This window comes from Varanus komodoensis, unplaced genomic scaffold (assembly GCF_004798865.1).
Source record: "Varanus komodoensis strain SLA01 unplaced genomic scaffold, ASM479886v1 scaffold202, whole genome shotgun sequence".
NCBI lineage: Eukaryota > Metazoa > Chordata > Lepidosauria > Squamata > Varanidae > Varanus > Varanus komodoensis.
This window is the reverse complement of record NW_025335572.1, coordinates 171840-243097: the sequence shown is the minus strand read 5'-3', so window position 1 is coordinate 243097 and position 71258 is coordinate 171840. Positions and strand designations below refer to the sequence as shown.

The window sequence follows — 71258 nt, the reverse complement described above, 5'->3', positions numbered from 1 at the left end:
CAAAGGAGCCCTTCCTTTTTCAGTCCCTTATGAGCTTCAGGATTTTTCCTGAGCTCTAACACAAGCCACCAGACACACAGAAACACAGAAAAAGACCAAATGAGAAAGGGCCTCCCGGGACATCTAGTCTGTTCCCCAGTTCCAGCTGGCTCCACTCATGACATGCCCACCATGTGCATGTATCCTTGAACACCCTCACCAATGGGACCTCAACCACCTCCTGTGGAAGCCCATTCCATACCTCCAGGGTCCTAACTGTCAGGAAGTACTTTCTGGCATCCACTTTGAATCTTATTCCCTGAGCTTTGCTCTGTTGGAGCGCATCCTCCCTTCCTCTGCAGGGGAGAAAGGGTCTCTACCCACCTTTGTGTGACACCCCCTCACATATCTGTATGTCGCCAACAGATCCCTTCGGAATCTCCTCTTTTCCAGGCTAAAAAGACCCATTCCCCCAGTTTTGCATCATACGCTTACCCTAACCCTAACCCTAACTCTGCAATCCGGCCACCAACATTGTGGCCCTACTCTGCACTCACTCTAACCTGGCTATATCCTTTCTGTAATGTGGGGGCCAAAACTGAACACTGTTCTCCACTTGCTGGACCACCAGAGTCATATACAGTGGTAGTGGCACCTCTCACAATCTGGAAGCCACATTTCTGGCTATGCAACCAAAGGTGGCATTTGCCCTCTTGACCACTGCATCACACTGCTGACTCATGTTTAGCCTGCAGTCAACCAGCACCCCGAGGTCCCTTTCACAAGTGCTGCTCTTCAACCACTTGTCCCCTAATCTATCCAGCCTCAGTCTCCTATGATGGCTGTCCCAACTTCTGTGGCTACCTGTATTGGAAATAACAATTCCCGGTAATGACATATGAAATTTTCCAAAATGCTTTTGTGCAAAATATCCTGTCCCAACTATCCTGTTATCATCAGAGCATGCATAAAGGACCACACTACACAGGAGAGTATACATGGGTTTTTTGTTTAAGTAGTAGTGATATTGCAGGGTGCAACATTACCTGCAGGGGTGAAAAAAGTAATGCAGATTATTATTATTTTTTTATTGAGGTGCAAAATGATGAACAAAGTTTCACCAAATCAGGAATACTTTAGACTACATTTTTCGTATGAGATTGTCTCTCCTGTTGAGACTGGGCCTCAAGAGAATGATGTAGCATTTGGGGAGAAAGATGCATCCCAGGAGACCAGCCCCAGAGGCCAAGATGGAGAAGACCTCCACAGCCACTGCATACTTCCCCTTGGTGCTCAGGTAGGTGGGCACAAAGGAGACCCACACACTGCAGAAGAGCAGCATGCTGAAGGTGATGAACTTGGCTTCATTGAAGCTGTCGGGCAGTTTCCTGGCCGGGAAAGCCACGGTGAAGCTGAGAAGAGCCAGGAAGCCCAAGTAAGCCAGGACTGTGTAGAACATGCTGACAGAGCCTTCATTACATTCCATGATAATCTCTCCATGAAGGGAATGGTAGTCCAGATTTGGGAAAGGGGATGACATCAGCAACCAGACAGCGCAAATCGCTGCTTGGATGAGGGGACAGACAAGAACAATGGAGCTTGTCAAGGGTCTCCCCATGAGCCGACTTGCCAAGTTTCCTGGCCTGGAGGCCATGAAGACCACGACAACCATGACGGTTTTTGCCAACACACATGAAACAGCAAGAGAGAAAGTGATGCCAAAAGCAGCTTGACGAAGAAGACAGGTGACCTTTGTGGGTCGACCGATGAAGAGGAAGGAACAGAGGAAGCAGAGCAGGAGAGAGATTAGGAGGGTGTAGCTGAGGTCTCGGTTGTTGGCTTTTACAATGGGTGTGTTGTGATATTTAATGAAAGTTGTCAGCCCAGTGGATGTGCTGAGAAAGAGGATAAGAACAAGAAAATCTAAAAGGATACCAAGTGTCTCTTCATGGGCAAGGAAGTGGATTGTCTTGGGGATGCACCGGTCATGGTTTTTGGTTGGGTGCTGATCTTGTGGGCACGGAGCACAGTGAGCTGCATCTGAAATGAGCAATAGCTGTGGAACCATCTCAACCAAAACACTCAAACTCTTTCTCTGTGGGCAAGATGTACCCTCAAAGGAAGATGTGGAACTCTGCACCATTAATCTTTACCTTCAATTAACCTTTAGGAAATAGGCTATAAGTATAAAAGAAAATGAAAATGTCCCCTCCTCAAACACTTTTATATGGTTTATGTTCAGTCTTTTATCAGGAGGACCAGTCTTTATCTGGAAATGCAAACCTGGAAGTCGTAACATTTGTCCTTTGCCCTTACCTTCACTTGTGTACTAGCTAAAGGAAGTATATTAAAGACAATTTCCATAAAAACATAGAAACAGAGCGAGTCAGAAGGGGCCTTCTGGGCCTTCTAGTCTGACCCCGGCTCCAGCCGGCTGTGCCCATAGAGACATAGAGACAGGGCGAGGCAGAAGGGGCCTCCCGGGCCATCTAGTCTGACCCCCAGCTCCAGCTGACTCCACTCACAACATGCCCACCATGAGCATGTCTAGCGTCTCCTTGAACAACCTCACCGATGGGGCCTCAACCACCTCCCGTGGAAGCCCATTGCATACCCTCGGGGTCCTGACTGTCAGGAAGTACTTCCTGGCATCTAAATGGAACCTGGGTTCCCTGAACTTCACTCTGTTGCTGCAATTCCTGCTATGCTCTGCAAAGGGAAACAGGTCTCTACCTTTCTCCATGTGACACACACTCACATACTTGTATGTCACCAACAGATCTCCTCTGAGTCTCCTCTTCTCCAGGCTGAGGAGACCCAGTTCCCTCAGTCGTGCCTCAAACAACTTTCCATGCAATCTGGCCACCATCCTTGTGGCCCTACACTGCACTAACTCTAGCCTGGCTATATCCTTCCTGTAACAACAGTCCCAGAACTGAGCACAATACTCCAGTTGCATGAGCACCAGTGTCATATAGAGTGATAGTAATACCTCTCTTGATCTAGAAGCCATGCTTCTGGATATGCAACCAAGGGTGACGTTCGCCCTGTTGACCACCACATCACACTGCTGACTCATGTTTAGTCTGCAGTCATCCAGCACCACAAGATAGCTTTCACAAGTGCTGCTCTCCAGTCACTTGTCCCCTAACCTGTACTTATGACATGCATTCCTATGTCCCAAGTGCAAGATCTTGCACTTATCCACATTGAACTCCATCTAGTTGTCTCCTGCCCACTTCCATAGTCTTTCTAGATCCTTTTCGAACTGGAGTACCTGCTCCTCAGTTGTGGTCACTGCCCTGGTTTTAGTATCATCTGTGAATTTGATCAGCAAATTCCATGTTGCGCACTGATTTGTGAGATCTATGTGTGCTGAGGCTGGAGACCCAACAGCTGCCCCAGTCAGTGTTTTGTACAAAAAACTTTATTTCATGGCAATCCAGCCAGTGTGAAACAGGAGCTTCAGAAGCATACAGAAATGGAAAAGCATCTGCATATGAAAACATTTGGAAGCAACTGGAAATTTTTTACAGAAACTTATCTTTTGGAAATATTGAGCACCTTATTAACGTGAAAAGCAGAGAGGTCTGCAATATATAGAGATGATGTAACCTCCAAAACTATAAAACCTCCAGCATTTTTGAACCCCAGAAAACCTTATGTCATTATGTTCTGCATTTTTGAATGACTCTTAAAGTTTGAGGTACCTGTAGAGGAGGAAAACATCCCAGCTGCACAGTGTTCACACATGTAGCAGCAAACTGGCTTCCCCTCTGGGACTCTTCGCCAGTGTCCTGGAGAGCACCTCTCCACACACCTTGCATGGGGCTGTGTCTAAACTGAAAGAAACACTTCTTGGGAAAGAGAAATGAACTGAAGTGTTGCTGCACATAAATTCCAAACAGAGGAGTTTTGCATTGCCAGGCAGATGGGGTCAATAATCTAAGCGTAAAAAAAATAATAATTCTGGATGCTGCTAGCTTTCTCAGCAAAGCTGGGACAGGAGTTCCTATTAAATCCCTTCTGAGACTGAACCATCATCTTTGGAGCCTGCCTTTTTCTTGGGTCTAACCCTAGGCCCATCTTTCCCAATCCTTGCCTTTCACTGGTATACTTGTCCAGGAGTACAGGCATGGGGCATCTTTTGGCCCTCCCTGGACTGTTCAGGGACAGAACATGTGTTCTGGTGAGCAAAGTTTCTCTTATACAAGTTGACAATGACAACCAGCTTTCCCACAGTTAATGAAACTTTGGTCTCCCAAGGAAGCAAAGCCTCTTTTCTAAAAGAGTGGAATTGTGCCATGCCTCTGCCTCCATGACCTATACAATTCACTCTAGCCCCACCTTCATGGACCACATGATTCCTTCAGAGCAGATGGAGAAGTCTTGGCCTGGGGGAGCACCATGATCAATCCATCCAATCTTCATAGGGCACAAGGTTTGATTTGGAGACCACCTCCAGTTCCAGATCTCGTATCTTCTCTCTGTATCACTGAAAAAGATTTCCTCCCCAGCACTGTTGTTAAACCGAACATTCCCCAGAGGTACCAGGATCTGAAAATGCAGAAATATTCAGTGCAGGGTGACATTTAGTTGAAGTTATTTTCCATTCTTCTCTTGATCCCAGCCAGTTCAGAGACCTACCCCCCCTTCCCATTATTCTAATGTGAAGTTTGCTCATTAAATGCAGCTCCTTTTGTTCACATCTGCACAGGTTAGCTTGCCAACTGGTTTGGGCATCTTTGGTGTCAACTTCCTACCAAGGCGCTCAGCGCATGGGAAGGGAGCTGGAAAATATGTTCTTGGAGCAGCCAGCAGTCCAGCAAGTTGGTTCTCACCCTGCTTCCCAGATGGATAATTCTGAGTGGGGCAGGCCCACAGCCCATTCTGCATAAGTATATTAAACCAGAATGACCTATGTGAGGCTGGACCTTGAATATTTCTTTCTTTCCTAATATGAACAATCTTAAAAGCATCCGCATTCTGGAAGCATCCATGAATCCCTGCTAAACATTCCTTGCCTTAGCATGTCCATTCAGAGCAATGCATCTGGATACTTCAATTTACTCAGAATGAGCTGCTAGGATATTAACAGGGCCTGGTATTAACAGTCCCTGAATATTAACAGGGACTGATAGAGGACATATTACTCCAGTCCTCTATCATTTACACTGCCTGCCAATTGAAGTCCAGGCCCAATTACAGTTGCTCATAATGAGCTATAAAACCCTAAATAGCTTGGGACCAGGATGCCTGAAGGAGGGCCTTCTTCTCTAGGTGCACTCCCTCCCTTTGAGATCTGATGATCCTTCTTCGGGAGCCCTCCTTGAAGGATCTTAGGAGGATGGCTACCCAGAGGAAGCCCTTCTCTGCGGTAGCACCCTGAATGTGGAACATTCTCCCCAGAGGGTTTTTCTTGATGCCAATGACATTTTTCCTTGCATTGCCAGGTGAAAACTTTTTTTAATTTCCCCACTATTGTAATTGTTCATTGTCTTAATTTGTGGTTTTTATATTTATTATTGGATTTTGTGCTACTTTTATTTCATTATCTTATTTTATTGTTTTTTTTTTTGTAAACCGCCCAGAGATGTCAGTGATGGGATGGCATGTAAACGTTTTAAATAAATAAATAAATAAATAAATAAATAAATAAATAAATTCCATTTGGAATGTTTTCCCCTAAATTTGTCTTCACAGACTATCTATTCCTTCCTGGATCATTGACTGAGCAACCACCAGGGCTCCTGACATAGCTTCATGGCTTTTGAATGCAGACAATACCAGCCATGGCTCAATATTTAGAAGTTGTGTTGTCTCCCCCTTTGGTGAATCTTTCAGTCCAAATGAGGAGAGGGCATGCAGTGCATGTGCCACAGAATAGACAGCATTGTGGATGTGGCAGCTGTGATGGGACATCCCCAATTCGAACATGAACTGATCTGGATCCTTCTGAATCTCCTTCACTGTGCACTTTGTGCATGATGGTGGAAGGGCTTTTCCTGATTTCAGAAACTGACACTGAAATACCTGTTCCTACCACTCATGAATAAAGACATCCAACATCTCCTTGAGGTTGGAATGGATCTAAAGTCAGGAAAAAAAGGGCTTGAATCCTGGAAAATCCCTTGTATGGGCTTCCAAGTGCAATGCTCCATGAAGGGCCAGTTCACCCCTTCTGAAATCAGTGGATGCACTCGCTTCACCTTCCAAATGGGAGGTAAGGATCCAAACCTTCCAAAATGGGATCTTTGTTCTTTTTCCATGAATATGTAACTTCAAAGCTAATTGTTCCACTGCAATGTTGACACCAAAGAAAACAATGACTTCTGCTTCTAACCATACATGAGTAAGGTACCCAGTTCCAATTGCAACATTTGCTAACATTTGCTTCCAGGATACATTGACTGAGAAACCACCATGGATTCTTGGTTCAGCTCATTAATTCAGACATTACCTGCCATGGCTGAATGTTCAGAAGTCTCTTGCCTTCCCCCACCTGTGAATACATCAGTCCAGAAGAGGACAGGGTATGTAGTGCATGTGCCAAAGAATAGACAGCATTGTAGATGCGGTAGCTGTGACTGGACAAACCCAATTCAAACTGGAATTTGCTTGGATCCTGCTGCATCTCTCTCCCTGTACACTTTCTCTTTGATGGTGGAAGAGGTTTTTCTGATCTCGAAAACTTACACTGGAATGTCACTTCCCACCACGGATGAAGAAAGACATCTCCTTGAGGGTGGAATGGATCTAAAGTGAGGAAAAAAGCCTTGAATGCTGGAACATCCCTTGTGTGGGCTCTGAAGTGTAAAGCTCCATGAAGGGTCTTCAGATACATTCTCATATGAGAGTTTGTGCTTACTTCAAGTTCCGAATGGGAGGTCAGGATCCAAACCTTCCGAAATGGGACCTTTGCATTTTTTTCATGGAAATGTAACCGAACTATTAATCCTAGTATTTCAGTGTTGTCACCAAAGAAAACTATGACTTCTGCATCAAACCACACATGTGGAATGTATCCAGTTCTCATTTGATGTTCTTGTGCAGCATCAAGTGCTGAGAACCTTTCAGTGAAGGCCACACAGAGGTCCTTCTGTTGCAGCAGGGGGGTCATTGCCTGGAGGAAATGCTCGCCATGGACATTGCTCTGAACAAGCAGCCCAATCCAGTTCCAGTGGAAATGCTGCAGCAGCCAGACTAGTCCTTCATACCGAGGGATTTCTTGGGTGTTAATCTGGAAGAAAAAGAGAAGCACATTTCTTTTGACCTGAAGATAATGGATCAATCTGCTTAAGAAGCAAAGAAATTCCTGATAGTCCTTCAGAACAGTCTTTGGTTGCATTTAGAAAACAAGGTTGCTTCTTTAAGATACTAAAGATGAAACTCAAATACTTTGGCTACGTAATGAGAAGGAACAACTCACTGGAGAAGACCCTAATGCTGGGAGCAATTGACGGCAAAAGTAGATGGGGATTGCAGAGGTTGAGGAGGCTGGATGGAGTCACTGAAGCAGTTGGTGTGAGCTTAAGTGGACTCTGGGGGATAGTGGAGGACAGTAGAATATGGAAGAAGTTTGTCAATGGGGTCGTGATGGGCTGGACACAACTTTATTTATTTGTTTCTTTGTTTAAAACTTTTGTAGACTGTTCCATTACCAATGTCTCGGGACATTTTAACAGTACAAAATGCAAGGAAAAAAAAAACACAATATTCCAAAATTTAACTAATAATAAAATCAGAATTAGAAAAGTCAGGTCTTAAAACATTGGGAAAATAGAAAGACTTTGTGACTAACAACAACAATTCTTCCTTTGTGGACTAGGTCTAGGCCTCCATCCTCTAATAGCCATGAGTTGAAATGCATCAGAAGCAGAAAAGGCATCCCTCTTTCAGCTTGAACATGAAAGTATACACAGAAGTTCTCATTTATCTGCTTCTTCAAATTTATTTATTTATTTATTTACTTACTTACTTATTAAATTTGTATGCCATCCAATTACTAACGTCTTTGGATGGCTAACAGCATAAATAAATTGACAACCCACTCTGGCTGCAAGTTAATAAAATGCAATATTAAAATTCAATATTAAAACATATTAAAATATTGATTAAATTATAAGGTCTTAACCTGGTGCCGAAAAACATATAATGACGGCACCAGGCGTACTTTTCTGGGGAGCAAATTCCATAGTCATTCATTCTTGTATTACTTTTTTTCCTTCGAAGGAACTAATGGCAACTTATACAATTCTTCTGGTCCATGAAATCTTAACCTCCAAACAACAACCCTTTGAGTGTAGGTTTGGCTGAGAGTGCATGACTAGCCCAAAGTTACCCAGGAAACACAAGGCCTAAGATGATGATAGAACCAAGACTTGCGGAATCCCATTCCCACAGTCTTTACAACTACACCACCCTGGCTTGCTTGAGGATATTTAAGCATTCATGGCTCAGTACATCCCACTGTGAACTCCTGCGTGGATTTTTGGCAATGCTTCCTGCGGGGCAGGTCATTCACTCATGCCAGGAAGAACTATGAGCATTTTGTAGCACCCAATTTGTTTTGCCTATAAAGTATCACAGGACTACCTTATATATCTCTCAATCGGTCATCTCAGTAAGGGAGTACTATTGCTAGCTGGAATTTGTCCACTAAGCTTCTCCCAAGATTCATTCCTGGCTTCCTCTAAGGTGGACAAAATTCAGTCTCGCTAGGTGGGAAGACCCCCTGCCCTGTCATCCAAAATCAAAGAAAAACACCCACTGCATGGAAGAATCTCTTTCAGAAATGGCCCATCTTTCTGCAAATTGGGCTAAACTATTTCCAGAAACATGCTTTTACCTCTGGAATCTTGAAGACTCCCATTATGACTGAAATCTCGGATGAAGATCTGGAGTCAAGATCCTGTATGATGGAGATTAGTTGATTCTGCTTGTCACATTTATAGTTGGGGATCCTTCTGTCCCGTTTAGACAGCAAGAAGAGGTTGTTCTGATGCATTGTTATGACCAGGTCCCTGTGCTGATAGATGCGAAAGCCGAGAGTAATGTTGGGAAGGAGAAATGGATCCTTGTTGAGCTCAGTGATGGCAAACACCAAAGCCAGGATGTGCTGGTAATTCTTGGTTATTGATCTGTCATGGTTGGAGCAATAGCAGGACATGGGTGAGGAGAAACACAGAACTAGTGGCATTATTTTCTTCACATATAATCTCCCAAGATCCTTTCCCCCAGAGTGACTTACCAAAGATATCTCTGGTGGAACACTCTTTACTGAACATGCCTCCTTCAATAATTTGTCAAAGGAAAACTGAGGAGAAAGAAAACTGCAGAAGAACGTTTTTCTATTGTGGACAGCAATGGGCATCATCCTTGGTCAGAGAAAGAGATTTTGGGTAATCCCACAAGGAAGAGATGAGCACAAGCGCCTCCCTTCCTCCCACTCCCTTGTACCTATAGAACCATCTAGAATGGAACCTCTCCTTAGACATTGGGCTGGAATCTTGCACCCCCACAGTCTTTCCTGCAGGAAGTCCCCAGAGCCTTTCCCAAGCAAATTGAAATCCAGCAATCATCAGGACAACTTCCAACTCTCTGTGCCACAGAGTCAGCTTTTGCTGAATGATCCAGACCTCATGAAGGGAATTACCATTGGGCAAGTTGGGGTCCCTGCTTCCCATGCATGGCATGTCAGGATCAATCATGGCATCTCCAGGGAAGGCTTTGGAAGACCTTGCCTCAAATCCCCGGAATGTGGCTCGATCTCTGTTTAGGCATGGTGAATTTCAGTGCCCCAAAGCAATGAGAGGATGGAAATCAGCTTCAAACCAAGCCTGCCTGGGCCAGAACTTTTTATTTTTAAGTGTATGATTAAACAAACTCCTTCGAACGCAGATTGTCCTAGGCTCTGCCTTTGGAATGTATTGGAAATCTTGGGTTGGTGAAAGGGAGAGATCCCACCACAACCCCTGAGATGCTCTGTTAGACACTGACTTTGAGTGGATTCCCTACTTAACCCAGCATGAGGGATTCCCTGGTGATACTTTTTCCAGAAGCCCTTGCTGCAGATCAATGAGGATTAGCACCAGACATTTGTCTTTTGCCAAGCCAGCAAGGCTGAATGAGCTTCACACCCTCTAGCATCCAGGGAGGGTAACGCCCAGCCACTCCCAGCAGGAGAGGTTGATATAGGTGGAAAGAGGCTTTGGAAATGTGCAATGCATACAGCTGTGGGGATCTCCAGATTTGCTGAGAGCCTGACTGGAAATGTTTGGTGTTGTGTGTCAAATGACCTCTTGGGGTTCAAGGATTGGAAGGAGCAGATCTCCTGCTCATCTGCTTTGATTGGGTCAGCTGCTTGAGGCCTTCCGTCTGCAGTCTGTACATTACCTGAAAGTCACAGCAACTAATCCAATGACGTCTCAGCTAGGAAGACTGTCCTGAGCAAGAAGTCAAACTGGGCCCAGAGGTCTTCAGCTGAGAACCTCAGTCCAGCTCTTGAGGTGGATACTTCAGGGTGGGAGTGAGTGGATTTTGATGCTATTTTGACAGAGCTGCTTGTCAGAAATCCTTGCTGGGTTACTGCTGGTGCTCAAGCGCTCTGCCAGTGGATTTAGCAGATCTTAGGGGTGAGGATCTCAGATCAGAACCCCACTTTTCCATCCCTTCTTGGATGCTTGGGGCACTGATGGCAGGAGAGCCTTGCATCTTAGAGGGATTGTCAACATGAGAACAAACTGCTGGTTCCCTCTCCTGCTGATTGCCCAGCTGCCCTCAGGATGAGGAGCATGAATAAACCACAATTGTGGATCTCCCTTTTGGTTGAGGGCCCTCCTGCCAAGTCTCTAAGACTCTCATATTCAACATTTCCCTTGAGCAGCATCCCTGACACCCCTCCCTGGAATGAGCCCCCTGTTTTCAAGCAAGCATGTAAACTTGCATCCCAGATCCCTTTGAGGGAAACTTACATTCCAATAGCACGTCGCCTCATATGTGGCATGGTATTAAACTCCTCTTGATCAGTATACAAATATCTGCCAAGTAGTAAATTCCCACCAATGACCAGGTCTCCTGGTCTGTAATAGTCTGTTGGCTGCATAACCTGCCTGAACAAAGGACACACGTCTCTCAGCATTCTTTGGGTCGCCTGAGGCAGTAGCCAAACCAGCAGCAAGACCAGGACAATCATCCCTGGAACAAGGAGGCCGTCCCTCCTAAATGTGCTAGAAGCAAGGGAAGAGATGTTTCTGCAGCCTCACGAGAAGTACTGAATCTCTGGGAGAGATGTACTGGCAGCCAGACATCAAACGCAGCTGCAGCCCTACACCAATGAGTTCAGGGCATATTCATATTCAGCATGCTCTCTCAGGGGTTTCTTTGTTATTGACTAGCTAGATGGAAACCCATGTGAGATTCCTCGAGAACCTTCCGTAATTTCAGGAGAGAGAAATAAGCAGAGCCCAAGAGGCCTGAATGCAGAATCAGAGGTTTGCATCACGCTGACCTTCTTTGTGGACCTTTGGGAATTGATTGTTCCTTTCTGCTCCTAGATCTGTGGAAATCAAAGCCCCATCAGCCAGGAATGTGAGCAGGCTTGGGCCAAAGTTGTGTGCAACATTGTTCACTTGGAAAGGGAGGGGCAATTCCAGGTTCTAGCAGCACAGGGACACTGCTGGATGGAATGGCTGCTAAGCCTTAAAGCCACTCAACCTGCAGGACTCATTAGGATGTCCACCTGAAAGATCTCTGTCACTGAGCGACCATCAGGATCATTTGTCAGGCTCTTCAGTGACGTGGTCCAAGTCTGGACCATTGCCTTTGTAGATACATTCCCCCACAATCATTTTGCAAAGTGGTCAGTTTGAGGCAGCCCAGTCCTTGTTGGCTCTCCAGGAATGCCCACGTCTTGATGCTCTTCTCACTTCCTTCTCCATAAATGCAAACAGAGGAAGGAGCCTCCAGAAACATCGCTTGTGGTTTCACTTGTTTCTGCATGCCAACATACCCAGATGGGGGTCCATGTTTGAAATGATGCAGGGAAATATTCCCATGGCAGACCTGGGTGTGCACTGATCAATTAGAGGGAGGTGATGAGGAGTTTGCATTGTTTTCCTCTTGTTGAGCTCAGGACTGCTCACCTGGACAGACCAAATGCCAGTATGTTCAAGCCAAATACTTGCTACAACTGCCTTTAGCAGTTTTAGGGACTCCTGTTTAGCCTGGTCCAGCTGAGCTGCATTCTCTCTATACTGTTAATGTTTTCATGTGCCCCTGAGAGGCTTTGGATCCTGTGAGGTTCTGAGGCAGCATCAGGGCTGCCTCTTCTGGCCAGAGGCCAGAACAGCAGCCCTCTGGGTTGCAGGATCAGGTCCACAGGCAACCGCAGCTACCTGGGATGTTACCAGCCCTGATGGAAGAACTACATAAGAACTACTCTGCCCTCCAGAAGTGGCCTCAGCTATCTGGGTGTTTGATGTTGGAGCTCTCTGTCCTTCCTAGAATCTGTTTCTGAAAACTCTGCTTGCCTCTGCTTCTGGACCCTGCCTGGCTTCCCCATCCTCACCTGCTCCACTTTCAGCTCCAATCCCAAGTACCCACTTCTCCTTGGTTCATCTCCCTGGCTTTCAATTCCTTACCGGCTTTGGATCTTCTTTGCTATTTGAACTGGCTTATGCTGTACTTCTGTTACTGGCCTCAACCTCTGGACTGCTTGTCTGTGATTTGGAATAGGCCCTGGCAGTGTACTTGATGTCCAGTCCTGGTGCCCTGATCTAATACACAGCTGTCAACGCCCCAGACTGTGACAGGTCTCTGAGACTGCCTTGCACCCTGATCCAGGTCATCATGAGCACTGATATTAGCAATGTGCTTCAAGCCCTGTGGGCCCAGGTACTGCTGCCTCAGCGATGGTCTCCTGGTCTGTCATTCTCTGGCCCCTTTGTCCCTGTGCCCTGCTCCAGTCAGTGCGGCCTTACTCAGTGCTGTTCATCACCCCAGCCTTGCTCCAGTCAGAAAGGGTCTCCCAGGCCATCTAGTCTGACCCCCCGGCTCCAGTCTTGCTCCAGTCCTGTTCCAGCTCCTCCAGCCTTGCTCAGCGCTGCTCCAGTCACAGAAACATAGAAACAGAGTGAGTAAGAAGGGGTCTCCCTGGCCATCTAGTCTGACCCCCAGCTCCAGCCAGCTCCAGTCCTTTTCCAGCTCCTCCAGCATTGTTCCAGCATTTCTCTAGTCTTCTTCCAGTCCAATCCTCAGCTTCTTACCTTTCCAAATAAAAATATTTAGTTGGCCAATATTTAAATTGCTCTCATCTAAAGAGAGAGTTCAGTTTATGTAGCACATTCATTTTTATAACTGAAATTCTTCCCAAACAAGATACTTTTAATTTATTCCACTTTTGTAAATCTTTTTGGATCTTCATCAAAGTTATTTGATAATTGTCTTGAAATAGTGTATCATTATGTCCTGTGATGCAGATCCCCAAGTATTTGACTCAGTTAGAAGTCATTTCACATGCTGTTTTTTTAATATTCTACTTTTTCTGCTTTGTTACAAATTTTAATATAATTATTGTTTTTTCTTATTGATCTTATATCCTGAATAAAGTCATTTTTAAAAAACTTGCTCCATTATATACTGTATAGATAAGGGAACATCCTAGGTATGTTGCCTTCTCCATTTGAAAACTATCAGGTAATACACCATTAATTCAAATCTTAGCCAGTGGTCTAGTTCAAATTGCCTGAATCCAATTCAGAAAGCTTGACCCACAGTCTAAGTATCTGAGTGTTTTCATTAAAAAAGACCAAGCTAAGTAGTCATAGGTTTTCTCCACATCTAAAAGTACAAATGAAGTTTTCTTACTCTTCTTCTTGACCTATGCAATTTCATCAATCCCAAAGCGTATCTTATCTTTCATATTCCATTTAGGGACAAATCCAATTTGATCTGTACAAATCTATATTTCTATACAGTTTCTTTATCTCTCTGCCATTATGATAGTAAAGAATTCATAACCAACATTTAATAATGAGATATGTCAGTAAGAGTTTGGTAACATGGGATTATTGCCTTCTTTACATTGCAATGTTATATGCACTTCCTGCCATGTTGGTGGTGAAACAGAAGTAAATCCATCAGGGCCATTTTCTTTTCAATTTTCTAATACCTTGCAATAGCCCTTGAATAATGTTAGTAATCATTCAATATTTTCCTTTGATCTGGGGAGAATTTCTCAAGACACATTTCTTCTTAAAGAAGAAAGAAGCTATCTTTTGCTTATCGTCTTGTAAGAAAAAATTGTCATAAAGTCTCCATCTTCTTCCTCCAACCAGTTCTTTCCACCATATCATCACCAATAAATTATAAGTATCTTGGGTTGGATATTTCCAGCCTCTAGATTCATAATTAAATTGTTTAGTATCTAGCACATATCAATCCTTGAATATGTCTGATGTGCGTCAGGAAAAAAAAGTGTAAACTCCAGGTGAAAGAGGATGAAGTGGGGTGAGTGAGAGAATGGCAAGCCCTCAACCCAAGCTCCAGCAGAGTCCTCAGCCCTGCATTGATCTTTCTTGGCCACTATTTTCAAAAACACTATTTCTGCCTCGGAGCAGCCTGCCCAGACACAGGGAGGGAGGGAGGGAGGGAGGAAATGGATGCCATCTTTTGTTGCCTCCCCCAGGAACATATCCAGATGGAACTTGTGGATATTTGGGGGCTTTTAAAAATGTGTCACTGTTACTCCATCATGGAAGATGGTTTTCCTGGCTGTACAAAAGGAAAAGTTGTAGCATTTTTTTTCTCTAAGCATTTGATTGCTCTTTTAATTTTTTGTGCAAGCCATCTGTTGCTCAGCTACCAATGCTTTCATTGCAACATCATTCTTATACACTGGCCTCTAGAAATTGGAAAATGAAATATGGAGCAACACGCATTGCCTTTATTCTCAGTTTAGTTACATGGTCAGTTTACCTTTTTGGATGCAAGCTTTACTCTCTGCCCAGAGTCCGGATGACCTCCTTCTCTTTCTCATTTGGATTCTAGGCCTGGTTAAAAACCCATTTTCTGAATCCTGATTCTCCCAACATGTCACTGCAATTCCATAACCAAATGATTAGCTAGGAAAGGATAAAACTCTAGGAAGAGGTGTCTAGTGGGGAGGGGCGATTCCTTACCCTAGTCACTCTTTCTGAAGCTACTATTTTACCTTTTGTTGACACAAGTCAGTTCCCCTTTAAACGTATAGTGTTGGGAAAATTTGGATAAATCCTGTCTGAAAAGCATTACTTTTGTGTGCTTCTCATTGTGGGATCAAATCCTGTACTCCTTCTCAAAACCAAGCTAAGTCACTGTTTCAAATGGCATCCCTCCCCTGCTTCTTTCTTTCACCTTTAGCTGTAATCATTGTTGGAATTCAAGGTAGTATCTTCCTAGCCCAGAGGGCTTCATGTGCCCTGGTCACTCAGATTGTCTAGAGTCTAGATAAGGGTCTTGAGCTTATTGTGGATATTTTCTCAGGAGCTTGAATTTACATGTCTAAGCAAACCTGGAGATGGGTTCAAGTTACTCAACTAAAATGTCAATACATTGCAATTAGAAATATTGTAATATCATTGTTACTGTATGATTGACTGGCATTTCTTTATCTGTTCTGTATGTGATGACCTCAGAATCTTATTGTAATCTCTGCATTCTGTCATCAATTGCCCTGTACCTGTGTACCTATAAATGCCCTGTAATGGTATTGAAGCTTGGCAGCAGAGTTTACCTCTGCCTGCCCAGTAATGCATGCATTATCATGAGAGTGTACCACGGGGAACCTGGGTAATACAATAAAGCCTCAGATGGCCTGGACACTTGATCTTTCCCACAAACCCGAGTTTTATTTCCTTTTCTCAAATTGAGATTCCGGGATTCTGACAATTGCCAAATACTGCTGGTGCAACCTATTCAGGTCCCAAATTCAGAAAGAGTCCTGGAAAGTCAGGGTATGTTTTGCACCAGCATCAAACATTGGCAGAGTTAAGACAGCCTGCTTTCGCTTTCTCTAAATCCAGTGGTATCTTGGCTTATGAACTTAATCCATTCCAGGACACTGGTTGTGACCCAAATTGGTTGGGAGCCAAGTTAAATTTCCCCATAAGGTTCAATGTGAATACGGTTAATCCATTCTGTAACTTTTATTTTTAAATCAGAAAAATGTGAAGCAAAGTGATAAAGAACAACAAAGATCGTGGCCTCCCCCCCCCCACAGCCTGAGCATGAGCATGGCCATCTCCTCCTACCATGCTCTTGGGGGGGGGGGAGATGGGTGTGAACATGGGTGCACTGGGGGGGAGAGACAGCACGAACACGGGTGCAGTGAGTGGGGAGAGATGGGCACAAATGCAGGCACATTTGGGGAGGGGGGGTGGGGAGACAGCCAAGATTGCAGTTGTGCTCATTCAGGAAATATGGACACAATCAGGGCATGCTCCTGCAGGAAAGACAGGTGGGATCATGCTGCGGGGTGGGGAGATGGCTGCAATTGCTGCAATTCATGTCCCAAGTCAAATTTTTAATGAAATTTTAGTTCACGATCTGATTTGGATGTAAACTGAGGCCTTTGTCAGCCGAGGTACCACTGTGACTAGTTGATGTTTTTCATGGCATAGGGCAGGTAGAAAGTTGCAAAGCTTGATTGATAGATCAAAGATTCACTTATAGTTGCATAAAGCTTGCTGTGGCATGCACCCACTTTGTCAGGCCACAGATGATGGGAGACAGAAAAGAAAAACAGGCAAAACACCTTCTTCTATTATTTTTTGTGAATATAAGCATTAATTTCATCAAAATGTCAAAAGATTGGCTGCTTTGTTAAAATGTGTGTTAACAAAAATTTGCCTGTTGTGAAACTGAGATGGGGCATTTTTGTACCTATGTTCACGAGCCCAAACCATCTTTGCAGACAAGAAATTCTTGGGAAACTTGACTTGCACAGTGTTTAAACTCCATCAGAGAGTGCATTTTTTCTTTAGACATGAAAAGTAGAACATGTATAGAGCACTCAAGTTCAGCAAAGATAGTGTTGTTATTTTGTGTGCACTTCTTTTGGTTGGACGGGTACAACAAAGATATTTTGAGATGGTGGAAAAGAGACTTTGACTGTGAGACAGGTAGAATGGTAGACAGGTAGAATGGTTCCCTCTTCTTTCCAAACTTTCCACAATTTCATCCCCAAATAATGTGAGTTTTCAGAATATCCTGATAGCAGGAGGGATATCCCACCGCTCCACCAGAGAATCCCTGCTAGATATTGACCTTGAGATAATTGCCTACCTAACCCAGCATGCATGATCCCCTGAACCAGCTCTAGATACGGGGAGGAGGGGGCAACCCAATGCTACCTGTAGAGAAGTATACAGAAAATTGTCATGGGGCTGAAGCAACTCCGTGGTAATGAGCAACTATGGCAAATGGGACTGTTGAATTTAGAAAAAAAGGCAAGTAAAGGAAGACCTGCAGTGGAGAAAGTGGAGAGGGAGGCCTTTTCTCCCTCTCCACAGCACTCAAGCCGAGGAGCATCCCACAAAGCTGAATGGTGGGAGGGTTGGGACCGATAGAAGAAACTGCTTCTTCACACATTGTAAAGTTAGAGTATGACTTTGGTGGCTATCAATCTGGATGCTTTCTAGAGGGACTGGAAGGATGCATGTGTGAGGAAGCCATCAGTGGCTGCCAACCCTGCTGGCCTTTTGCAACCTCCTTTAGCACATGGCCTCCCCGCCTACACACACCAGTTGCTGAGTAGCTTGGACATGCAGAGATCTTGCACCCATCCAGTCTGCCAGGGTGTGTACTGGGTGCTGGACATGATGGATCCCTCAAGGCTAATTACAGAGGACACCCATGAGAAGAATCCCTTGATCCCAGTTCTTATGAAGAAGAAAGTTCAGTGACGTCTCAAAAAACATGTTTTTCTCCAGGTGCTTGCTTGCAAATCATTCAGAAATTTGCAGAAATGTTCAGCCTTTGCAACCTTCTAATTATGGAAATCATAATGAATTCTTAGCACTCTTGCTAAACCACATAGGATATCCTGCCCAGAAATAGCACTGCTATGCCCACTGATGTAAGGATGAGGTTGCAGAGCTGTGTGTCTGTCTTGCATCCAGGCTCCAAAAAGGAGGCAAGTAAATGCTTCCTCTTCTACTCAGAGAATAGGAGAAGCTTTCAGAAAGAGAGGAGGTCCCTATGCCAGTGAGGACTCCTCATCCCACTCAGGTGAACCAATGGCTCCCAGCTCATCTCTGTCTGGACAGGCAGAAAAACAAGCTCTTCCTAGGGGTACTGCGTTCCTCTTCCTAAGTAGTCCTATACTTATTTGAAATTGGCAAGAACAGCTGGAATGAGACTTCTCTTCCTCTTGCTGCTACTCTCTGCAGAGGTGTCCAGTGGGAACGGGATGAACTGCAGCCACAAAATTATCACAGCCCCAGAGACTATGTCTTCAGTGCTACCATTTCTGCAACAGAGGTCCATTTTAAATCACACTCTTTCAATAAACCTGCCTCACATGGACAGCCTCGGTAAGTCTTGGGCCTGGTTGAGCATTTTCTTCCAGTTGGTTTCTCTGTCATGAACATGCCAGCCACAAAACTCCTGGCCAACAATGCTCAGGGACTAAGTCCAAGAGAATTGTGGGGTACCAGCTTGGAGAAGGTGTTCCACCTTTCCAGTATCTGTACTATCCTGTTATTAATTTCTCCTTAGCCACAAACTGGTTGCATGTGCTGAAGTCCAGCTCTGGAATGCACACCTGTGCTCCATGTGTTACATAATGCAGAATGGATATTCATTTGGAAGGAAAACATGCCTATCCACCCACAAAACTCCAAATCAACAGTTCTGTAGGAATTTGCACTTGGACTTCTAGCTTCAGGAAGGGATCGGTGTGAGTGTGTGGCAAGACTGAGAAACATAAAGCAGAGACAGATACAACCTTCAAAAGACAACAGATGGAGCAGCCATGAAAGTTTGAATTTCAAAGAGAATGGGATGGCAGGGTGACACATCCATTTTCTTTCTTTCAGGTTTGCAGCCACATATTGCAGGAAGATCCTCTCCTTCCTCTTTGCCATCCAGGAGGTCAACCAGAATCCCAGGCTCTTGCCCAACATCACCCTGGGCTACAACATTTATGACACCTATCACGATGCTAGACTGACATCCGATGCTGCCGTAGACCTGCTCTCGACCTCTCAGGTCCATGTTCCCAACTACAAGTGTGGCAGAGAAAATCAGCTACTGGCTGTTCTTGAAGCGTCAGACTCTGACAACTCCATGCAGCTTTCCAACATGCTGGGCATCTACAAAATCCCACAGGTGTGAGGTTTGGAGAAAGCAATTCCAGGTGCCATGCAGGGAAAGCAAAAAAGTTCTCCAAAGTATTTGCATGCATGGTATCATTCCCAGGACAATAGAAAATTTTCATTAACCCTGGGATGGGATTGACCACTTTGTTACTGTTCAGACCATCCTCTCTGTGTGGAGTGACCAACTCTGCACTTCAGGGTCAATTATATCATGAGCACTAAGGGAGAGATTCCTTCTCTTTCCCATGCACATAATTCAGGAAAGAAAAGGCACAATGAGGGGGTACAAGTTAACTCTGTTAGGCCATAACTATCTGCAGGGAAAGTGGGATGAAACATCGGGAATTTTGTTCCAGGATAGAAACTCAGAGGATGCTCAACAGTTCAGGGTGCTCATTACATCCATTGTTGTTCAGTTATGATGCTTAAGCAGTATTTTCCCCTCAGAAAGTATTTATGAATGGTTTTGCATGCAAATAATTAAATGTTAAGAGGTTTAAGCTCATGTGATGCAGACCAGTGATTTAGTGCTAAAATGAATGATCAATCAGTCTCTTCCCTTCTTTCCCAGGTAACGTATGCATTCACTTCTCATGCTCTAAGTGACAAAACTCAGTTCCCTTTTTCATACCATATGCTTCCTCAAGAAGGCATCCAGTACCCAGGGATTGTCAAACTGCTGCTGCATTTCAGGTGGATGATGGTTGGTCTGATTTCTTTGGACACCGAGAATGGAGACAAGTTCATGAGAACCTTGAAACCAGAGCTCCTCAGGAATGGCATTTGTGTGATTTTTTCACACAGCTTCCCAGAATTGCAATCAAATATTCTTAGCATCAACAATAAGGCAGTGATGAAGTTGGTAGAAACCAATGTCTTTGTTTATTTTGTGGAGATTCATGCCTTCTTCTACAGAATACAGGTTGTAGAAACAGCAACTGCAAGTTTGATTAAACCATTCACAGGGAAAGTCTGCATCACCACAACTCTGCAGGACTTTTCCTTTGAACTGAGTTATGCTCCAGTGGATTTTGAGAATATCTACATGTATTTCTCCTTTGTTCTACAAACAACTGAAAGGACAATCCTTGATAGTTTTATGCCTTTTTATCAGGCTATGAAGCAATTCGTGAGTACAACATTCAAGTGTGCATATTCAAAGGGTACGCAAACAGTGAAAGGGTGGAGAAGATGCAGAGAGAATGAGAAACTGGGGTCCCTGCCCCAATTGAAAGTGGAGAGAGCCCTGTCTCTGGACAGCTTCTTCACTTACAGCACCATCCAGGCTGTGGCTCACACCATGGATGCAGCCTTTTCCTCCAGATTCAAGAAGACACAGGACATGCAAAGGTTTCAGCCAAGGCAGGTATTCCTTTCTTCTTCTCATAGATTCCTGCTGATCATAAATGTTCAATTCTGAATTTATTGCCCTGAAATAATCTGAGAAATTTAGACATCTCTGGGGAAGCTCCCTCGGCTGTCCCCGTTTTTCATCCATCCTCTTGGATTCCCAGCATGTAGTCTGCTGGTCATGGCCCCTGCAGTTGTTTCTAGCTGAGGTTCCTCTATCACTATCATAGATTCAGTTTAGGCTGCATAATAGCACAATCCCAGCACTTCTTGGGGGTTTGCAACTGAATCATGGCTTGTTGTTGAAACATGGGTTATCATTTTCCCTCAGTTCAGTGGGGAGCGAACAAACCATGTGAGCAAGCTAAACTTCACAGCATCAAATCACTGTTTTCCTTCATGGGTGGTTTGTGGTGAACCCAATACATTAGGAGAAATTGACATTGCACATTTAGACAGTAAAAGCCCTGCAGGTTCTCTCTGCCTGAACATGCACAGTGTGAGGTCCCCAGGATCACCCCATTTCATTCTAAAAAGCCACAAGTCTAATTTTGAAAACAGGCGCATCCAACCATACCACTCCTATGCTTGCATGGATCAAAATAAGTCCCACAGCTCCCCAGAAGGAGCTACATAGGCATTGCATCCACTCCTCCCAGCATCCCCTGGACAGAAGTGCTAGACAGGGCATGCTGGGAATTGGAGCTTTTCTTTCTGTCCAAACATGAGTTCTACCCAGTGCAAACGGTTCTGACTAAACTACTTATCATTACTAAAGAAAGAATCAGAAAGCACATAGAAGGACAAGCCCTGCCAAACAGGAAAATCGGCATGGCTTCCATAAGCAGATCGCTTGTCTCACTAATATATTGGAGTTCTTTGGTAGCATCAGTAAGAATGTAGAGCAAGGCAATTCAGGAGACATTGCTTACCTGGACTTCCACAATGGTTTTGACAAAGTCCTCACCAAAGGCTGCTGAGCAAACTAAGCAGTCATGGAATAAAGAGGATTGGGTGGCGGGGGGTCCTCTTAAGGATGACCAACTGGTGAAAGAAAAGAAAACAGAGGGTGGGAATATATGACATTGATTTCACAGTGAGCAGTGAAGAGGCCAAGTTTCTGATGACGTTGAACTGTTTAAATAGGTTAAAAGGAATTGTGAGGAGCCCAAAGGAACCTCTGCAAGCTGGGAGGATGGATCTTAAAATGGCAAATGCAGTTCAATATAAGTGAGTTTGGAGTGATGCATGTTGGGACAAAAGATCCCTACTTCAAGGATTGGCTGAAGGTGTATGAGCAAAGAAGGGCCCTTGGGGTAGTGGAGGACAGCTGGATGAAAGTGTTTGCCCAGTGGCAGCTGCAGCGAAGGAGGCAGATTCCATGCTCAGCAGACCCAGGAGCAGGACTGCTGAGGTCTCACTGCCCTTACACAAATTCTTACCTAAAAGAGGACATAACTGATGTGGAAAGAGGACAAAGAAAAGGAACATACATGATCAGGGGGCTGGAGCAGCTCCCCTGTGAGAAGTTGCTGCTTCACTGTATGCGCAACAGGCTGATAGGTTACACAGGTGTCCCCAGGAAGAGATCTTGGACAGGGGCCCACAATTTACTGCACACTTTTGGTGTGAAAATCTCTCCCTACTCAAAGTAGACCTTTGCTGGTCCTCTTCACGCCATCCCCAATCTGATGGCCAAACTGTACACCCAAACGATATGATATAGCAGAACCTCTGTTGATTTGTGAAGTATCAGCAGGACAATTTGACTACTTCTCCCCCTCATGCTGATTTTGCCTACAATGCCTCCCATAACTCTTCCATGTGCCAGACTCCCCTCTTTGCCAAATTGGGCAAATACCCTCACTCTTTCCCCTCCTCCCTGCCTCCTTCCATCCTCTCTGTCAGCAGAAAAGGGCTTTTTACAGGAGCTGCACTCTGCACATGTTCTCCTCTGGGAGAAGAGGGACCATGGAAAAGACATGCACAGGGCAGTCACTGATGTTCCCCACCAGGCAGGGGAACCTTTGTGGGTGATGGGCTGGGTGTGGCTTCCAACATGTTTCTCCCCTTCCCTGCTCCTTCCAGGAAGCTGACTGGCCCTTTTCCAGTTGTGGTTCAGATCAACCCTCTGGCTGTCCAGTTGGCCCTGCCCCCTCCATGAAGGTGCACCCCATTTCCCATCACTCTCTCCTCTCCCTGGTGGCCCCTTCACACCCTCTGCACTCTCAAGAGCCCCCTGTTCCTCTTGTCCTGGTTTAGGGGAAGAATTAGAGGTGGAGCATATTTTGGACTCCAGCTACACAGGGCTCAGAGGCAGTACTTGATTCAGTGGAATGGCTCCCTGCTGAGGACTGCAGTTGGGGGCCCATCAAGGATTTGCATGCCCCTGCTCTCCTGCAGTGATTCCACTCCTGCTTTCCACACAAGCCTGGAGGGAAAAGGCCCTTGGGCTGTTGGGGTTGTCATGGAGTGGGGAGTGATGTTATGCACACATACTCAGATGAGTTTCCCAGGTGTGCATGAGAGATGGGAGGCTTGGGGGAAGGGCAGCTTAGACTCAAAAGAGGGGGAGTGGATAGCTGGGCAAGCAGTGGCGCTGGGGTCTCAGTGGAGTTGTTGAGACTAGTGAAGCCCCAGTTGCCCAAACTCTCCCAGTGAGCCAGCCTGAGCCAGCTCTGGGTCAAGGCACTTCCAGGGCAACTACTGAGCCCTTTTCCAATCCTGATGGTGGGAAAGAAGCCAGTGGAGAAAAGGCTGGGGATGGGTTCCCAGGAGGAGAATTTGACATCCCTGGAGACATGGACACAAGGTCCTGTTGACGCACTCACTGGTTGTAAACGGGTGTCACACAGTAGAGGGTCCTCACCTGTTCTCCTACACAGAGAAGGAAAGGATGTGGGTCAATAAGAGAAAGCTCAAGGACATGGCTTTTAGGTTGGATGTCATGCAGTACTTTCTGATGGTTGTGAACACTGGGATATTTATTATTTATTTATTATTTATTTAAAACATTTCTGTGCCGCCCCATCGCAACAAAGCCTCGAGGCAGCTCACAAAATGGCATGGGCTTCCAAGTGATGAGGGCCCCATCAGTGAGTGTGTTCGAGGAAAGATTGGCGGGGGGGGTGAAATCATGTTGGGTATAACATGCGCGAAAGCAGCAGGGGTCATGAGTTAGATTAGGTGGCCCGAGAGTCCCTTCTGACTAGCTACATGATTCTGTTTCTTTCCTATATCTTGACCAGCAAAGTTTTGGAAAAGTGTCCCAGCATGTCCTGATCAGTAAACCAATAAGGAGAGGTAACTTCAGGGATCGGACCTGGGCTCAGTGCTCTTCTACATTTTGATTCATGTCTCAGACCAGAAGGCACAGAGAATGCTAATAAAATTCAGATGACTCAACCTTGCCCAGGATAGCACAGTTAGAGTGAAAGAAACAATATGAATTCTAACAGAGAGAAATATCAATTTATGCATCTATGGAAAACAAAAAAAAAAAAATGCATAGTTACCAGATGGAAGGTCCTTGGCTTAGAACTGCTGAAAGTGAGAAAGGTCTGGAAATGAACTGAAAAGAATTACTGTTGCTTCAGATGCCTTGCTTTGTCTTTGCACTTATTTGCTCCTTCGTATTCAGATCCAGGCGCAGTAAGATAATGTAGCACTTTGGCAGAAAGATGCAGCCAAGCAGCCCAGCACTGCAGGCCAAGATGGAGAAGACCTGCACGGCCACCATGTACTAGCCCCTGGTGCTCAGGTAGGCGGGCACAAAGGACACCCAGACACTGCAGAAGACCAGCATGCTGAAGGTGATCAGCTTGGCCTCATTGAAGGATCCTGGCAGTTTCCTGGCCAGAAAGGCCACCAGGAAGCAGATGGCAGCCAGGAAGCCCATGTAAGCGAGGGCAGCATAGAACATGACCACAGAGCCTTCGTTGCACTGCAGGATGATCTGTCCAGGCTGGGAGTGCATGTCGGAGTCAGAGAAGGGAGGAGAGGTGCCCAGCCAGATGGGGTAGAGGAGAACCTGGACACTGGAACAGGAGAAGACAATGGAAGTGGCTAAGCTCTTCCCCAGCCATCCTCTGACCCCGTTGCCTGGTTTGGTGGCCAGGAAGGCTAGCACCATGGTGATCGTTTTGGCCAAGAGAGACGAGAAGATGATGCTGATGACCGTTTGTTGGAAAAGGCAAGTGGCTTCCCTTGGTTGACCAATGAAGTGGAAGGAGGACAAGAAGGAGAGCAGGAGGGAGATGAAGATGTAGGAGAAGTCCTGGTTGTTGGTCTTGATGATTGGAGTTTTGAGAAATTTAATGAAGATCCCTAGCACAAATCCTGTGGTGAGGGACAAGAACAGGGCAAAGCAAGCCAGGGTGATCCCCATAGGTTCTTTGTAGCTGAGGAAGGTGATGTCCTTGGGGATGCATCCACCTTGGTCCTTGTTTGGGTGCTGATCTTCTGGGCACCTGCTGCACTGCTCAGCATCTGCAAGGAACGGATGTGACACTTCCCTGCCAGATCCACAAGTGACGCTGAGTGTTCTCTGTTTGAGTGGCAGCAACCAGGTTTTGCCCATGGACATCTGGTGGTGTGGAAAGAGCAGCTGCCTGGTCCCTGATTAACCCGGCCACCTGGGTTGCTGTCTCTTAACTCCCCTTAACACCCAGTGTGACCCCTCCCTCACCATTGAAGGCAATAGAGCAATTCTTTCCACAGTTGCTGCTGGAGGAGGAAGGAGGGAGCCAAAGTGGTCAGTTCTTCTGGGCCGTCAGACAAAGTCCTGGGACTGCAGAACCTAGTATTACAGGTCAGATGGGATGCTGTTTGTGCTGCCACTGCTGAGAGAGCTTTCGTTGCTGGTCAGGATGGAGGTGGATTGAGTGAATGTTCCTCTCATGCAGGACCTGTGAGAAGATGCACTGGGGCTACAATCTCCACTACCTAAATGTGTAGCTCAAAGGGTACCCCCTGCTCTCCCTTTTACATAGATGTCTGTTGCTGTGAACCATTCCAAGATTCCTGGGTACAGGGCATCCAGAACATGCACCGAATTCAGCCAAACCTTGCAGCTTAGAAGGATCTACCCCTGCACATCTTTCAGCAGGATGAGTTCTCCAATTCCTGGAGGGGCAGAGCAGGGTGTGGTCAGTGCTGCTCTTACCACTTCAGTGTGGGATTCTGGAAGGGATTCCAGTGTTCACTGGAGATTAACTTGAGAGGATGGTGGTGCTGTTCCCCCTCACCAGGGGCTGCCTCCTCATCTTCCCAGGCAGAGAAGGTCCCTTCTGCGCAGGGGTCACAGGAATAGCAGCATGGGGGCTCTCCTTCCCTAACCACCTGGGCAGACCCCGGGCGACAGCTCACCATGCACCTGGAGTGAGGCAGGGGCTGAGGAGGATGCCGAGAGCCTTCATTACGATTTCTTGCAGCTTATGCAGCTACGGCAATTAGAAAGCTGGCAAGGAGCCCTAGGACTTCCAGCCACAGCTTTGGCTAGCATTTTCCTCAGAGCTGACCCTCCCGAGGTCTGAGACCAGGTCCACAAGTAGAGAGGGCTGGTGGGATGGGGGTCCCTTTTGTGTGCTTCTGCCAAAGCGATTCTTGGTCCTTACAGGGCATGAGTACCTTCCCAAGGACTTCCAGTGCTGCATCCTGAAGGTGGAACCATTGCAGCCAGTTTTCTGAGGACACTCCATCCCTCCCTCTCCTTAAACACCTCTCTTTGGCCCCCACAGGAATGGAGGTTGCAGGGTACCCACCCTTGCTCTGGGAGAGCTCAGGCTGGCCTGATGCTGGGGAAATGCTCAGCACTATGAGAAGACACATGTGGTTCTCCCACCTTGTTGATCCACTTGGGCCACTCAGCAGCATTCTTGCCGATGCTGACTGTGAGGTGTCCTGATCCCTGTGTTTCCAAATTCCCAATTTTCTTCCTGAACACAGACATATTGGAAAACACCACCCAGTGCATAATGTCCAAGTCAGCGACCAGCTCCCCGTTCTTGTCCCAGTGTGCCCCATCAATGAGGGAAGCATTATAAACCTGGGGGTCCTTCAGGAAAGGGTGAAGCTAGAAGGGCAGAAGAAACACCTCCCATTAGTACACAGGAAACCATGTCCAGCTCTTGACTCACAATTGACTCTGCCTATGTCCCGGCTGTGTCAGACTCATGCGGTTCCTGGGTCTTCTCCATTTTCACAGGTCCATCAGTAGATCACCAACCTGGAAGGCACTCCCAGCACACTAAGTGGGTCTGCTCTGGCTGACCCAGTGTTCACAGACCTCCTAATATGAATGGAGCCACATCGTGTGAGCTGGACGTGCTCAAAGGCAGGCCCTGCTGCTGCACACTCTCTCACTGGCAAGGGGAGAGGGTGACAGAAGTTCAAAGGGAGGGACACTCCCTGCTCTATGGACTCCAACAGACCAAGCAGGGACCAGGAGAAGGTGGCTAAGCAGGGAGCAGTGATCAGAGAGACTAGAGGGCAGCCTCCAGGGGGAGGCCAAAGAGTGTGAAAATTTAAGAGATCCAGTGTGGTGTAGTGGTTAAGAGCATGGGACTGGGACTCAGAGGATCTGGGTTCTAGTCCCTGCTCAGCCATGGAGCCAACTGGGTGACTTTGGGCCAGTCACAGACTCTCAGCCCAACCTACCTCACAGGGTTGTTGTTGTGGGGATAAGATGGAGGAGATGTTTGCTGTTTTGAGCCCTTTGTAGGAAAAAGGCAGAATATAAATCGCAATATAAATAAAAATAAAAAGTCCCTCTGGATCCTGCCAAAGGCCAGGCTTGCCCAGCAGTTGATGCATTCAGGGGTGGGCAGCCATCCACAGGGCCTTCAACCAGGCCTGGCACATGAATTCCCCCACCCATGTCACAGTGACTGTGGGGCAGGCATGCCACATCTGGGTCACTGAGAATGTGGGGCTGTGCTAGCAAGGTGTTGGGTGCCAGGGGGCTGAGCCCACAGTTCCAGCACAAGGTGAAGAAGGGGAACAGCACAGGGAGCTTTGTCACAGGGGAGGAATGAGCTTGAAGCCAGAGCAGCGGCGATTGCTGCAGAAGGTCACATAGGTGACCCCTGGCATCCCAGTCAGGAGGAGAAGGGGGTGCCCATTCAGCATTGACAGGTCTACATTTTCTTAATTACACATCTGTTCTTCTTTTGCAAATTAATTACTGCTGATGCACACATTTGCACGAGTGCACAAGTGTACACCAGCACTCATGAAAATAAGGGCAAATATACCTCAGTGATAAAGCACTCGGCAAGTTCACTGGCAACTCAGATAAAGTGGGACTACAGGAGAATTTGCAGGGAAAAAATGGAGAAATCCACATTCATGTGACTTAGAGAAGCAGAGAATGGGAGAGCAGGAAGGTCAAGGGCCACAGGATCTACTCCCTGCTCAGGTCATTGCACTTCTCACAGAGGATGTCCACCTGCCTCTTGAACACCTACAGAATGGGAGAGCCCACAGCCACCCAAGGCCACTGGCTCCATTGTTGAACTGCTCCAACAGTTCTGTAAGAGCAGTTTAAAAAGGTCTCTTTAGTTCTTAAAACTGTCCTGAGATTGCTGCAAAGAACAGCATATAAATGTTTTAATAAAAATAAAAAATTTAAATTAAACAGGCAGGAATGTTTTTCAGCTGGGCAGCCAGAATCATGCATCCGGCGCTTTGAGCCTGTGATTCTGTGTCCTACACTCTGGGATGCCTGAGCAGAGATGCTGCCCTGTTCTGTGTGACGACCTTGGAAATCTGCTGCAGGGTCTCTGCCTTCCCTTTCACCCAGCAGAATGAGGAAGAGCCCCTGCCTGAAACCCAGATAACTGCTGCAAGCCCGTGCTCCCACTACTTTTTAAAGTGGCAGATGCTCTCTCCTTCGAAGGCAGTTTCCAACCTTGCCAAAAGGAACAGTTCCCCACCTTTCTCAGAGTCCCTGTCCAGGGCAGAACAAATGAGTGCTGGGTTCAGTATGGAGATCTGCGACACAAAGGGAATACCTGCCGTGGATGCAACCCTGTATGTCTAGCCTGAAACTATACAGGGTTGGAGAGACAGCTTCCCTCTCCCCTGAAGGCAGCTTCCAACTGCAGGACATGTCTTGCAGGGCAGAAGAACAGAGTACCAGGTTCAGCAATGAAACCTGCATCAAAAAGGGAATACCTGCCAGGACTGCAGCCTCCACGTGCCCAGCCTGTCTCCACCTTCCAACCTCCTCCTCCTGGATCTGGATGAAGCAGCAGCATCCAGGGCTTGGGCCAGGGCCAGGACGCTATTGTAAATGGTTCAGCTGTCCAGAGACAGGATCCTCTCCATCTCCTCTTTTGAAAGGGCCTCCCAATTCTCCTCCCTGCATCTTATCCGGCCTTTCACAGACAAGCCCTGCATTGAAGAAGAGCACTGAAATGCTTTTGCTACAGACTGCTTTATAAATGAGGAAAAGTGCCAAAGAAATGATCACTTGGTTTCATTTCACTTTTTTGGATAAGGAAGGAAAATATCCCATGGATGTTCTCAGAAGGTGCATAAATGAACAGTTCCAAAGAGAAGTCCCACACAGCAGTGGTGATCCACACTTTCCCTGTCTTGGGTTGTCTAAGGGAATCAATATGATCTTGTATCTGATAGATGCCCTCTATGAAGGAACTCGTCTCCACACAATAAACAAAAATGTTGGCTTCTTCTGGTGTGCGAAACAAGGCATGATGGAGCACCTCATTTATGGTTCTCAGGCCTGAGATGTTATGTGTGAAAACTACACAAATTCCACTCCTGGTGAACTCGGCAGTCAAGGCCCTCATGCACCTCCCTCCACAGTCAGTGTCCGCAGCAGCCAGGCCCACCAGCGTCCACCGGAAATGGAGGAGCAGCCTGGCGATCCCCTGGTACTGGGTCAGCTCCTTTGGGACCATCGGGTAGAAAAAGGGGAACTGGGTTTTATGACTCAGGGAGTGAGAAGCGAATGCATGGCTGACCTGGAGGGGCAAGAAGAAAGAAGAGCTCTGTTTTGCCTCCAATCAAAGCTGAAATCTTCCTTATCCCCGTTGTAAGGCCATCTAAATTAGGGGCCATTTTTGAACCTTGTGGTTTGAGTTCCACAGCTTAAACATGAGCTGTCTGCTGAAGTCCTTTCCTACAGCAGTGCCAGGTGAGGGCTTCACAGAGAGACAAAGGCATTTTCAGCCTCTCCCACATGGCTGCAGCCCCCTCACACTCGTGTCTCAGCATGGAGGATCCTGGCCACTTCAGCTCCCTGAGAAACCACAAAAGGGCCTGGGACTCAGCCCGCAAATTGGCGTTGCTCTCCGTCCTCACCTGCGGGGTTTTGTAGATCACCATCATGCCTGCAATCTGCATGGAGATGTCAGAATCGGCTCCTTCAAGAACAGCCAGGGGGAGATTCTGCCTTCCACAGCTGTAGTTGGGCACATTCACCTTCCCCGGAGAAAGCAGATCCAGCAGGGCATCCGAAGTCAACCTTGCATCAAAAAAATTGTTTTGGACTAAGTAGCCCTGGGAGAGGTTGGAGAGAAGTCTGGGGTTCTGGTTGATCTCTCGAACAGCAAACAGGTAGGAGAAGACATTCCAATAGTTCACTGACATGTCCCTACAGGAATATATCATGGAATGGTGTATTTCCATGAGAGACTCTACAGCTTAGAATACAGGGGAGGAAGGGAATTGTCGTAGAACTATAATTGAAAGGGGTTTGTAAGGAACCCCATTCATAGGGGATTCAGTAGAGGGGGTACCCGGTGCACACACAGAACCCACAAGCAGGACTCACATGGCACTGCACCTCCTGCTTCACTTCCGGGCAACTGACAGACACAGGCACACTGCCGTTGGTACTGAAGGCTCATCCAGAGGAAGGAACAAGTCCAGCAAGAGGCTTCCTTCATGTTCTCAGGAATTACAAGGAAAGCAGCAATGGATTGTCTTGTTTTACACAACTCTACTTCTCAAAGGGACTCCCGGCAGCTGCTGCACATGATGCCGAAACATTGGGAAATATTTGTTGCAGGATCGGCACCAGACGTCCACCAAGATCCCTTGGTGTTTAGGGAGCAGTGGGCAGTTCTGGGTAAATGAAATTGGGAGAAAGTAAAGAAAAGGTCAGTTCTGTCACCAATTGATAGCTTACCAGGACCAAATTATAATGGGGGGAGCTTGGTTGAAAAATTCCTTTTCCCAAAAGTTCAGACTTCCTGCAGAGATGACCCCACCAATAAGTGGGTCTCCTGGCCTGTGAGAGCTGGATGGATCTTCTGCAACCCTGGCCCAGGTCAGGGAGCATGTGGCTGCCAGCCTCCCACAGGTTTCCTGGGGCAGCAGCAGGAGCAGCGACTGCTGGGCCATTCTAGCTCCCTGGCTCAGCGCCCATCCTCCCATGTGCAAGGCAGAAGACACTGTGGAAGGGGCCATGCCCCCTGCAAGGCAGTGGCTCCCGCCCTGCGCCAGTGAAGGAGCCTAGCCAGGCTGAGCTTCTTTCTTGGAGACAATGGGGGAAAGAAGCATAATGGCACGTCAGCTGAGCACCAAGCTGCACCAGGGCTTTTACACTGTTGCACTTCAGGCTCTTGTGCAAGGCAACAACTCTCCCTGCTGCTCCAGAATGCCTTGTTTGTGTCAGAGGCCCCCTGGGGAAAATGTTTGAGCAGAGCAGCAGGAGGAAGACTGAATACGAGGGTTGTGCTGAGATATTCCAGCTCCCCGGGCAGCTTCATGCACAGCCTGAGATAAACATCATCCTGAATTCCCCCACGGGTCTCCCATGTGCTGGGAGGGCTTGACGAGGTTTTTTTGGGGAGGCTCATTCAGAAGGGACAGCTCAGGACCCCCTTCAGGGATGCGTCTTCATGGGGCTGAGGCTTCAGAGTGGCTGAGGCTTCAGAGGCCCTGTCCCTTGAGGAAGGTCCCCGAATGTGCAACATAGTTCAACTTCCGTATGCTTTGGCCTGCCTGTCCCATCATGCCCAGCCCGTGTGGCTGCTGGCCCTTCCAACAAACCTGCAGAGCACAGACTGACTTAGGGGCCCCTGGAGGCCCCCCTGCCCCATGCCCAGAGATCTTCCCTATGGAGCTTCTGGAGGCTTCCTCAGAGAAGCCTTGCTTTCCCCAAGCAAGTCTCGGCAACTTCTGGGGGCTGGGGGTGAATAATCCAGTGTGCCAGTTTTCATTTTCATCACGCCACTCACAATCACTCATTCCCATTGAGTGTGTCCCTGCCTGATTTCCCAATTGGTCATCTCTAGATGGTGCTGTGGAGTGGTGGAACTGCAAAAACACACCAGTGGGCATCCTGGGTATTTTGCTTACAGAATCAAATGCCATGTTTTGAGTGTTCAAACAGAGGCCATTGAATATACAGGTCTCACCCGAATTTGTTGCCTTGGCCCAGTGTGAGGAGGTACCATAGATGAGCACTCTTTGGCTCCAATTCTCTCGCCTACTGTGGATCAACCTGTTCATTGTTCCATCAAGCCCACCTTTTGCTGCTTTGGTAATCAAAGTATGCAGAATCAAGAATTCAAGGATGGACCTTGGAACGCTTATCAGAGGGCAATGGTTAGGTGGCCAGAGGAGCATCCAGAGCTAGCAGCCTTCCCTCTCAATGGGTGTTTCCCTGGTCAGAGAGCACAACCAGACTGGTTCCTCCTGCAGCCTCCTCCACAGTCCAATGCAGAGCCAGGATGAACACCATTCTGAGACGCCTCACTGCCTTGAAACTGTGCATGTGACTCACAGCTTATGCAAAACACTGTCTCTCTGCCCTGGAAGCCTGTGGTTGGTTGGTGCTCCTCTACCTGGCAGTGGAGTTGGAAGGGTTGTCTCTGCAGAGGGATTTTCCTGGGTGTTCTCACCAATAAAACTGCTGAGGTTAAGGACAATGATGTCTCCCTGTGGGTCTGAGCAGACATTCTCATGGGCAGTGAAACCGGGATTCCCTGGCATCTGACCAGAAACCCTGTCTTATCTCTAGATGCTTCAATGGACTATTGAGTCTGGGGTCCTCAGACCCTGGAAGAAAACTGGGCAACAATTCCTGGTGCCCAACATGGGGCTTGAGGAAAGAGGCATCCTTTCTGTGCCTGCAAATCAAAAATGCCTTTTCCCCGCAGAATCCTGCTTCTTGCCTAGTGAAACACACTGGTCTATAGAGCGCTCACTCAGCCCTTTAGGCCAAGAAAGGGTGAGGGTCCTTCACTGCCAGTGACAGGGATGAGCAGAGAAGGGCGATTATGATGAGAAGGGTGCATCAAACACGAGAGGGGTCTGTGGAGAGGGAAAGCAGCAAACTGCAAGAGCCAATCAAGGCAGCCATGCCTGTTCCTGGGCCAGAGGAGGCCTCCTCTGCCAGCCGCCCCAGCAGCAGCAGCAGCATCACTGGAAGAATCTAGGCAGGCCCCACAAGTGGAGGAAGAGAAACGCTGCTTCAGCCTCAGAAAGGAATATTGGGGTCCATAATTAGGAGGGGGAAGTGTCAGAGTCTGAGGAAGATGTGGAAGAGCACCAGTGACAATTTGCTTTTGGGCAGTGTCAAGAGTCCCTGGCTGCAGGGAGTCTGTGTTAGGCCCAATTGTGCAGATCAGTTCTGGCTGAAAAAGGTGGCAAAGGAAGCTCTGTGCTTATGTGACCATGCTAAAGTAGTCCTTGATTCAGTAAAGGGGAGACTATCAGATTTCTAAGGAAAGCTCCTTTTAAAGAGAGACTGAACACCAGATCTGGTTTTAAATACTATGCATGTAACATTTATTCTATGATATAAAGAATACAGAAGTATAAGAATACAGGTTCAACAATCATCAGCAACAATATTAAGAAACCTCATTCACGCTTGCATTCATGCAACACTCATACTCACAACCAGTAGAACCTTTCGATGATCCATCGGGACTGTGGGTGACCAGTAGCAGCACTGTTCTGACACACAGGCTAGCTGGAAAGCCCAGTCATTTAATAACTTTAAGTTGTTGCTCTCAGCTTAGTCCAACTGGATCGAACAGTGAACTCCTCTGAGCAGAGCTGACACACAGAATGTGCTGGTCCTTATCTCGAACACACGCACTCTCATCACACTCCACTCACTCTCTGGATGATACAGTGTGGGCTTATCTTATCTGTTATGTTCCATTCTTCAACCACTCCCAGCCTCTCAGTTTTCTCATTCTGGTCAGTCCCATCATGCTTTTTCATTCTTCATTTTCTTCTGGGTCTTAGGCCTTCGGGAACCCATGCACACTGTGACACTTATGCAAGGGGGGAAGCAGAGAACCCCCTGAGTTCCTCCTTCTTCCAGGCTGACAGAGATGCAGGTCATGAGTGGGTTGAGGGAGGAAGCCACTTTTGAGCAGGGAGGGGCAGCAGTCAGACTGCAGGTTTGAAGTGATTTGGTGGGAAAGGCCCGACAACCTCCAAGCCCCTTCATGGCCCTGGGCTCCACTGCCCAGGTCCTATGCCAGGCCATCAGGGGCTCAGAGGGAAGGAGCCCAGGGCCCGATCAAGAGCATCCTTGATTAGTAAAGGGACACATTGATTGGTGGAAACCAACATGAACTGATCAAGGACAAGTTCTGCCAGACTCACTTGATTTCATTTTTGATTGGGTAACTGTGGACTTTCTGCTGTCAGTGCTTGGCTGCCTGCTCAGGTTCACAGCAGTGCAGAGAGGAAGATCTGAAGGAGCCAGGAGAGCAGAGGAGGAGCAGGGAACCAGGAGAGGAAATTCAGCAAGAGGAGCTCCTCAGGATGCCCGACATTCCAAATGCAACTGGTCCTGATAGGTAACAGAAGAGGGTACTCAGGAATGGGCAGGGGTGCTCTCACATCCTTTGGCTTGCATTTTGGAGGCCTCATGGGAATCAGCAGCAGTATTGGAGGATGGAAGGGTGGTGTCAGTGGTCCCAATCCTCAAAAAGGGTAGCATAGCCAACAAGGAAAATTCCTGGCTCTATGGGAGTTGGTGCACCCACAAATGGAGAACTGTGTGCATTCTGGGCTCCACATTGTAATAGAGGCAAAGCAAGGAAAGAATCAGTTCAGTGCAGGGTCACAAGGATGGCATCTGGATTGGCAGTGGGGAAGGGGGCTGCAATTTGAGATGCAATTGAGGGAGCTGGTTCCTTTCAGCCTGAAGATGAGGAGACTCTGGGGGGATCTCTTAGTGACATACAGGTATGTGAAGAGGTGTCAGACAGTAGAGGGCAGTGACTGTTCCCCCCTGTGGTGCAGGAGAGAATGTGGTCCAGTACGAGAATCTGCCAGAACTGGGTTTCAGACTGGATGTCAGGAAATAGTTCCTGAAAGTTAGGGGGTGGAGATATGGAATGGGCTTCAATATGAGGTGGTGGGTGCCCAATTAGTGGGGGTATTCCAGGAAAGATAGGACAAGTACATGCAGAGTATTACATGAGCTTAGCCGGCTAGAGCCCAGAGTCAGACAAGATGGCCTGGAAGGTCACTGCTGGCTCAGTATATTTCCATGTTTCTGTGGTGTCCCTTGACTTCTGCATAGTTTTTGACCTAGTGTACCAGGATATCCTGGCGATGTAACTGATTAGGAGAGGTAGCTGTGGGGTTCATTCCTGGGCTCACTGCTCTTCAGCATTTGTATTAATGACTCAGACCAAGAGGCACGGACATTGCTTCTTAAATTTACAGATTACTCAAAATTGGGCACCCCCAAAGTCAGACAAAGATCAATGAGATTTTGAGATCTGGATGGAAAGCAATGGAATGAAATCCTTAAGGATAAATATCAAGTTCTGCACCTAGGGTAAAGAAACCTAATGCAGAATTACCAGACAGGTGGTCCTTGGCTTAGCACTGCTACAAATTAGAAAGTTCCAGGAAATGAAGTCAGAAGAATTCCTGCTGCATCAGATGCCCTACTCTGTTTTTGCTGTTAGATGCTCCTTCGTATTCAGGTCAGGTCACAGTAGGATAATGTAGCACTTGGGCATGAATATGCAGCCCAGCACCAGGGACCAAGATGGAGAAGATCTGCACGACCACCATGTACTTGTCCCTCATGAGTTAATACTGAGGGAGCTGGGATTTTGGGATGTTTCAGCCTGGAGGGGAGGAGACTCTGAGGGGATCCTGTAGTGACCTGCAAGTATGTGGAGGGGTGTCCCATAGTACAGGGTTCTGACTTGTTCTCCCCTGTGGCGGAAAAAAAGGCATGGTCAAACGGAGCAAATCTTGAGGATCAGGGTTTCAGGGTGGATGCCAGGAAGGATTTATAGACAGTCAGGACCCCGAGGGTATGGAATGGGCTTCCCTGGGAGGTGGTTGAGGCCCCATCGGTGAGAGTGTTCAAGGACAGACATGAACATGGTGGGCTTGTTGTCAGCAGAGCTGGCTGGAGCCAGGGGTCAGACCATAGGGCCCAGGAGGCCCCATCTGACTTGTTACTGTCTATGTTTCTATACTGTCACACAGCATAAGCTCTTCTTGTACATGAAGTCATTATTAATGAATCAATAGCAACAAGCATGCCCCATCATTTGCTGATACCTTTGAATGCCTGATTTTGTCCTGAAAACACCAGAAGAAGTGAGCTGGGCTGGACAGTGGCCAGTGAACTGTAGGTGGGTGCCTACCTGCAGGACATTAAGGTTTTGACACTAAAGGAGCTGAAAGAACAAGCCTCCCTGGGGACCCTCCTCTTCTGCAAGCCTAGAACCCTCCAAATTGGAAGCCATCATGCTCTGGGGGGGGGGGAGGGCAGGAATTCTGCCTTTTCACCCTCATGAGGGGAAGAAATGGTTCCAGTACTCCCATCCAATCCATCCTCACAGCCAGGTACCATGGAACCCCCTCCTTTGCTGCACAGAGGCTCCTGCCCACACCCTCCTTTTCACTGGCACCGAGAAGAAGTCATCTTGGGCAAAGCATTCAAAGTCCTGGTGATGCACCTTCTTGTGAGAGGACACATGTTTCAGAAGAAGAGGGGAGGGGAGGGGAGGGGCTCTGGGGCTCTTTTCTACCAGTTCTCCCTGAAACTTGAGGGTCTTCTGGACCCATGCTGCCCCCTTTTTCTGCACAAGATACCCCACTCCCAGGATGCGAGACAATCCTAGATGGGGGAGATTGATTTGCCACCCTGCTGGAATGATGAGGGGCAGAAAGGAGTCCCTCTGTTAAGGCCCCTCCCCACATCCTCCTTCCAGCCAGCCCCCTCTGCATCTGGGGTCTTCTGCTTCCCTCCCTCCCTGGGGACCAGGGGTGGCCCCAACAGCAGCACCAGCATTGCTGGAAGAATCCAGGCAGGATTACTCATTTCCCTTTGCGAGGGATGCATCCCAGGCCTGGTGTCCACCAGAATGTCTTCCTGCCAAGTGGAGGTGACAAGTGGAGGGTGGGAGGGAGGGGAGGCTACCTCCCATGGAAGTCCAGGCCAAAGCTTAGGGCTCCTAACTGTCAGGAAGAACTTCCAAGTATCCAACTTGAATTGAACTTGAATTTTGGTTCCCTGCACTTGGCTCCATTGGAAGATTTCCTGCCCTCCTCCTCAGGGGAAAAGAGGTCTTGAATCCAGATCCTCCTCTCCAGGTTCCAGCTCCCTCAGTCTCACCTCATTTGGCTTATACTGCATTCTGGCCATCACCCTCTGGCCCTTCACCACACTGACTCTAACCTGGCTATATCTTTCCTCTAATGTGGAGGCAGCACTGAACAAAATACTGCAGTTGTGGGCACAAGTTGTAATTTTGTAGAGGGGCACTTATACCTCCCTCAATCTAGAAGCCCTGCTTATGGCTGCACATCTAAGTGGCCACAACATGGTAGCAGGCAGTGCAGATGCAAAAGAAACTTGCCCAACTGTGGAAGTGGGACGGAGGGAACAACAGGATGGCATTCAATACAGAGAAGTCCAAGGTCTTGCACTTGGGACCCAGAAGCAGTTGGCACAGATACAGGATGGGGTACATGTGACAGGAGAATGGGAACTTGTGAAAGGGACCTTGGGGTACTTGTCGAGAGCAGGCTAAACAATATCCAGCAGTGACACATGGCAGTTAAGGCAAACACCACCCTGGTCAGAAGGATGGTCAGAAGGATGGAAGCTGGACTGCAGGGAATTCCATTTGGGATGAAATTGCGGGAGCTGGGACTTTTCAGCCAGCAGAAGAGGAAAACGCAAGGGGCTCTTTGGGCACACATGGGTATGTGAAAGGTCATGACCTGTTCTTCTTCTGGGGTGGAGAAAAGAACAAGGGCCAAAGGGCAACGTACAAGGAACAAGGATTAAGGTTGGATGTCAGGAAGAAGTTCCTGGCAGTGAGGATCCAGAGGGAGGAAGTGGAGTGTGTCCTATCTTTGAGGGTGTTTAAGGAAAGATTTAAAAAATCACATGCTGGCTATTACACAAGAGGAGCCAGCTGGAGCCAGAGGTCAGATGAGGTGTCCTTGGAGACCCTTTCTGACTTATTGTGCTTCCATAGTTTAACTTGACTTCTGCAGTGGTTCTGATATACTATCCTGGGACAATCTGATGAGGAAAATGATGAGGAGAGATAACTGCAGGGCTCAGTCTGAGGCTCAGTGCACTTCAACATTTTTATGAATGACTCAGACCAGGAGGAACTAGGAATGCTTATTAAATGTGCAGGTGATTCACAATTTGGCAGGATAGCTAGAACCCCTGAGGACAGATATATTTTAATGTGTTTTGACCAGCTTGAAGAGCTGGACTGAAAGCAACAAAATGAAGTCAGCAGGGATAAATATCAACATTTGCACCGAGGAAAAATAAAAATATGCAGAGCTACCAGACGGGAGGTATGTGGCTCGGCACTGCCACAGGTGATAGATGTCTGGGAAGAGAATGCAAAAGAAGTTGTGCTGCCTCAGACACTCTGCTTTGTTTTTGCTGTGAGATGCTCCTTTGTATTTAAGTCAGGCCTCACTAGAATAATGTAGCACTTGGGGAGGAAGATGCAGCCCAGCAGCCCAGCGCTGGAAGCAAAGATGGAGAAGACCTGTACAGCCACCATATACTTTCCCTTTGTGCTCAGGTAGGTGGGCACGAAGGAGACCCAGACACTGCAGAAGACCAGCATGCTGAAGGTGATCAGCTTGGCCTCGTTGAAGGCCCCAGTTTCCTGGCCAGGAAGGCCACCATGAAGCAGATGGTGGCCAGGAAGCCCATGTAGCCGAGGGAAGAGTAGAACATGGCCACAGAGCCTTCGTTGCACTGCAGAATGATTTGTCCTGCCTGGGAGTGCATGTCAGAGTCAGGGAAGGGGGGAGAGGTGGCCAGCCAGATGGTGCAGAGGAGCACCTGGACACTGGAACAGGAGATGCCAATGGAGCTGGCCAAACTCCTCCCAAGCAATCCTCTCATCCTGTTGCCTGGCTTTGTGGCCAGGAAGGCTAGCACCACAGTGATCGTTTTGGCCAAGAGAGAAGAGACAGCCATGGAGAAGATGATGCTGAAGGCTGTTTGTCGGAGGAGGCAGGTCACTTCTGTTGGTTGACCAATAAAGAGGAAGGAGGAAAAAAAGGAGAGCAGGAGGGAGATGAGGAGGATGTAGGAGAGGTTCCGGTTGTTGGCTTTGACGATTGGGGTTTCCAGGAATTTAATGAAGATTCCCAGCACAAATCCTGTGGATAGGGATAAGAATAGGCCCAAGCAAGCCAGGCTGATCCCCAGAGGTTCTTCATAGGTGAGGAAGGTGATGTCCTTGGGGATGCATCCATTTTGGTCCTTGTTTGGGTGCTGATCTTCTGGGCACCTTCGGCACTGCTCTGCATCTGCAAGGAACAAAAGTGACACTTCCCTGCCACAGCAATGAGCAATGCTTTCATCAGGGAGGGTTCTCTGCTTGTATGGCAGGAACTTGTCTTCATTTTTCCACATCTGCCAAAGTGTAGCTGCCCAGTCATTTATTAACTCAGCTACCCATGGTCCTTCCCCTGCACCCCACAAAACATTCACTGGGGCCTCTCCCTTACCCCTGAATGCAGCTGTGCAGTTCTTTCCAACACTGGCTGCTGGAGAAGGTAAGGAGAGGGATGAAGCGATCAGAGCCTCTCGACCTCCAGGCAGCATTAAGGGGCCATAGGAACATATCTCACAGGCTGGATGTGATGCTGATCATGCTGCCACTACTGTGAGAGGTTTGGCTGCTGGGCAGGACAGAGGTGGATGGATCGAACTTTTCCCCTGTGGAACACATCTGAGAAGATCCATATGGGCTGGTACCCAGCCAGCTAAATGTGTAGATTATCGTATACCAAATCTTTTTTTTTCTTTTCTTTTTTTTTTTGCTTTGTGATACTTTCAGCCAATCCAAGATCCTTGGCAACATGGCAGCCCAAAAAAGTGGTGAAAATATTCAGTGTTCCCCTACTGGCTTTGGTCTTATCAGAAATAGTGGCAATGAAAATGCTGCTGGGGCTTCTTCAGAGAAGGGCTGTGCTGTCATCCTCGTCTATGAATGGCCCTTTCTCCCTGAAGTGAAGCATTTCTCATGTTGAGACATTTCCTGGTGAGCCCTTCCCTCCCATACCTGTGAATTCAGCTACTACCTGCTGGTCAGAAGGACCTGTCCCTGAACCAATTTAGCAAGGTAAAATGTGCAATTCCTGCACGGCAAGAGCAGCACTTTTCCACTGCTTCTGTGACTGCTGCAAGGTGGGACTCAGGAAGGGATCCCTGTTTGGAGGTGCATTCAGTAAAGCCTTCCAGGGACAGTCTGGGTGGAGCCGCTCCCTCCCCACAGGGTCTGCCTTTTCACCTTCCTGGGCAGAGAAGGTCCCTTCTGGGCAGGGGGTGCAGGCATAGCAGCAGAGGAGCTCTCCTTCCTGAACCACCTTGACAGATCCTGGGTGACAGCTCTCCACGCACCTGGAGCGAGGTAGGGGCTGAGTGAGAAGAAAAGAGCCATTGACACAATCTCTTAGGGCCAGTTTGGCTACAGGAATTAGAGAGCTGGAAAAGACACCCAGGGTGGGTGAGAGCACAGTCTCATCAAATGCTCTGCAGATGTTCAGCTCTCAAGAGGTGGTTCCTACCTTCTTGATCTGCTTGGGCCATTCAGCAGCATCCTCCTTGATGGTGATTTTGAGGTCTCCCAATCCCCGTCTTTCCAAGCTGCCAATTTTCTCTCTGAGCACAGACCTATTGGGAAACACCACCCAGTGCAGAATATCGAAGTCAGCAATCAGTTCCCCGTTCTTGTCCCAGTACATCCCATCAATGAGGGAAGCATTATAAAACTGGGGATCCCTCAGGAAAGGGTGAAGCTAGAAGGGCAGAAGAAGCACATCCTGTTAGTGCTCAGCAAACCACACTCAGTGCTTGTCTCATCCTTGACTCTTCCTGACCACCAGCTGTGTCGGACTCATGGTGCTGCCTGGGTGTCCTCCACCTTCGCAGGGCCAGCACCTGTCACCAAGCATAGTCAAAAAGGAAAGCACTCCCAGTACACTACCTGGGCTCATTCCAGCTGGCCCATTGTTAAAAGACCACCTAGTATGAATAGAGCCCCTTCCCATGAGCCGGTCATGCACCAATGCAAGATCCTTTGCTGTGCACTCTCTCACTGGTGTCGGGGGAGACATAAGCGAAGGCCACAGCCTTCCCCCCAGCTGTATGTGTTCCGGAGGAACACAGAGGGAGCTGGTGGGGAGTTACTGAGCATATGTCCACGGAGGAGACAGGGAGCAGATGGGAAGGCAGCAAGTGGGCTGCCTCCAGTAGGAGACCAAGGAGTGTGAGCACCTGAGAATGGAATGGAATGAAATCTATGGAATGCGCTCCCCAGAGAGGTCTGCCTGGTGCTGTCGTTATTTGTTTTTTGGCATCAGATGAAGACCTTTTTATTCAAACATTATTTTAATTGTTAATATTATTTATTTATTTATTTATTTATTTATTTATTTATTTGGCCAGGTTGACTCAAATTATATTGTTTTTATATTGGCTTTATTTATTTCTTATTGTGAGCTGCCCCGAAGCTTTGGCGAATGGGGTGGCATAGAAGCTTCCTAAATAAATAAAGAAATAAATAAGAAAAGCCTCACTGGATCCAACCAAAGTCAAAGTTTGTCCAGCACTCAGTGGCAGGACAGCTGCCAGGATGGGTTCACCAGCTCACCCCCATACAGGTCCTCGGCCAGTGGGACATGCAGGCATGATGGTGCCTGAGGAGGAGGGAGTGCCTGACACCTCTGGGAGTGGGCCAGTGAGGGCACGGGAACTGGGCCAGGTTGAACAATACAATCATAGAATAGAAAAGTTAGAAGGGACCATGAAGGCCATCGAGTCCAACCCCCTGCTTTTTCAGGACACAAAGTTACACCATCACACTCAGAGGGCTCTCCAGTTTCTTTCTGAATGCCTCCAGTGTCAGAGAGCCCATCACCTCTCCAGACAGCTGGTTTCTCTGTCGTATTGCTCTAACTGCAAGGACACTTTTCCTGGTGTCCAGCCTGAATCTGGATTGCTGCAACTTGACTTGATCATTCCGTGTCCTACATTCTGGCATCAGCAAGAAGAGATCTCCACCTACCCTTTGAGGTACTTCTAGAGGAATATCATGACCCCCTCAGTCTTCTCTTTGCAAGGCTAATCATGCCTAGTTCCCTTAGTCTCTCCTCATAGGGCAGTGATTCTTGGCCAGGGCCAGGTGCGCTGAGCCCTGGGGGACCAGTGGCAAAAGCAAGAAGGGGACCAGCACAGGGAGCTTGTGATGGGGGCATGCCAAGCTCAGATGCAGAACAGGGACTATTCTTTCAGAAGCTCCCATGTGGAACCCTTAATATCTCCAGCCATGGGGATGAGGTACCTCCTCATTCCACATTGACATATTCAGCCTTTTCTCAATTGGTTTTCATTCCTGTCTTTGCAAATTAATCACTGAAGATGAACACATGTGCACAAGGGTGTATCAGCATTCATGCAAATCAGTACAAACATCCCCTGAGCAATGAAAGAATCTGCTATTTGACTGAATCCAAGTAACTCACATAAGACTGGTCTGCTGCAGAATCTGAAGGCCATATTCAGAGAAATCCACTTTCATTAGACACAGAGAATCACAGAATGGGAGAGATGGAAGGGGCCCAATGGCCACCAGTCCACCCACTGCTCAGGGCAGAACTCCAAATCACACTATCTCTGGCAGAGGGCTGCCCAGCTGCCTCTTGAATGCCTCCGGGAGACTGGGGTTGGAGAGCACACAGCCTCCCAAGGGCATTGGCTCCAAAATTGAACCTCTAACAAGCAGGCAGGTTTTTATGGCATCCAGCAATCTGAGTCTGAGATGCCATGTCCTGCACTCTGGGATGCCTGAGCAGACAGTCTGTCCTCCTCTGGGTGACAGCCTTGGAAATCTGCTGCAGGGTCTCTGGCTTCCACATGCCCCAACAGGACAAGCAAGACCCCTTTCCTGAGCCCATGTGCAAAATACTGGGTAGGAGAGACAGCTGGTCTCTCTCTCGAGGGCAGCTTCCAATGTTCACCACAGGGGTGCACTAGAAACACACAACCCTTTGCTTGCTGCAGCTGGGAGCCTTTCTCAGAGTCCATCTGAAGGATGCATGTAGCAGGACAGACAAACTGATAGATAGGTTCAGCAAGGAGATGTGTGACACAGAGGGAATACCTGCCAGGGCTGCAGCCTCCAAGTGCCTGGCCTGCCTCCACCTTTCTGCCTCCTCTTCCTACTGAATGTGGACACAGCAGCAGCATGCAGGGCCTGGGTCACAGCCAGGATGCCATTGTAAATAAGGTGGCTGTCTAGAGACAGAATCCTCTCCATCTGCTCTTCTGAAAGGGCCTCCCAATTCTCTCTCTCACTGCATCTTAACCGGCTTTTTACAGACAAGGAAAGTTTGGAATTAGAGCACTGAAACGCTTTCCGCATGAACCTCTCAATAAAGAAGTTGAGCTTCCAAAAGGAGCGATCAATTGCTTTCCTCTCTTTTTTCTGGATAAGGAAGGAAAATATGCCATGGATGTACTTTGAAGGTGTGCGAGTCACCAGTTCCACGGAGAAGTCCCACACAGTCGTGGTGATCCACACTTTCCCTTTTGGGGATGGTCTAAGGTGATCACTATAGTATTGTACAATATACATGCCTGCTATGAAGAAACTCGTCTCTGCACAGTAAACATAAACATTGGCTTCTCCTGATGTGTGAAACCAGGCTTGGTGGAGCTTCACGTCGCCCGTGTACAAGCCTAAGATGTTTTTTGTGAAGACAACACAAATGCCACTCCTGGTGAACTCCACAATGAAACCTCTCATGCAGCTTTCTCCATAGTCACTGACTGCTGCAGCCAGGCCTACCAGTGTCCACCGAAAATGCCGTAGCAGCCTGGCAATCCCCTGGTACTGGGTTGGCTCCTTGGGAACCATAGAGTAGGAAAAGGGGAACTGGGTCTTATCATTCAGGATGTGAGAAATAAATGCATAGCTGACCTGGTGGGGAAAAAAGACAGCAGAACTGTGTTTTGCCTCCAGTTAGAGCTGAAAGCTTGCTCATCCCCCTTTTAAGGCCATCCAAGGTGGGAGCCCATTCTGCACATTATGGGGGTGAAAGCAAACCATGTGCTGAGTGCCCAAGTCCTTTCCCTTGGAAGACCACTTCTGCAGTGTGATGACCACACAATTCTGCCTGTCCATCCCTCCCTTTTTCTCTTAGAATGCCGTGAGGAAAAGGAGGCCCAACCTGCAGCCCTAAGGACATTGGCACGACAGTAATTCCTGTGAAGCTGCCAAAATCTTAATGCCAGGTAGCTCCCCAGGACATGGCAAAGTGGCTGGGGACCACCCGCCTCAGTCCTCACCTGTGGGATTTTGTAGAGCCCCATCATGTCTGAAATCTGCATGGAGACTACTGAGTCAGAACCCTCCAGGACAGCCATGGGGGGGCTCTGTCCCCCACAGCTGTAGTTGGGCACTCTGGCCTGCCCTGGAGAAAGCACATCCAGCAGCGTGTCCGAAGTCAGCCTTGCATCAAAACAGTTGTCGTGAATGCTGTAGCCGTGGGAAAGGTTGGACAGGAGCCTGGGGTTCTCGTTCACCTTTTGAACAGCAAACAGGTAGGACAAGATGTGCCAATAGTTTGTACCTGTATCCCTGCAAACACATACCACACAATCACATATACTGATCAGAGACTTTTCAGCTTAGAACAAAGGTGATGAAGGGAAAGGTCATATAACAAGACCTGTGAGAGGTTTACAGGAAATCCCTGGAGGACTAAGGACAGAGTACGCCTGGCTGCACACGTGGAACCAATATGCAGGATCCCCATGTCACTGCACCTTCTGCCTCAATTCCTGACAGCTGAGACATGCAGATACACTGCTGGTGGTATTGGAGGCTCGTCCCGTGGAAGGAGCCATTTCAGTTATAATCTTCCTGTGCATGCCCCCATGGCAGAAAAGAACAATATTATCTGGTTATTCATGACTCAGCTTCCTAAATGGACTTGTCAGCTGCAGCTCATGATGCAGCAACATTGGTGAAGATTTCTGCCAGGATGGGCACCAGACATCCATCCAGATAAAAATGCACTTGCAAGAGCAAGTGAGGAAAGGCTTCCTGGGCCTTGTATTCTGACCCCCAGCTCCAACCAGCTTCGCTCATGACATGCCTACCATGTGCATGTCCAGCTGTCCACCAAGCATCCCCGGCATTCAGGGAGAAGTGTCTAGTTCTGGGGAAAGGAAATAAGCGAAATGTGGAGAAGTCAGTTCTGTTGCCACTACATGGCTTACCAGGAAGGAATCTTGCTGGGGGGAGGGGCACTAAAAAGTTCTGAATCACGAATGTCCATAATTGTTGCAGAGATGACCCCACCAATCAGGGGGTCTCCTGTCCTGTGATAGCTGGATGGGTTTGCTGTAAGCTTGCCCAAGGTTAGGGGGCACTTGGCCACCAGCCTTCCCCAGGTTTCCTGGGGCTGCAGCAGCAGCAGAAGTAGCAGCAGCCATGGCACCTGCAGGGCCATCCTGCCCCCCTGGCTCAGCACCCGTCCCCCTTCTGCAAGGCTGAAGTTGAGGTGGAAGTGTCTGAGCCCCTTGCTATGCTGTGACTCCGTGGTTGTTCCGCTGGAGGAAGAGCCTGACCAGGCCGAGCTTCTCTTCTGAAGGGATGGAGGAGGGAAGCCACACATCCTGCAAGCCTCTACTTACGTTGTCACCCTTCTGGCTCCTGCACACAAAGACATCTGCCCCTGCTGCTCCAGAATCCTTTCTTTGTGTCAAAGACCCCTGGGAATTTTCTTGAGCCCTGGAAAGAGGAGGACGAGGGAGCCACTGGAGTTGCGATAATTGCTGGGTGGGAAGTTCCTTGGCTCTGGAATTCCCCGGCTCCCTGGGCAGCTTCATGCACAGACAGAGAAACACACCAGCACAAATTCCCTCGTGGAGCTCCCATCTTTGTGGAGAATTGATTAGGTTTTTTCAGAAGGCATGTTCGCAAGACGTGGCTCTGGACTCCCTTCAGGAAATGAGCTTTTATGGGTCAGAGAAGTCAGGGCAGCTGAGGGTCCAGGGAAACAGTCTCATGGTGAAGGTCCCTGAATGCACAACCTAGTGCACCTTCCAAATGTGTTGGTCAGCAAGTCCCATCACGGCCAGCCCACTTGGCTGCTCATCCATCCAACAATTCTGCTGAGCACCCCACCAACTTGGGTGGCTACTGAGGGGCTTCCTGCCCACTGCCCAGAAATCTTCCCTGCTGTGCTGCTGGGGGTTGCCTTGGAAGTGGCATCGCTTTCCTGAAACATAGAAACATAGAAACAGAGCGAGTCAGAAGGGGCCTTCTGGGCCATCTAGCCTGACCCCTGGCTTCAGCCAGCTCCGCTCATGACATGCCATGCCTATCATGTGCATGTCTAGCCTATCCTTGAACACCATCACTGCATCATGTCGTTGCAAAGAACGGGAACACTGAATGCACTGGACTGAGCTTTATGGAATGGGAAAGGGAGAGAAATGCGCAGCATGGCGTGCAAATTAGGATGTGACAAGTACCTCTCAGTTTCCATTCCTGAAAGATGGGGAGGACACACCTGGGCTGAAGTGCCTCTCTTCTGAAAATTGTCCCATTCTGAGGCCCACTGGGGATGTGAACAGCCAGGTGATGTCAAAGAGCCAGGTGGAGTTGGACTGTGTTAAGTCCATCAAGGGACATGTGTTAGATGTAGATCCAATGCCAGTGACCCTCTTGGATCAGGGCTGCTGTAACCAGGACCATGGACAGGTCAGTGTGGGTGTTGCTGGCTGGCACCACCTCCAGGAGACACATAGGCAAGGAATTGTCTCAGCAGGGAACCCCAGCCAGCTGAAGCCTTGGCAGGCACAACCAGCTCCACTTCTAGAGGATATGACAAATTGTGCCTGATTTTGCTGGCCGGGATTTCATATGCAGGTATGCCTTGTCGAATCCATTGCCACCAGGTTTTCTGCTTAGCTGCATCCATTCTAAGGAATTTGTCCTGGTGAATCCAGGGTATTTTCAGGGCCAGCCTGCCGGACTGCCACTAACCTAGTCCATGGAGCCATGCAGGTTATGGATGCATCCACCGTGTGTGGTTGGATTCACATGTAAAATATTGGAGGACACCTTCTAGTTGCAGGGGCCTATATTTGCAGGCTGGTGCACAAGAGACAAAGGCCAGGCTTTCGTGGCCTTTAAGGTCCTCCCATGATCTCCCCTGAATCAATCGCTATCCTTCCCTAACCAAATACCTCCCCCCCACATGCACACCCAACCAATGGGGCAGAAAGATGCCAATTCCATGAGAAATGCAGGGAAACAGCTCCCGTAAATCCTGTCTGTGGATAAGATCAAGTAGAAAAATGTTATGGCTCTCCATGGGCTCTTTCTGACAAGCTCTGTAATATCTAGCAATCCTTAGCCTACTTGGGGAAACCAGCAGGCCTCAGAGGCTGGGCCAGCAGTGGAAGAAGTGGCTGAAAAGCATCTCAGGTGAGATGCAGGCAGGAGGTGTCATTGTTCCGGGAATCACAGCATAGCTGAAATATTAGTGGGAAACTAGCTTAAGGCCAAATCCAGTCTTGACCACATGGAAATCTCCAATTAATGGTGAGGAATCAGCGTGACAGGGTGTCCCTAGCTGGAACACCCTCGGAAGGCCCGACTCACTGGAGTAGTCAGTCCTGCTAGGGGAAGTCAAGGGCAGATGATGATGAGGAAAGCCCCCAATTTCAATCACAAAATCCTCCTGGGGCTCAGCAGTGTTGCCTCCAGTTCTGAAATTCCCTTCAGTGCTTGAAGCATTGAGCTTTCAAGTGCCTGATGCCCAGTGGGCAAGGTGGACAAGTGGTGAGCACAAGTGCAAGGGCTGGCTGTGCACAGGGAGCAGCTTCCTTTTGAGACAGCCCTCTGAGGGCCTCCCCCAAGTCAGCGCAAGACAAACGGAGTGCCTGGAGTGACTCGCTCATGAGGAGAGTGTAAGGGTCAGCACGTGGGTGGCAGCTGGGAGAGGCAGAATACTCAACCAGGGTGCTGGTGTGGGACCAGGTCCTGCTGCTTAGTACGGCTGGAGGCTGGCGGCAGGGTCAGCAGTCCAGGGGCAGACTCAAGGCAGCAGGCAGGCCACAATTATACAGCCAAGAGAAAAAGCACAGTCCAGAAAGAGTCCAGGGGCCTGATGCCAGGGAAGCAGTCACGCAAGAGTGGTCAGGACTAGAAGGGGCTGCAATGGGGCAGGAACAACTGGGGCAAGTAAGAACACACAGGAGTAGGGCAGGAGCAGCCTAGGACAAGCAGAATCAAAGAGGAGCTAGGCAGGAACAGACTGGAAGAAGTCAGGGACTAACCAGAACATGGCAGGGTCAACTGGAGCAAGCAAGGACAGAAGGAGCAGGACTGGAGTGACCAGGACTGCTTGACTTGTTTGGAAAAGGGCAGTTGTGCCAGAAGGACTTCTATGCTGGTCTCCAGGCCCTGCAGTTGCACTGCATAATTGCTCTTCAGTTGCTCCCTGCAAGATCCTGTAAGGGTGCTCCTGGTTTTGCTGGATTTTGCGGGGTCGCAGGCCCTGATCCTGACAGAGAGGCTGGGGGAATTCAGGAAGGAGAAAACTCACAGAAACTGGAGGCTGCCCAACCAGAGCTCCAGTGCCCCAAACACCTTGTGTGGAAGGCAGGCTGCTTGAAGGAGGCTGGCTGAAAATGCCTGAATGGGATGGTGTAAATCAGTGGCCTGAAATAGCGGGAAGGTGGCCCCAAGGGACTTCCTGGCCCCTTCCAGCTCTCCTAGTCAATGATTAAATGAAAGGGCATTGTGGCAGAGAGGACCCCGCTGAGGAGGTGGTCTTCTTGCCTGCTGTAAATCCATGGGTGTCTTGTGCCCCCTCCCAAGTCAATGGGCACAGGTCTGGCAGTGCCCACAGGTGGCCTGTGGCAGGAGCAGCAACAGGGCCACTCCACTGCCAAAATGTGCAACTGAGCCAGCTGGAAGGAGGAGGAAGGAGAGCCAAAGTTCTCTTGCATGACTTAGGCTTCTCTGGATGAGTCCTGACCACTGCAGCCGTGTCTCAAAGGGGGTGATGAATCACAAAATCCAACATCTCTCCCCACTCATTCTGAGCAGCCCACGACTGATTCCAATGCACCGTACTAAGTCCCAGAGTCAATGATTCCCATTGGAGCAGAAGAAAAGGGGTAGCACAGGAGACAAGGGGAATTACAGGCCAACGAGCCTAACACCCTTTCTGGGAAACATGGTGGGAAAACTCATAGTAAGGAAAGTGCTAGAATGCCTGGAGAGGGAGCGGGGTTTTCATCCACTCAACATGGCCTCTGCAAAAGCAGGTCCTGTCTGAGGTATCTTGTGAATTCTATTACAAGGTTTCAAGGTGGCTAGATTGCAGGAACGTGTTGGAAGCAGTGCCTTTGACAAGGTCCTACATGTTATCCTTTTTGAGAGATTGATGAGCTTCAGGATAGATCATGGCACTGTCTGATGGATTGGGGCATGGTTGACAGACCACAAACAGAGGGTGACTATCAATGGGGAACCATGAGGATGGCCGGAAGTAATGAGCAGAGTTCCGCAGGGTTCAGTTCTGGTAACCACTCTGTTCAACCCTTTAATCTATGACTTGGAGGAGGGGATGAACAGTATGCTGATGAAATTCATGGACAACACCAAAATGGGGGCAGTGGTCACAACTGGGGATGAGGTGATCCAGCTTCAAAGGATCTGGACTGTCTGTGGAAGTGGGTGGGGGACCACAGAAAGGTGTTCAATACAGAACAGGGCTAAATCTTGTACTTGAGAATGAGGAATATGTGCAATAGTTACAGGACGATGGACAATTGGCCGGAGAGTGGCACTTGAGAAAGGCATCTTGTGGTACTTTTCAGAAGCAGGTTAAACATGAGGCCATATTATGATGCAGCGGTTAAGAAGGCAAACACCACCCCTGAAGAAACAAGGCTTCCAGGTGGAGTACATGTTGATACCACTCTATAAGACTCTGATGTGCCAACAATTTTACAATTGTGTCTTATTCTGGGCTCCACATTATAGGAGTAGCATAGCAAGATTAGAATTAGTTTAGTGTAGGGTACAAGGATTGTGGCCAGCTTGCAGAGGGTGCCATATGAGATGAGATTGAGGGAGCTGGGTCGTTTTAGCCTGTAGAAAGGGACACTCTAAGGGCATCTTATAACAACATTTAGGGATGTGAAGGGTCATCACACAGTAGAGGGGTGTGACCTGTTTTCCCCTGTGGAGGAGGAAATGACACGACACAATAGGGCAAAATTGGCTTCAGGTAGGTTGTCAGGAAGTATTTCTTGATGGTCAGGACCCCGAGGTCAGGGAATGGGCTTCATGGGAGGTTCTGGGGACCCCATCAGAGAGGGTGTACAGGGAAAGCTTGGACAAGCACATGTCGGATATTACATCATCTGAGCTGACTGGAGCTGGGGTTTAGACTAGAGGTGTGGAGGGCTCCTTCTGACTCCCTACATTTCTATAGTGTCTCTTTACCTCAGCAAAGCCTTTGACAAAGCACCCCAGCATATTCTGACCAGCAAACTAATGAGGAGAAATGAAAGCAGGGTACGGTCCTGTGGCCAGTGCTGTTCAATGTTTTTATTAATGAAGACAAAAAGACATATAAAATGTTCAGTAGATTTCCAGATGACACAACAGTGGGCAGCAGAGCTAGCAGTCCTGAAGGTGGGCAAATTTTTAAGTAATTTTTATAACTTGGAGAGCTGGCCTGAAAGCAACAGAATGAAATCTAGCAGGGATAAAGATCAAGTTTTGAACCTAAGAAAAAGAAATCAAATGCAGTTTTATGAGATGGGAGGTACTTGACTTTCCTCTGCTGCATGTGAGAAAGGTCTGCGAAATGAATTAAGAGGTATTCCTGCTGGATCAGATGCTCTGCTTTGTTTTTGCTGTTAGATGCTCCTTTTTATTCAGGTCAGGCCTCAGTAAGATAATGTAGCACTTGGGGAGGAAGATGCAGCCCAGCAGCCCAGCACCAGAGGCCATGATGGAGAAGATCTGCACAGCCCCCACATACTTACCCCTGGTGCTCAGGTAGGTGGGCACGAAGGACACCCAGACACTGCAGAAGACCAGCATGCTGAAGGTGATCAGTTTGGCCTCATTGAAGGCCCCAGGCAGCTTCCTGGCCAGGAAGGCCGCCAGGAAGCAGGTGGCAGCCAGGAAGCCCATGTAGCCAAGGTCAGCATAGAACATGGCCACAGAGCCTTCGTTGCACTGCAGGACAATCTGCCCAGTCTGGGAGTATTTGGCTGAGTCAGGGAAAGGTGGGGCAGTGGCCAGCCAGGTGGTGCAGATGACAACTTGGATACTGGAACAGGAGATGACAATGGAGTTGGCCAAGCTCTTCCCCAGCCATCCTCTCACCCTGTTGCCTGGCTTGGTAGCCACAAAGGCCAGCACCACAGTGATGGTTTTGGCCAAGAGAGAAGAGACGGCCACTGAGAAGATGATGCTGAAGGCTGTTTGTCGGAGGAGGCAAGTCACCTCACTTGGCTTACCAATGAAGAGGAAGGAGGACAAGAAGCAGAGCAGGAGGGAGATAAGGAGGATGTAGGAGAGGTCCCGGTTGTTGGCCTTGACAATTGGGGTTTCGAGGAATTTAACAAAGAGTCCCAGCACGAGTCCTGTGGTGAGGGATAAGAATAGGGTCAAGCAAACCAGGCTGATCCCCAGAGGTTCTTCATACGTGAGGAACGTGATGGTCTTGGGGATGCATCCATCTTGGTCCTCATTTGGGTGCTGATCTTCTGGGCACTGGCTGCACTGCTCTGCATCTACAAGGAACAGAAGTGACATTTCCCTCCCTGTTCTACAAGGAACTCTATGATTTTGTTCTCTGCTTCAATGAAGCCACTTCTTTCCATTCATGCACATCTGCTGTAGTGGAAAGTGCGGTTGCCCAATCCCAGATAAACCCAGTCCCACTTCTTCCTGAGAAACACCCACTGGGTCCCTTCCCTTTGATTTTCCCCTGACCCACGAGGCAGCTTTGGATGGATGCTGTAGAGGGGGAGGATGGGCCCACGTGCTTAGAGTTTCTGGGCTGTCAGGCCCTGTCCAGGGGCCAAAGGATCAGGTCTTTCAGGTCGGAGGGGATACTGATCATACTGCCTCTGCTACTGGGTGGGACAGACCTGGATGGAGTGAACCTTCTCCCTCATGGAGGGCCTCTGAGAAGATGTATTGGACTGGTATCTCAGCCAGTTAAATGCATAGATGGCAGGGTGCCTCATTTTTCTCCTTTACATTGCTTTTTGTTTCTGTGAACCACCACAAGAGTCTGGCTAAATGGCAGCTGAATAAATAAACCTAACTACTTGTCCATAATGATTCTTCAGCTGGCCCTGGTCTTGGCAGAAGTGTAAGCCATGGAAAATGTCACAGAGCTGCTTTAGAGTAGGGCTCTGCTTTCACCCTCTCATTCTGGGTTGCTCTCTCTCATTCGCAGGGAAATGTCTTGAAATCTGCAGGTAAGCCCTTCCATCCAATATCTGAGAGTTCACCCACTGCCAGCTGTTTAGTTGAGCCCATCATTGAATACTTTTGCAGGGGAAGTGCAAGTTGCACCCACTGCTGATCTGACCACTGCAATCAGAGACACAGGAAGGGGGCCCCATTTGAAGATGCATCGGGGAAAACCTTGAGACAATGTTTTTCCTTCTTAGTAGGGGCTGACTTCTCACCTTCTTGGGCAGAGAAAGTTCCTTCTCCACAGGGGTTGCAGGAGTAACAGCAGGCCGGCTCTCCTTTCTGAACCACCTTGACGGATCCTGGGGGACAGCTCTCCACACACTGGGAGCGGGGTAGGGGCTGAGGGAGATGACAAGAGACTTCAAGACAATCTCTTTTGGCACATTTAGCTACAGGAAGTAGACAGCTGGAAAGGAACCTCAGAATGTCCAGCCACAGATTTTGCAAGGCCTTTTCCCCAGTGCAGACGCTCCCGAGGTCAAAGATCAGGTCCAAAAGGGCTGAGCACTGATGGGATACGGGGGCTCTTTATATGTGTTTCTGAGAAAGTGTGTCTTGGTCCTTCCAGAGCCTCAGCATCTTCCCCAGGACTCCCAGGGATGCCTTATCAAAGGGTGGTCATTGCAGTCAGGGTGCAGCATATGTCATGCCTCCCTCTCTCCTTACACTCCTATATGTGGTACCTGCAGGAATGGAGGCTGCGGGGTACCCATCCTCACACTGGGGTTGTCCTGATGGGCAGACTGAGGGGGAACACAGCCTAGTCTGATGCTCGGGAGATGCTCAGCACTATGACAAGTTAAGGGCTCTTCCCCCACCTTGTTGATCTGTTTGGGCCACTCAGCAGCATCTTTGTTGATCATTAGGGTGAGGTCTCCTGCTCCCTGTCTTTCCAAACTCCCAATTTTCTTATGAAAGATAGACTTATTGGGAAACAGCACCCAGTGCACAATGTCGAAGTCCGCAACCAGCTCCCCGTTCTTGTCCCAAGATGCCCCATCAATGAGGGAAGCATTATAAAACTGGGGGTCCCTCAGGAAACGGTGAAGCTACAAGGGCAGAAGAAGCACCCCCTGTTAGTACTCAGCAAACTGCTTTTAGCCCACGGCCCACCCTCGACTCTTGCCAACTACCAGCTGTATCAGACTCAGGGGGCTTCCTGGGGCTTCTCAACCTTCACAGGGCCTTCCCTAGATCACCAAGCAGATTGAAGGTGGAAAGCACTTCCAGTATACTAATGGAGACCCTTCCAACAAGGTCAGTGTTAAAACTCCTCCTGATTTGGATGAAGCCTCATCCCTGAGAGACAGCCATGGATGAAAGCAGGCTCTGCCACTGCACAGTCCCTCACCAGCAAAGGCACTGACCTAAATTCTAGCAAAGGCTGCAATGGCTCTCACAGCTCAAAAGGGAACTGGGGAGATGTGCTTCATCAGAGGCTGGGGGAGGAGGCCAGGAGGAGCAGGCACAGCAGTAAGAGGTCTCCCTCCAGTGCGAGGCTGACAAGCATGGGAACCCAGGAAAAGCCCGCTGGATCCGACCAAAGGCCCAGCAGTCCATGCATACATGGTGGGGCAGCAGCCCACAGAACCCCACACCCAGGACGTGGGCATGAGCATTCTCAATCAGCTTTTCAGTGACTGGGGTAGGCAGTCAGAGCACATGGGGCTGAGCCAGCAAGAGGTAAGGGCTGGGCCGGTGAGCCAAGTGGATCAGCGGAAATCTCTGGAAGGGGACCAGCAAAGGGAGCATTAGATGGGGGCAGATTGAGTTTGTTTGTTTATTTATTTATTTATTTATTTATTTATTAAAACATTTCTATGCCATTCCCTGAAGCCTCGGGGCGGCTCACAACATGAAGTTAAAATATGAAAAATAACAATATGAAAAATAATATAAAATAAGTAACAATATAAAAGTTGACAGCCGGAAAATTGAGAGCCGGAAAGGGATACCTTTGACAAGGGCCCCACTTGTGACCCTGGTGCTTCCAGCCATGGGGAGAAGGGACATGCTAATTCCACATTGATATATTTGTCCCCCCGTTTTTTCCAGGCTTTCATTCTACTTTAGCAAATTCATTACTCTGGATGAACACATTTGTACAAGTGCAGAAGAAGGCATCAGCACTCACACAAATATATTCTGAATGAAATATTGCTTGAGTTAAAAAGCACACTGCATTTTCCCAAAATCATGAAACTCAGATCAAGTCACTCTGCTGCTGAGTCTGCTGTCCAGTTACAGAGAAATCCACATTCATTCAACTCAGAGAATCACAGAATGGGAGAGGTGGGAGGGGCCCATGGGCCACGGGGTCTAACCACTGTTCTGGGCAAAACTCCAAGTCACACCATACCTGACACAGGGCTTTTCCCCAGCCTCTTGAAAGTCTCCAGGGTGGGAGAGCACACCGCCTCCCAAGTTCACTGGCTGCATTATCAAACTGCTGCAACAGGTAGGAAAGTTTTTCAGTTGTGCAGCCAGAATCTGGCATTTGGCAATCTGACCCTGTGATTCCATGGCCTGCACTCTGGGATGCCTGAGAAAAGATGTGGTAGGTCTCGCTGGGTTCCCCATGCCCTAGCAGGATGAGGAAGAGCTGATGCGAGAAACTCAGAAAGGTACTGCCAGCCGAGGTTGGAGAGGCAAATGGTCTCTCCCTTGAAGGCAGTTTCCAATGCTCCCAGAAAAAAGCACATCTCATCACTCGCTGCAGCACCATGCAGTTCTCAGAGCCAATGTGCAGGATAAGTCTTTCAGGACAGAAGCACAGAGTGCTGGGCTCAGCAAGGAGATCTGCGACATAGTGGGAATACCTGCCAGGGCTGCTGCCTCCAAGTGTCCAGCCTGTTTCCACCTTTCTGCCTCCTCCTTCTCCTGGATCTGGATGATGCAGCAGCATCCATGGCCCGGGCCACAGCCAGGACACTGTTGTAAATAGTTTTACTGTCCAGAGACAGGATCCTTTCCCTCTGCTCTTGTGTTAGGGCATCCCAACTCTCCTTCTCCCTGCATCTTGTCCGGCCCTTTGCAGAAAAGGCCTGCTTTGAATGAAAACACTGAAATGCTTCCCTCACAAACAACTGAAGAGAGTAGGGAAATTTGGAAAAGTGATTAATTGCTTTCTTTTCATTTTTTTGGATAAGGAAGGAAAGTATGCCGTAAATGTTCTCTGAAGGAATCTGAGACACGAGCTCAAAGGAGAAATCCCACACAGCGGTTGTGATCCAGACTTTCCCTGTCAGGGGTTGTCTAAGGTAATCACTATATTTGTGTAGTGTAAGGATGCCCTCTATGAAGGAACTTGTCTCCGCACAATAAACATAAACATTGGGTTTTCCAGATGAGTGAATCCAGGCCTGATGGAGCTTCACATTCTTTGTTCTCAAGGCTGAGATGAATTGAGTGAAAACCACGCACACTCCACTCCTGGTGAACTTGGCGGTCAAGGCCCTCATGCACCTCCCTCCACTGTCGGTGTCTGCTGCAGCCAGGCCCACCAGTGTCCACCGGAAATGCAGGAAGAGCTGGACGATCCCCTCATATGGGGTGGGCTCCTTGGGGACCATCGGGTAGGAGAAGGGGAACTGGCTCTTATCACTCAGGGCATGAGAGGCAAATGCATGGCTGATCTGGCAGGGGAAGAAGAAAGCAGAGGCACGTGCTGTCTCTGAGCAGACTGGAAATCTTGCTCATCCCTTTTTAAGACCACCCAAATTAGGGAACATTTCTGCAGCATATGGTGGTGAGTTCCACAGTTTAAACATTGAAGAAGGGGTGAACCGCTGATCAAATTTGAAGACAATACTAAATATGGGTTTACCTGGATTTCAGCAAGGCCCTTGACAAAGTGCCCCATGATATCCTGGTTAAGAAACTGAGGAGTTTTGGGAAACACCAAAGCACTATCCTGTGGATTAGGAAATGGTTGACTTACCGAAAGCAAAGGGTAACCATTAGTGGGGAATCATCGGGATGGTGACCAGTGACAAGCAGGGTCCCCCAGGGCTCTGTCCTGGGGCCGATCCTGTTTAAACTTTTCATAAATGACATGGAAGAAGGGGTGAACAGTCTGCTTAACAAATTCACAGATGATACTAAAACTGGAGCAGTGGCCAGAATGGAGGAGCAGGTACTCCATATCCAAAAGGATCTGGACGGACTATGGAAGTGGGCAGGAGACAACAGGATGGAGTTCAATGTGGATAAGTGCAAGGTCTTGCACTTGGGGCATAGGAATAGCTGTCATAAGTACAGGTTAGGGGACAAGAGGTTGGAGAGCAGCACTTGTGAAAGGGACCTTGGGGTGCTCGTTGACTGCAGGCTAAATATGAGCCAGCAGTGTGATGCGGTGCTCAAGAGGGCGAACGCCATCCTTGGTTGCATAGCCAGAAGTGTGGCTTCTAGATCAAGAGAGGTATTACTACCACTCTATACAACTCTGGTGCAAATGCAACTGGAGTATTGTGCTCAGTTTTTGGCCCCTCATTACAGGAAGGATATAGCCAAGTTAGAGTCAGTGCAGCATAGGGCCACAAAGTTGGTGGCCAGTTTGTAGGGGATGCCGTATGAGGCGAGACTGAGGGAACTGGGTCTCTTCAGCCTGGAGAAGAGGAAACTCAGGGATATGTTGGCGACATACAGGTATGTGAGGGGATGTCACACAGAGATGGGTAAAGACCTGTTCTCCCCTGCAGAGGAAGGCAGGATGTGCGCCAACGGAGCAAAATTCAGGGAGCCAAGGTTCCATTTAGATGCCAGGAAGCACTTTTTGACAATTAGGACGACGAGCATATGGAATGGGTTTCCAAAGGCGGTCGCTGAGGCCCCATCGGTGAGGGTGTTCAAAGATAAGCTGGGCATGTCATGAGTGGAGCTGGCTGAAGCAGGGGGTCAGACTAGATTGCCCAGGAGGCCCCCTTTCTGACTCGCTCTGTTTCTATGTTTCTATGTGCTTGCTGTGTGCAAAAGTCCTTTCCTTTGGAAGACCAGTTCTGCAACCCTCCCTGTTCACCCCTCCATTTTTCCATTGGAATCAGCAAAGGACAGGTGCCCCGAGGCTGCAACCCCATGGACATTTGCATGGTAGCAACTCCATAGGAGCTCCCTACAGCTTGGTGCGAGACTAGGGCTTTGCAGAGGGACAAAGCTTTTCAGCCTCTCCCAGATGACTGCAGCCCCCTCACACCCATGTCTCTGAACTCAATGTGGAAGGGTCTGGCCGCTACTTCAGCTCCCCAAGAAATGTCAAAGTGGCCCATGACTAGGCCCCCAGATGCCCACCCCTCACCATCCTCACCTGCGGAGTTTTGTAGATGGCCAGCATGGCTGCAATCTGGGTGGAGATGTCCGAGTCGGATCCCTCGAGAACAGCCAGATGCAGAGTCTGCCTTCTGCAGCTGTAGTTGGGCACATTCACCTGCCCCGGAGAGAGCAGGTCCAGCAGGGCGTCTGAATTAAACCTTGCATCAAAAAAGTTGTCGTGAATGGTGTAGCCCAGAGAGAGGTTGGGGAGGAGCCCGGGGCTCTGGTTGACCTCCCGAACAGCAAGCAGGTAGGACAAGATATTCCGACTGTTTGCAGGTCTGTTCCTGAAAACATATATCATGGAATACTATACTCAGTATATTCAGATCTGAGATGGTTCAGCTTACAGTAAAGATAAGCAAGGGAAAGGGCTCAAAACTGGAAATGAAAGGAGGTTAAAAGGCAGCCCATCCTTGGGGGATTTAGGAGAGAGGGTGCCCATCTGCATATGCAGAGCCCACAACCTGGACGCACATGCCACTGCAATTCCCAGTTCCTGGCAACTGACAGATGCAGGCACAGTGCTGCTGGTACTGGAGGCTCGTCTGGAGGAGGAAGCCATGCCAGCCAGAGGTTTCCTGCCATGTTTTCTGGGATTAGAAGCCAAGCAGCAGTAGAATGTCTGGTCGTACACAACTCTGCTTCCCAAAGTGTCTCCCAGGAGCTGCTGCACATGAAGCAGCAACTTTGTTGAAGATTTGTGCCAGGAGGGGCACCAGATGTCCACCCAGAACCCTGGGTGTTTGGAGAGAAGTGGACAGTTATGGGGAAATGAAATTGGCAGAAAGTAAGGAAAAAGTCCATTCTGTCACCACTTCATGGCTAACCAGGCAATACGCTTGCTGAAGGGGATTCGCCCGAAATGCTCCACATCCTGAAAGGTCAAAATTCTTGCAGAGATTACCCCACCAATACGGGGGTCTCCTGTCCTTTGATAGCTGGAAGGGTTCGCTGTAACCCTCTCCAATGTCAGGGGACACTTGGCTGCCAACCTCCCACAGGTTTCCCAGGGCTGCAGCAGCAGCAGGAGCAGCAGCAGCTGTGCCAGCTCTGGGGTCATCCCGGCTCCCTGGCTCAGTGCCCGTTCTCCCCTCTGCAATGCAGAAGCCCCTGTGGAAGTGGCTGAGCCCCCTGCAAGGTTCAGCTCCCTGACCGCCCCTGCGGAGAAGGAGTCTGGCCAGGCAAAACTTCTTTCTGACAGAGATGGGGGAAGGAAGGTGCGCAGCATGTTAGCAGAGGGTCAAGCTCTGCCAGGGCTTTTACATTGTCACCTTCAGGCTCATGTGCAAGACGACAATTCTCCCCACTGCTCCAGAATCCCTTGCTTGTGTCAGAGGCCCCTGGGGAAACCGCTTGAGTCCGGGCAGCAGGAGGAAAAACAAATCACTCGGATTGTGGTAATTGCCAGTGGAAACCACCTCTCCTCTGAGACACCCCAGTTCCCTGGGCATCTTTGGTCACATCCAAAGAAACCCACTGCCATGAATGCCCTCATAGGTCTCCTGTGTGCTGGGGAGGCTTGATCAGGTTTCTGTGGGGAGGCTCATTCGGAATCAGCAGCTCAGGACCCCCTTCAGGGAAGTGTCTTCATGGGGTTGAGAGGTCAGGGCAACTGAGTGTTCAGAGGACTTGTCCCGTGAAAAGGGTCCCTGAATGTGCAACGTAGTGCACCTTCAAACGCTGTGGCCTGCCAGTCCCATCATGCCCAGGCATGTGGCTTCTGACTCATCCAAGAAACCTGCAGAGCACAGACCAACTCAAGGCCTCTGGAGGTCCCCTTGTCCTGTGCCCAGGGGTCTTTCCCCTAAACCAGGGTGGGCAACTTTCTTTTGCTGGTTGGGCTAATCCACTGTGCCCATGTTCATTTTTGTCAGACCACTGGGATCCAAGCATTGCCAGCAAGTCCTTCCCTGCCTTTGTTGCTCAGTCCCCTCTAGTTGACACTGTGGAGTGGTGGAATTGCAAAAAAGGCACAAGTGGGCATCCTGCGTATTTTGCCTGCAAATTTATATGCAACATTTTGCCTGTTCAAACAGGAGCCACTGAATATGCTGGTCTCACCCCACTTTTTGCCTCTGCCCAGTTTGAGAAGCTGCCATTGACGAGCATTCTTTGGCTCCAACTCCATCGAGCCCTCGCTTTGCTAGTTTAGCAATCAAGATAGCATGCAGAATCAAGAATTCAAGGATGGAACTTGCAAAGCTTCTCAACAAGCATGCTTTGGTTGGCAGCAGACCATCCATGGCTAACAACTTGCCCTCTCAACAGGTGAATGATTCCCTGGTCAGAGACTCTCCAGACTCCTGCCGCAGCCTCCTCAGCAAGTCACAGCAGGGCTGGAGCATCCACCATGGAGCTTGCATGCACCCTGGCAGACTGCAGGGAGAGCTCTGGCGGATTGGATGAGGCTCACCTGCCCGAAGTGTGTCCCTTACTCAGAAAACACCAAAATTCCAAGCCAGGTTATGTTTAGCATTCCTGTTCCTTTAAGGCTTTGAAACTCTCAGCTCTGCTGAGAGCTCTGTTCCAGTTCATTCCAAAAGGGTTTGCCATAGTTAATTCCTGTCAATTCTTGTGCTAACTGATAAGGTCAGAGAAATCCTTTTAGCAGCCTTGCAATCACCTTAATTTGCATGGTCCAACTCACAGCCAAGACCCCAATACTCCCTTGGCCTCAGTGATCATTATATCAATCTCCTGTATTCAGCATTATTGTATTAACTCTCCTCTGCAGATCTCTCACACTCTTTCTGACAGTGTTTTCAGTATTTTGTCATCATCTGCCCTGCTGGGCACATGTGACCCAGAACCTAAAAAACACTCTGCATGTGTTCTAAATGTTTGTAGCTAGTTTCACCTCTACCCAGCAGCTCTGTGTGGGTTCCCTGCAGAGGTCTTTCAATAAACTGCAGAGGTACAAGGCAAATGGGGTCTTCTGCACTGAATCCATTTATTTACTCTTGCGGCCACTATTGAGCCACCCTGACAGTTTTGCAATGAAGGTGAGATCAGTGGGTTCCTTTATGTTTAACCTGGGCTGTAAATTCAGCCAAAATCTCCCCCTTTTGGGGAGCACATACTGGCCCTCCTGAGGCTCTTTGGGGATCAGGGGCTAATAGACTGGCAGGTTTAGAACCTCATTGCATGCGGTTTGTTGAAGGGACTCAGAAGGCTTGGGGGTTCAGAGTCTCTTGAGGTTCCCTGATGCACTCTGCTACATGAGGTTGTGGAAGCTTGTGGACTTCCAGGGCAATGCACATGCAAGTGACAGGGAAGTGCTTGTTTTATTTTTTTATTCTTTATACTGCTTGACCCTGATAAACTCCAGCAGGACCAAATTTTAACAAGGCCTAGAGACCCCTCTGGTCTGGAAGGGATGGCTCTGTTTCAGTAGGAAGCTGCTGGACAGCTTTCCTAGGCATTTTGATATTTAATAATCTGGGTTGATCGGGAGAAAAAATTAGGAACAAAAGCTTATAGGCAAGTTGGACATCAGCATGCAAGACCTTGTATTGGTGCATCAGAAAGCACAAAATGAGCAGTTTGTTTAAAGTTCTGCACACGTGAGTGCAGGACATGTTTGCCCTGAGATTTGTGGAAAGCCTTGTGTTCATTGTGTGTGTGTGTTCTGTCTTGTCTGCTTGCATTTTAAAGTCTTCCCCTTTCTGGGAAGTAGGCATAGCCCAGAGTGGGTTTTCTGGGGGGCACCTCAGGGAATAGAAGCTCCCCCATGCAGTTGCATCAACCTTCTTGCTAGGCCAATTGCCTGATGACCAAGAAGAGATGAATGCAAGGCAGGGAAAGACATCTTGCCCCTGAGATGGGAGTACATAAAATCCTTGCCTGGATTGAGAAAAGCATTCATGATGTCAATTCCTGAGTCCAAGCAAGGCAGAGTTCAGGTGGGAAAAAAGGTGATGATCAGGGCATGTGTGTATGTGCCTTTTTTTCCCCTTCCGCCGTCCCACAAAAATGGGCCAGAACCTGGAAGTGAGGAAATGTGTGCACCTTTAAACCACAGGTCCTACCCAGTTTTCTGGACACCCTCAATATACTTATCCCATGTGGAAGCCCTGTGAACAAGGAAGTTATGTAGGGAAAGGCTTCATGCAGGCCCCTTCCTGGCCAGAAACAGGGGTTTTGAGCCACCCCCACCTGCCTAAGGCTGCTCCCCTTTTCTTTCTATAGGACGGAACACTTGCATTTGCAATTGCAGGAGTGGAGGCAGGTGGGCAGATGGTCAGAGGCTGGGGTGGGTGGAGGACAGAAAAAAACTGTTGAGAAATCTCATGGAAACCTCTTTGTGGGGAAAGAAGGTTGTTGAACAAAAGACCCTGAAAGCACTCTCAATGAGGGGCTAAGGGAAGATTTTTTTCCCTTTTTCCCTGGAAGGGAGAACTTCTAGACACATTTCAGTCTGGCTCCAGACTGGGCTATGGAATGGAAACTAACTTGGTTACCCTATGTGATGACCTCTGTAGGGAGAGGGACCGTGGGGGGAAGGCATCCCTGGTGGTTCTCCTGGACCTCTCAGCAGCTTTCAATGCCATCGACCATGGAATCCTTCTGCATAGGCTGGCTGCCCTGGGTATTCTAGGCACTGCCTAGGGGTGGTTCCACCCCCACCTGACTGGCTGATTCCAGAGAAGGTGGGGGGGGGATTGCAGCACTGTGTCATGAGAGTTCTGCCATGGACTTCCCCAGGGATCCATCCTATCCCCCATTCTTTTAACACTACCTGAATCAGCTGGGAGAGATCATCTGAGGGTTAGGGCTGTGGCGTCATCACTATGCTGATGACACCCAGCTATCCCTCTCTTTTGTATCTAGTCCAGGTGAGGTGGTGTCTGTCTTTAACAGGTGCCTAGCAGGGGTAATTGGCTGGATTAGGGCCAATAAATTGAGGCTCAATCAAATTTAAGGTGCTGTTGGTGACCTGCAAAGCCCTGAATGGCTCGGGTCCAGTATGCCCGAAGGAATGCCTTCTTCAGTATGTGCCCTCCCACACCTTGAGTCTGAGGTGAGGGTCCTGCAACAGGAGCCCTCCTTGAAAGAGATAAGGAGGGTGAGCACTCAAAGGGGGGCCTTCTCCGTGGAGGGGCCCCAACAGTGGAATCTGCTCCCAAGGGAGGTTTGCCTGGCACCCATGATAAATTTTTTTCTGGCACCAGGTGAAATCCTTTTTATTTTACCGTCATTTCAATGTTTAGAGGATTTGTACTGGGATTTTATCTTAGTTGGAAGTTGTGCTGCTTTATTACTTTTATTCTTTTCACTGTAAACTGTCCCAAGATGCTTGTGGTGGACAGGTTAGAAAAGTGTTTAATACATAAATAAACAAATGGTTTTTTTTAATTTAACCTAATTTAATTTAATTCAAATTAATTTAACTGTATTTTAAATATTCTCATAAAGATTTCTTATTTTACTGTAATGTTTGGTGAACTTATGGGATTTGTTAATTATGTTATGTGAGGCTAAATTTTATCATGTGCATCTTTTATTTTATTGTTTTATCTATTTCACCTGTTTATTAACTCTTTTATTGTATCTTATGTATTCTATGCTGTTTAGGCCAGTGTAAGCCACCCAGAGAACCTTTGGCACATGGGATGGCATGGAAAGGCAATGAAATAAATAAATGAAGAAATAAATACTTCTGAGCACATAAATGTGGAGCAGCGAGAAAGACCCGATCATCCTTGCTTCCCCTTCCCATTCCCCATATTTTCTCCCAAATCAACCCCTCCTTGACCGCACTACCCCCACATTCACCTCTTGTGTAGATTTGGGCTTCCTCCCTCCTTTACCTGTAACAGAGAAGGCAGTAGCAGAGAAGGGGCTGGACACATCCCACACACATGGACTCAGTCATGGAAGAGATGCCCCCTCCCCAGGATGGCTTACAAGTCCACAAGTCCACAAGTCCATAACTGCTTACAAGAGGCAGTAAGATCCAGGATGAAATTCTTGGAAATTGGAAAACAAGATGCCTTCACATCTTAGTCAGGTCATAAAACCTTGTCCTCTTTTTCCTAGTTCTGAAAGAGAGCTCAACAATATGGGATAGGAGGGACTGAGGATTGAGTAGGAACGTTGATGAGGGAGGCCCAGGCTGCCCCCTGCAAGGTGCTCCCAGTTGTGGTCCCTGGTCAAAAGCGTCATGAGGCTGGTCAAGCCAAGAGGCAAGTTTGCAAGTGCAAATGCAGCCTCATGAAGAAGTCCAGAAGAAAAATAACACACTGAGTTGGAATCCCTAGCCTTCAGTCAGTGTGATCTACTGGTGAGATCTAGTGTCCAGTGATTCCCCTCCTCCCTACCAGGACCAAATTGTTAACACCCCAGCTCTGCTTTAAAAAAAATCTTGAGAATGGACCTCCCATCCCAAGCATTACTTTATTTCTATTATTACAAACTGTAGCTATTATTTCATAGAAACTATAGCAAGGTTAGGATCAGTTCAGTGTGGGGTCATACAGATGCTAAGCAGAATGGGTGGCTGGAAGAATCCCATGTGAGATAAAATTGAGGGAGGTAGACCATTTCAGCCTGGAGAAGAGGACACTTAGTGCTGATCTCATGGCAACATGCACGTATGTGAAAGGGTGTTGCACAGCAGGAGAGCGATGACCTGTTCTCTGCAGTGCAGAAGAGGATGTGGTCCAATAGCAAATAACCAGGAACCAATTTTGATGTAAGAAAGTATTGCCTGATGGTTAGGAGGCCGAGGATATGGAATGGGCTTCAATGGGAGGTCGTGGGAGCACCATCACTGTGGGAGTTCCAGGAAATATTGGACAAGCACATGCTGGGTATTGCATCGGTAGAGCCATTTGGACCCAGGAGTCAAACTGGATTGCCTGAGAGACCCCTCCTGACTCGATACAATACTACATTTCTATACTGTGTCTTCATGTCACCAAAACTTTTGACTAAGTGTTCCTTTATATCCTGATCAGTAACGCAATGAGGAAACTGCAGGGCTCAGTCAGGGGTCCAGTTCCCTGCAACACTTTTCTTAATGACTAAGACAGGAAGGAACATGGAATGCTTATTAATTATGCAGATGACTCAAAATTGGGCAGGAAAGCTTGCACCTTGAAGAAGGACTTATTTCAATGTGAGTTTCATAGTTTGGACTGAAAGCAACAGAATGAAATCTAGCAGGGATAAGTATCAAGTTCTGCACATAGGAAAAAGAAGCAAATGCAGAGGTTTCAGATGGAGGGCGTAGACTTAGCAGTGCTATAAGTGAGAAAGTACTGGGAAATCAATTCAAAAGAATTCCTGCTGCATCAGATGTGCTGCTTAGTTTCTTGCTGTTAGATGCTCCTTTGTATTCAGGTCAGGCCTCAGTATGATAATGTAGCACTTGGGGAGAAAAATGCAGCCCAGCAGGCCAGTGCCAGAGGCCAAAAGGGAGAAGACCTGCACAACCACCATATACTTGCCCCTGGTGCTCAGGTAGGTGGGCACGAAGGACACCCAGACACTGCAGAAGACCAGCATGCTGAAGGTGATGAGCTTGGCCTTGTTGAAGGCCTCAGGCAGCTTCCTGGCCAGGAAGGCCACTGTGAAGCAGATGGCTGCCAGGAAGCCCACGTAAGGGCAGCATAGAATATGACCACCATGCCTTTGTTGCACTGCAGGATGATCTGCCCAGTGTGGGTGTACATGTCAGAGTCAGGGAAGGGTGGAGAGGAGACCAACCAGATGGTGCAGATTAGCACTTGGATACTGGATCAGATGATGACAATGGAGTTGGCCAAGCTCTTCCCCAGCCATTCTCTCACCCTGTTGCCTGGCTTGGTGGCCAGGAAGGCCAGCACCACAGTGATGGTTTTGGCCAAGAGAGAGGAGATGGCCACTGAGAAGGTGATGCTGAAGGCTGTTTGTCGCAAGAGGCAGGTCACTTCCCTTGGCTTACCAATGAAGAGGAAAGAGGACAAGAAGGAGAGCAGGAGGGAGACGAGAAGGATGTAGGAGAGGTCCTGGTTGTTGGGTTTGACAATTGGGGTTTCAAGGAATTTAACAAAGAGTCCCAGCACGGATCCTGTGGTGAGGGATAAGAATAGGGCCAAGCAAACCAGGCTGATCCCCAGAGGTTCTTCATAGGCCATATGCAGAGAAATCCACATTTATTTGACTCAGAGAATCAGAGAATGAGAGAGCTGGAAGAGACCCGAGGGCTACCAGGTACACCCCTGCTCAGGGAAGGACTCCAATTCATAACATCCCTGGCAGATGGCTATCCAACTGCCTATTCAATGCCTCCAGGGTGGGAGCGCCCGGAGCCTACCAAGGTCTCTGGTTCCAGTATTGAACCTCTTGAACAAGCAGGAAGGATTTTCGGTCCTGTAGCCAGGACCTCACATTGGGCAACCTGAGCATTTGATTCTGTGTCAGGCACTTGGAGGTGCCAGAGAAGAGGTATGCTCCCCCCTCTTGGTTGCAGCCTTGGAAATCTGCTGCAGGTCCCTGGCTTTTACATATCCAAGCAGGACAAGCAAGTTCCTCTGCGTGAAACCCAGAGAGCTGCTGCCAGCCCATGTGTGCAATGCGGAATTGGAGAGGCAGTTGGGGTCTCTCTCGAAGGCAGTTTCCAACAATCCCAACAGGGATGCACCAGAGACAGAAAGAACTTCGCTCACTGGGAAACTGGGCCTTTCAGAGAGCGTTTGTCCAGGAAAAGTGCTGCAGGATAGAGGAACTGAATGCCAGTTTCAACAGGGAGATCTGAGACACAAATGGAATACCTGCCAGGGCTGCAGTCCCTGAATGCCTGGCCAGTCTCCACCTTCCTGCCGCTTCCTCCTCCTGGATCCTGATGAAACAGCAGCATCCAGAGTCTGGGTCACGGCCAGGACACTGTTGTAAATGACATGGCTGTCCAGAGACAGGATTCTCTCAGTCTCCTCTTGTGAACTGGCGGCCCAATTCTCCTTCTCCTTGCATCTTGTCTGGCCTTTCACTGTTAAGCCCTGCTCTGAGAAAAGCACTGAAATGCTTCCTCCACAAGTACTTCAATAGACAATTCAAATCTCCAAAAGAAGGGATCAACTGCTTTCCCTTCATTTTTTTGGATAAGAAAGGAAAAAATGCCATTGACGTTCCGTGAAGGTATATAAGTCACCAGTTCCAAGGAGAAGTCCCACACAGCAGTGGTGATCCACACTTTCCCTGCCGTGGGATCTCTAATGTATTCAGTGTAGTGTTGTATTATATAGATGCCCTCCAGGAAGGAGCTTGTCTCTGCACAATAAACAAAAACATTGGCTTTTCCCGAGGAGTGAAACCAGACCTGCTGGAGCTTAGTGTTGGCTGTATAGAGGCCGGAGATGAATTGTGTGAAAACCACACACACTCCACTCCTGGTGAACTCCAAGGTGAGGGCCCTCATGCAGCTCCGTCCTCTATCTGAGTCTGCAGCAGCCAGGCCCACCAACATTCATCGGAAATGCAGGAGCAGCCAGCTGATCCCCTTGTACTGGGTTGGCTCCTTGGGGATTATCGGGTAGGAAAAGGGGAACTGGGTCTTATCACTCAGGGCATGAGAAGTAAACGCATGGCTGATCTGGCAGAGAAAGATGATGGCAGAGCTGCATTTTGCCTCTGATCAGTGCTATAATCTTGCTCATCCCTATTTCAATGCCATCCAAATTGGGGGCCATTTCTGCACCTTGTGGTGGTGAGTTGCACAGTTTCCCATGTGCTGTGTGCAAAAATAATTTCCTTTGGAAGGCCACTTCTGACCACAAAATCCTCCCTGTGCAGCCTCCCTATTTCCCTTGAAATGCTGAGGAGAAAAGGAGGCCTGAGCTTGTAGTTCTATGGAAATTTCCATGGTGGAGCTGCTATACCATGGGCCTAGTTAGCTCCCCAGGTCATGGCAGATTGACTGGGGACTCAGGGTGCAAATGCCGGTCACTCTCCTTCCTTACCTGTGGGGCTTTGTAGAGCCCCATCATGCCTGAAATCTGCAGAGAGATTTCCCAGTCACTCCCTTCTAGGACAGCCATGGTGGGTTTCTGTCCCCCACAGCTGTAGTTGGGCACTCTGGCCTGCCCTGGAGAAAGCAGGTCTAGCAGGGCGTTCGAAGTCAGCCTTGCATCAAAAAGGTTGTCATGAACACTGTAGCCAAGAGTCATGTTGGGAAAGAGGTTCTGGTTGACCTCTTGAGCAGCAAAGACGTAGGACAAGATATTCCAATAGTTTCTGCATCTATCTTTGCAAACATATGCCATGCAAATAGGATATTCAGATCCGGCACTGTTCAGCTAAGAATAAAGGTGAGCAAGGGAATTGTCAAAGAACTAAGACCAAAAGGGTCTTTCAAGGAAGCCCTTCCCTGGGGGATTCAGGAGTGCAGAGACCCAGATGCACACGTGGAACCCACAAGCAGGACCCATGTGCCACCATACCTCCTGCCACAATTCCTGGCAACTGAGAGACCCAGTCTAACTTCTGCTGGAACTGGTGGCTCAGCCTCAGAAAGGAGGCAGGCCAGCCAGGGGCTGGAAGGAGATACATGATTCTACTTTCCAAAGGGGCTCCCACCTTCCTGCCCTGATCCCAGGGCTTACACAGGAAGCAGTGGTTTTCCTGTGCATAGCAGGATGACAGAAAACGTCCTGTCTGCTTGTACCAACTCTGCTTCCCAAGGGGGCTCTCGCCAGCAGCAGGACATGCCATGGCAACATTAGTGGAGATTGGTGCCAGAATGGGCCCCAGGCATCCACCCAGACATCCATTCAGATTGCTGGCTGTTTATGGGCACATGGATAGTTCTGGAGAAATGAAGTCGGCAGAAAGTAAAGAAAGGTCAGTTCTGTTTCCACTTTGGGCTTACACAGAGGGACACTCACTGTGGGGAAGTGTGTTGAAAAGGCTCCCATCCCAAAATCCCAGAAGATGTACAGAGATGACCCCACCAAGGAGGGGTCTCCTGGCCTGTGATAAATGGATGGGTCTACTGTAACCCTGTCCAACCTCAGGGGGCACTTGGCCACCCGGTTCCTGTGGGTGTCCTGGGGCTGCAGCAACAGCAAAAGGAGCAGCAGCAGTGGCTGCACCTGCAGGGTCATCCCAACCCCCTGGCACCATGCCTGTCCTCCCATCTGCAAGACTGAGACCCCTGTGGAAGGGGCTAAGCCCCCTGCAAGGCTGAGCCTCCCAGGGTGAGGAGAAGGAGCCTGGACAGGCCAAACAGTCCTTCGGGAAGGAAGGAGGGCAGGAATTCACATGACTGCCGGGCCTGCGCACAGCAGCCGAGCCCCAAGCATCACCAGAGCTTTTATGATCTCACCTCTCAGGCTCACCAGGGAGGAATTTTTCTGCTGGGAGGTTTGTTGAAAAGTTCCCCTTCCCAGTAGTCCAGTTTTCATGCAGGGATAACCCCTCCAATAAGGTCATCTCCTGGCCTGTGATAACTGGAAGGGTCTGCTATGGCACTACCCCAGGTCAGGGGGCACTTGGCTGCCAGGCTCCCACACGTTTCTTGGGGCTGCAGCACCAGCAGGAGCAGCAAGGGCAGCAACTGCAGGGACATCCCGGCTGCCTGGCTCAGCACCGCTCCTCCCCTTCACAAGGCAGAATTGGCTGTGGAAGCAGCCAAGCCCCCTGCAAGGATGAGGCTCCCTGGCTGCTCCAGGGAAGAGGAAGCCCAGCTTGGTCAAGCAGCCCTTACGAAGGGGGCAGGGAAGGGAGCGGCCCAGCATGGCAGCGGAGCCCCAAGCTGCACCTGGGCTTTTACTTTGTTGCACTTTGGACTCCTGAAACCCTTGTTTGTGCCAAAGGCCCCCTGGGAAAACTGTCTGAGGACAGGCAACAGGAGGAAGAGAAGGTCCCTGGGGTTGTGATAATTTCCTGGAAAAACCACTTCACCTCTGAAATACTCAGACTCCCTGGTCTGCTGCATCCACAGCCCAAGAAACACACCAGTGCTAATTCCCTCATGAGGCTCCCATCTGTCAGGGAGGGTTGAGGAAGATCTATGGGAAGGCCTGTTCACAAGAAGAGGCCTGTGACACACTTCCGGAGATGCACCTTCCAGGGTTGAGGGGTCGGGGGAGCCAAGGGTTCAGGGGACTGGTCCCATGGGGATGGTCCCTGGATGTGCAACATAGAACACTGAGCAAATGCATTGGCCTGCAAGTCCCATCACGCCCAGCCTGTGTAACTGCTAGTCCCTGCAACAAACCTGTAGAGCACCAAACTGACTCAGGGAGCCCTTGGAGGCTGTCCTGGCCCCTACCCAATGATCCTTCCTGCAGAACTCCTGTGGCTTCCTTGGATAGGATGTTGCTTTCCTCCATTCCAGAGTGGGCAACTTCTGGAGGCTGGGGGTTCGCTAATCCACTGTGCCCATTTTCATCACACCTCGGGATCCAGGCATTGCCCATGTGCATTTCCTCGCCTGATTTCCTGCTTGGTAACCTCTAGATGGCACTGTGGAGGGGTGGAATAGTAAAAACTTACAAGCCAGAAGGCTTTTGGAAAAGTCCCTTACAAAAGGCTGCTGAGCAAACTAAGTAGTCATGGGGGACGTCTTTCAAACTAAGAAGAAAGATGGTGGGGATAAATTACAACTTCTCCCACTAGATTGGGGTCCCCAGTGAGGAACTTCATGTTAATGCATTGGGACCACTGCTGTTCAACCTATTCAAAAATGACCTGGAATTTGCAGGAAGCAGTGAAATTTGCAGGAAGCAGGAAGCAGGCCCTGTTTCTGATGAAAATAAACTTTTTGGGACTGTTAAAAAGAGAGGAAGTGTGAAGAGCTCCAAAGGAATTTCTCCAAGGGGGTAGGATGGGCCTCAAAATTCACCCTAAGCCTAAGCCTAAGGTTGATGTAGACTGAGATGGGAGTGACTGACCAAGGAAGGGCCCTCAGGGTAGTGGAAGACAACTGGGTGGAAGCGTGGGCCCCATGTGCAGCTGCAGCAAAGGAGGCAGACTGCATGCTCGGCAGGGCCAGGAGTGGAAGAGAAAATCAAGCTTCTGAACTCTTACTTCCCTTACAGAAATAGTTGGGGCAGCCGCACTTTGAGTACTGAGGTCAGTTCTGGCTGCCTCACCTGAAAGAGGACATCTCTGAGTGGGAAAAGGAAGAAGAAGGGCAACAAAAATGATCCGTGGACTGCAGAGATCCACTGTGAGGAGCGGCTACGGCAACTGGGACTGCTCAGCTTCGAAGGAAAGTGAGAGGTTTTAAAGTTCGGCACTTGGTGGAAAAAGTAGAGAATTTTTCTTC

At 48.7% G+C, this 71258-nt stretch overlaps 1 protein-coding gene and 1 pseudogene across 1 annotated transcript; both read right to left on the bottom strand.

Moving 5' to 3' along the window:
- Positions 1 to 38599: 38599 nt before the first annotated feature.
- LOC123023270 lies at positions 38600 to 45500 on the bottom strand (annotated as a pseudogene).
- A 5588-nt stretch (positions 45501 to 51088) lies between these two features.
- LOC123023269 (vomeronasal type-2 receptor 26-like) lies at positions 51089 to 59066 on the bottom strand. The gene is made up of 6 exons (XM_044429750.1): positions 58834 to 59066; positions 57999 to 58290; positions 56200 to 56331; positions 53515 to 53745; positions 52909 to 53017; positions 51089 to 51999 (listed from the first exon to the last, which is right to left on the bottom strand). The coding sequence occupies exons 1-6, from the start codon at positions 59064 to 59066 to the stop codon at positions 51089 to 51091; spliced, it is 1908 nt and encodes a 635-aa protein (XP_044285685.1).
- Between the last annotated feature and the right edge of the window lie 12192 nt (positions 59067 to 71258).

What these genes read in the sequence shown, in the direction of transcription:
- LOC123023269 (XM_044429750.1), bottom strand. Translation starts at nt 59,066, where the DNA reads ATGACCCCAGAGCTGGCACAGCTGCTGCTGCTCCTGCTGCTGCTGCAG. An exon ending in TTCAGCAAGCGTATTGCCTG is followed by an intron (nt 58,291 to 58,833) that starts GTTAGCCATGAA and finishes ATATGTTTTCAG; the next exon opens with GAACAGACCTGCAAACAGTC. An exon ending in AACTTTCTCTGCCCAAGAAG is followed by an intron (nt 52,000 to 52,908) that starts GTGAGAAGTCAG and finishes TGTTCCTTGTAG; the next exon opens with ATGCAGAGCAGTGCAGCCAG.